Consider the following 71,447-nt stretch of genomic DNA (forward strand, 5'->3'; position numbering starts at 1 on the left):
CAACAAAGTCCACTTTTTGTCCCACAAGGTTGTCTCAAATGGAACCACCAACACAAAATAAATGAGCATTAGTGGCTAATTTTGCGTTTGTTGGTTTCGCCTCACAGAAGCAACAACGGTGCCAAATGTAAACAGTGGAGTAAACCATGGCATCTTCATGTGCCAGGTGTCTGTGAGAGGTCTGACCTCCTGTTTCTGCTTCGTTGAGAGGTCTGATGCTTCTTCATTGTGGCTTGGCCTTAATCTGTCTGCCTCCTCTGGAGAGTATGGGCACACAAAGGTGTAAACGCACAGTACACTCTGCAGGCAACAGCACACACAAACACAAACACGCACACACACATGTGTACATACACACACGCACGCACGCACGCACGCACGCATGCACACATGCACATACACACACACACACACACACACGCACGCACGCACTCACACACACACACACACACACACACACAGAAAAATACTTGTATGGCACAAGGACGATAAAAACGAGAAAGGTCACATTGTCACAGCCTCAGGCATAATGTCCGGAGAAAGTCACAAATATGTTCTCTGCCTCAAACACAGTGTGACAGCATGAGTGATGTGATGGATGGTGAGTATGGAAAATTGTTACTGGCAAGTGGGCACAGAAAACCATAAGACAGAATTATGAATATATGAATTACAGTGGTGCTCATATGTTTACATACCCCAGCAGAATATTCGCTTTCTTGGCAATTTCACACAAAATATGAAGGATTACACAAAACCTTTGTTTTCACTCATTGCTAGTGACTGGCTTAAGATATTTATTACCAATCGTCTGTGTTTGCTCTTTCAAAAGCATGATCACAACCCAAACTACCCAAATGACCCTGTTCAAAAGTTTACATACCCTAGTTTCTGATGCTGAATATGGCCCTGTTTAACATCAAGGACCGGTCTAAATTGTTTGTGGTAGTTGTGGATAAGGCTCTTAATGTTCTCAGATGACAAGACAACACATTCTTCCTGACTGAATGGTTGTTTCCTATAATATTTTTGGGTGTCTTGCTGGAAACTCATATTTGAGGTTTCCACTGAGTGACTCAATGATGTTGAGATCAGGAGAGTGAGACGGTCACTCAAAAACTTCCTTTTATTCTTTCTGAAGCTAATGACGGGTTGATTTGGCTTCCTGTGTCGAAATATTGTCATGTTGGCATGTCCAAACAATGGACCATGTGCAGTTTCAAGGGTGATGTGTGTCAAGTTTCCTCCAGTATTTTTCACAGGGCAATGTATTCATCATTCTGCGAGTATGGACCAAAAGTATAGTGCATTTGTAACTCAAATGCCCCCATGACATCAGTGGTCCATGACCATGTTTCACAGAAGGGATGGCGTAACTTTCATCATAGACTCTGTTGACTGTTCTCCAAATGGTACTGTTAATAGTGGCTGAAAAAAAGTTCCATATTGATCTAATTTTTCCAAATGACTTTGTCACAGGCATTCTGATGCGACTCACTATGTTATTTGGTGTATCATATGCAAAATAACATGTTTGCATTTTTGTAGTAATGGCTTTCTCCTGGCAACCCCCAACAGCCCATCTTTCATCAAGTGCCTCTTTGCTGTACAGTTTAAAGCATTTTTTCATGTTGTCCTATATTTCACCTAAAGTTATTTTTTGGTTGTCCTATGCATCCTGAACAATTTCCCTTGCAATGATCATTGCAATGCAATGATTCCCTTGCCCAATGGCTTATTCCAACCAAACCCCCTCATATTGCATTTCTGAATTGAAATTCCAACAGTGTCAACATGACAATATTTCGACACAGAAAGCCAAATCAACCCGTCATTAGCTTCAGAAAGAATAAAATGAAGGTTTTTGAGCGACCATCTCACTCTCCTGATCTCAACATCATTGAGCCACTCAGGGGAAACCTCAAATATGAGGTTCCAGCAAGACACCCAAAAATATTATAGGAAACAACCATTCAGCCAGGAAGAATGTGCCGTTTTGTCATCTGAGAACATTAAGAGCCTTAACCACAACTACCACAAACAATTTAGAGCGGTCCTTGATGTTAAACAGGGCTATATTCAGCATCAGAAACTAGGGTATGTAGACTTTTGAACAGGGTCATTTGGGTAGTTTGGGTTGTGATCATGCTTTTGAAAGAGTAAACACAGAAGATTGCTAATAAATGTCTTAAGCCAGTCACTAGCAATGAGTGAAAAAAAAGGTTTTGTGTAATCCTTCATATTTTGTGAGAAATCGCAGAGAAAGCGTATATTTTGCTGGGGTATGTAAACATATGAGCACCACTGTATAATGGTAATTCTGTTCAAGGATTGTGCTTACAGCAGGGGTCTCCAACCTTTCAGGGTCTGACGGCTACCGAGGGCTAATGTGGGCTATCCAAGGACTACCCGAGGGCTACTTTTTAATTTTAAAATCATCTACTGGTGTCTTGACATCATTCTGATTATAGGCTCATCATTTAGAAATATACTTATCAGCTCTAAAGAAATACCTGTGAAGAAAGACACTGACTTTGACCAAAACCTTGTTGTCATTACTATGTATTAACATCCTTGGTGGGTACCTCAGAAGCTCCTGGAGGGCTACCCGGTGCCCGCAGGCACCACATTGGTGACACCTGGCCTACAGTGTTCTCTGATGGACTGAATTCCACAGGTTGGCTGAAGCAACTGGAAAATAGGAGCCTGAGAGAAATTGTGTGGACAACTCACCCATCATGATTAGGGATTACAATAAATATACAAATACAATACAATAATATTACACCAATATAAAATAGATTGCATTTCCTCACATAAAATGCAGGAGTATGCTTGCCCTTTATGCATTCACTGCCCTTCATGCATTTGTTGCCCCTCCTGCATTTGTTGCCCTTCTTGCATACGCAACACACACACACCGTCACACATTGCCTAAAGACACACTACAGGAAAAAAGCTAAAAACAAGATTTCGTAAAGAAGCAACCCTAGAGGTCATGTTGCGCGATTACTAGATAGATACTAATTTGTAAGATACTAATTTGCTTACTTAAGGAGTGGGGTCAAATGCACCAAATTTGATATCCCCTTAGGGATGGGGGAGATCATGTGTACCAAGTTTAGTTGTGATAAGAGTAGACATTGCTGAGATATGAGATAACCTCCTTTTGAGTTTCAAATTTGACCTAAAAGGTCAAGTTCCATGTTGGCAACCAAGTGATTCTGAATCCTTAGTGCATGCTTATAACTTCTGCCATGGTTTGCAAACTTTTAACAAAAAATGGCATCAAAAGTTTTTTTAGGGTCTTGGCTCGCTGACTAGACAATGTAAACAGTGTTACGGTACATACACGCACAGACGGCGCGTTTCCTTAACGTCTCCGTGAGCAGTGTGAGTCTGAGAGGTTTGTGGGCTGCCTTTCACACTGCACAGTCAACGTCCACGTTCTATCCGCGGGCAGCAGCCATTCATTTTCAATGGGAGCTGCGCATTGAACGTGGACGTCCGCGCAGGAAAATAGACTCGAGTTCTATTTTCAAGGAGCAAGGCGGACATGTCTGGTGTGCCTGTGTGCAAGGCATGATTTGTGTTCATGCATTCTAACCGTTTCGGACTGATAACGGACACGTGAAGTGGACGTACTGTGGACGTCCGCGCCATTGGTGTGTATGCACCGTTATGGGCCAAAAACAATTTTGCTAATTGTGGCACCCCCCCCCCAGTGGCCGATTCGCACAAAAGTTTGTATGTAGCCTCTGAAGATTCTGTCCATTTCCCAATGTCTAGTGTGGGCCCTTCGAAGTGTGTCAGCCTTCGTAGTCACGCCCAGTGATTGGATACTCTTTGGTGAACTCTGCGGAGTATCCAATCACTGGGCCTGACTACGAAGGCTGACACACTACCAAGGCTCATACACTTGATATTGGGAAATAGTGAATGTGTACATTTTTGTTGTAATACGAGATATGAGCTCACTTCCTGTTTGACATCTTTGCCGCCAACTTTGATTGGCTCCTGTTTGAAGACGGTTTGATCTATCGTTTCAGAAATGTAAGGAAAGATGTATCTCAGTCTAAAGATGGGGGCCATTTTTATCGATTTTTTAAAAATTCAAAATGTCAGGAAAACTATTCTGGTGGAAAAAGACATAATTGTTGGATTCATCTTGGCCCAAGGATTCCAGGAATACCAGGATTTTGAAAATCGGACCAACCGTACAAAAGTTACAGTTTTCTTGTCTTGTTGGTGGCGCTAGAGAGCTTGAGGTAGCCCTAAACAAAGTATGCCGAGTCTCCAAGGTGCAGTTTTAACTAAAACATAAATAAAGCATTGATCTCTCTCTCTCTCTCTCTCTCTCTCTCTCTCTCTCTCTCTCTCTCTCTCTCTCTCTCTCTCTCTCTCTCTCTCTCTCTCTCTCTCTCTCTCTCTCTCTCTTTCACACACACACACACACACACACACACACACACACACACACACACACACACACACACACACACACACACACACACACACACACTCATACATGAATTTACAATTCTTTCTCTGGCACATTCACTCACAACACACACACAACACACACTCACACGTGCAGTTTTCAACACTAACATACAGATATAGACATGAACAATACACCCCATCTTTCAATCTCTCTCTCTCTCTCTCTCTCTCTCTCTCTCTCTCTCTCTCTCTCTCTCTCTCTCTCTCTCTCTCTCTCTCTCTCTCTCTCTCTCTCTCTCTCTCTGTTGCTCTCTCCACACACACACACACACACACACACACACACACACACACACACACACACACACACACACACACACACACACACACACACACACACACACACACCTACTCATACATGAATTTACAATTCTTTCTCTGGCACATTCACTCACAACACACACACAACACACACTCACACGTGCAGTTTTCAACATTAACATACAGATATAGACATGAACAATACACCCCATCTTTCAATCTCTCTCTCTCTTTCTCTCTCTTTCTCTCTCTCTCTCTCTCTCTCTCTCTCTCTCTCTCTCTCTCTCTCTCTCTCTCTCTCTCTCTCTCTCCCTCATATAGGGATACACAAGAAGCAAGGCATGTTGGAATGAAGACAGAGCTAAGAGTCACAGCCTAGTGCACCATAAGGGAGGATGGTAAGTCTATAAGGAGAGGCCTTAAAGGTTTTGGCCACCTTTGCTCTGGCTCATATGAGGCCAGCGAGACTAGCAGGGAACCTGAGATGACTAGCTCATTGTTAATTGGATATATGGTTTAATGACCTGTATAATTGTTGTGTTCAGGAAAACAGATACACATACTGCACACGCACACCAGCACAAATACAAAGAGTGCAATGACAACTTTGCACAGATAAAAAAAAATGTCGGCATACAGGGTAAACAGATGCAATTCATCACTGTAAACTGACGTTTGCAGGGTGTTTGGAGGACCACACACAGGGGAGGGAGCGTTTCACACGGTGGGCAGTGCAAACCAGTACCACAACACAAGGACACCCATGACAGTCACTGTCTGGTTGAGCCCTACGTCAGAGATTCTTTAAGTATATAGAGATATGCCAAGGTAATAGGTTTCTATTGGCCCCTAACGTGACCAGGTTCTGGTCTGCCTAAAGGGGCGTGTCATAATGCTCCTAGAATGAATACAACAGTCCTCAGTTCTGCCTAAAGGGGGATTCCCCCCCCCCTCCCCCTTGCGACAATAGAACCCGGAAACAATGGGCCAGCGGAACATCTCTCTTATCTACTCTTTCTGCCTACGTTCTACATCAGCACCACTGACCATTCTGACAGAGGTGCTGGTGTACCATTCCACACTCTGAAAAGCCAGGCAGGCATAGAACCAGCTTGCAACATTTTAAGGTAATGTGCTGTACACACAGAACCTCTTTTTGTCAAACCAATTAATGACAAATAGAATGGCACTGAAATAGTGACAGTGAAAACCAACAAGAAAAGATCTGTGCAGCACATTTCCTGAATGTTATTTTTCCAGGCTGGTTGCACACCTCACCTATCACTTATGAGAAATTGTAATATGTTAAGAGCATGCCCCCTAAACAACAACATACCTATTTTAAATATTCCTGGAAAACTGTGTCAGGTGTCAAACCTCGTCAGGTGAAAGTACAGTAGTTATGCTGCATGGAGTTAACTTCAAGTCGCTCTTTAAACAGTTGTTGGTGTCCAGTCACAAACCCCTCTACCCCCCCCCCCCCTTCCTGTCTACTTATTTTGTAGTCTTTCACTTGCGACTCAATGTTATACGAACCTTGTGTACGTATACGACTCAATATTATACATATCATATCTATATGACACAATGATATACATATCGTACATATACGACTCATTGTTATAAGTATGTTAAATTAAGCAATCCTCAATGTTTTAACAAGAACTATAATAAACTTTGATAGTATTTCTAATATTTCTAATATTTCCAAGTGATTTTGAATGAAAAATAGGCCCTGATTCCTTGGAGAAACTATTGCATTCTTCTTACTTGCCATTTATAAAACAGGGGTCTTTCCCAGTAGTAATGATTTCTTTGTGGTGTCTTGTTTATTTTTGCTGTCTTGGCTGGCTTACGTCTGTGTGACTGAATTACATCACCTTTAAAATGTACTCCCATTGGTTGAAGTTCGCCGGTGTCTTGAGGATATATGACAATGTTGCCTAATTTAGCCACTTAAATCTGAGCTATTATAAGATAATCCTTACCAAAAGTGTCCCACGGGAGATCTGTTTGGTCACCTATGGCCGTGTAATGATGGGTAGTCTCAGAGAGTTGCTTTGGGTCACGTTCGCTTTAGTAAATGTCTACCTTGCTATACCAACTGAGAACTAGAGCAATCTCTGGCGAAGAGCCCTAATGCTGCTGACTGACTGGCGGTTGCACTGAGCATTCATCTCGGCACAATGTAGTACAAAATGCCATTAGCCACTGTGCTTTTGCCCATGACTGTTTTTCATCTATGCCGATTTAACGGCTGCTGTATTCCACAGCATTGCCATACACTTAGTTTTGTTTTAGGGTCATTTTTTAATATCCATCTTATTTTTTTCGAAGTTCTTGCATAATTTACTGAAATTGGGCAAGCATTCTGACATACGTACCTGCCTGCTCAAAAGACGTAATTGATTATTAAGATTAATGTTGTTTTCTTCTATCTTTTCTTGGAATGGAGATAAACAAGTAAAGTTTAGTTGTACAATGTTAGCACTGTCTAGGTGACAAATAAAACCATGTTGCACATTGACAGGAGACAAGGCTTTGAATCACAACTTGTGTGATTGTAGTGCTTGAATGCTTTAAACCGCTGTGTAGCTCCTTAATGCACGCTGTACCTCCAGTGGCACGCTATAATAGTCATTGAAAAGTTAACTACCATTGTATTACAATACTATGACATAACACAAGGTCTTAAGTGCTGCACTATAACTTGGTTATTGCCATTCTGGTAGCAGCAAATGCATAACGCCGTGCCTTAATGGGCTAACCTGACGGCTGGGTACTGGGTTGTGTTTCACCTCTATTTCAACTGAGGCGATGCCCCGTTGTCTCGCCCCTGACCACTGTTTAACATAGGAGTTTTCTCACCTCACCATCAGCTTATCTCCTCCTTCCTTTCTGTCTGATGTTTGCTGTGTGAGCTATCTTTATTATCAGTTCGGAGTACAGGCCTGTTACAACATGATTGAATGGGTTGTTGCATACTCCTAAATAGTGCAGGAGTGTGGCTGAGGCAAGGTGGATAACTTAACAGTAATTTATTGAACAGATTGCCTTCCATTGACTTATACTGGAGCGGGAGCAAACGAGTCAGTCACCCCAGAAGGGGTCAATGAGCAGGTGTCCCTTGTCTCTCTCTGCCATCTGGTGGACACATTTCTGAAACATAAAATAAAAACAAATGTGTCTAAATACACAACATATAGTATCTAATTTTATGTCTGCATTTATTTATATAGATTTATTTATTTATGTATTTATTTATTGCCCCAGCACTTCCTTGACTGTGATAGGCCTATTCAGTTGATTGATTCCAAAGAGCCTGACACATGAAAAGAAGTCCATCTTTGTGGATAATATATCCTTGGGGGTTTAATGGCTTCTGTCTGACAATCATCATTCAAAAGGAGAGTTTGGACAAAGGATATGCACACTTGCTTTTGAGATACTATTATTTGCTTTACTATTATTTGCTTGAAAATGAAATGTAATTGTGGTCTGGATATGCCTGTCTCTCTCTCACTGCAGAGAATGCAGAGTCTCTATGGCACCAACACATCTTTGGTGCTTCCCTGATGGCGATATGGTAATATCCATTGTAATGGACATTGTAATTTCCGACTTCTCCAAAACATCTCAGCCAGCCTTCTTAAATATTTTCCGTGGCCAACCGGTAGGGCACTCGTCTACCATGCGGCTGACCCGGGTTCAATTCCCGGCCCGGGTCCTTTGCCGAGCCCTCCCCGTCTCTCTCCCCATTCGCTTCCTGTCCACCTCTCACACTGTCCTGTCGCAAAGTCAAAAAAGCTGAAAAAAAGAGAATCCCCACTTATCAACATTCCCCTTCCCTGTATGCTGTTCAGCTCTGAGACTGAGCAAGAAGGACCATAAACTGACTTCATGCCGTGTGGCTGGTCTGTGCAACTCCGTTAACTGGTGACATATATACGTAGGGTATTTCTCAAAGTGAAGGACGAGTAATGCCCATTTTTCGCAGATTTCACCGAAGAGTATCCAATTATTAATCACACTTAGAGCATGTGATTGGATACTCTTGGGTAAAATCCGGAAAAATGGGTTTTGCTGCTCCTAGCAAGGCTAGGACACTTCACTTTGAGACAAGCACCATTTCCCAATGTCAAGTGTTCTGGCCTCAGTAGTGAGTGAAACGCCCAGTGATTGGATACTCTTTGGTGAACTCTGCGGACTATCCAATTACTAGGCATTTCACGCACTACCAAGGCTAGAACACTTCACATTGGGAAATGGTGATACGATGCACATCTGATCTCCCTACTGCCCTCTCATGGGTAAGCTTTGTCACAGCATATGGTGGACAGTGCACAACAAGTGGACTTGTCTCTTCAGCGTACTGACTCTCTCTCCGTTGCTGTGGTGTGAGGTGTTTGATGCACACGAGCAGTGACTATAGTTACAGTCTTTGAGACAGATTCTCAATGTGATGTTAGTATGCACCCAAAGCTGACAATGTTGCTGTACTGCTAGACTTTACAATATTGTGCATACGATTACTAAGCAACGACAAGCACAAAGAGTAAGTTACAGTAAATAAGATATCATATCACCAACACTAAGGTTCATCTGTCAGAGACCACAATTCACCGTCATGAGACATGCACTTCACACATAAATAGGCCTACTGCAAGTAGAAGCTTGATGTTGCGGATGTTTACTCAAGCAAAGTGATATTAAGTACAGAAATGAATCTACATTAAATGTGTATCATTCTGCACCCAACATGTGCAGTAAGCCTATCTATACTAGTGTACAGTGGTTTTTTTATTGTAAGCGAGTGATCCCATGATCTCGATGCTTGTGGACTATCCTATAATCCTGGTCGCAGGTGGCTATATATTGAATCATCCTTATTGCAATGTGCAGATGAAGCCAGTGCCATAATACTAAGTCCAGCAGGTGGACCGATCCCAGCCCTGGCCCCGGGAAAATTGCTCCTATAGCCAGGGCCGATGACAGCTATGGCTGGGCCCGGGACAAAGACATCTGATAGGGCCCCCAAACAAACCCAATCAATACAATGTAACAAGGATCTAATTCTGGGCCCCCTCTCTCCCTGGGCCCGGGATAAGTGACCCCTTTGTCCCCTCCTGTTGACTTCCCTGCCTGCAGCTCAGAGTCATCTGGTACGAGTGCTGCTCTGGCAGGGTTTAGAATGAGGATGCTTGCAGTGTTGCCAGATGTGTCTGATCAAATCCCGGCCAAAAGGTTCTCAAAACCCGCCAAAATGCGCTAAATTCCGCCCAATTTCAACAAATTGCATTGATTTCTATGGGCCCAAAACTGCAGGAAAAAACGCCAAATGGTCAATTTTTCCTGATTTTACCCACAGACAGCCATGCTAAGTAGCCCAATAGGGCGGGTAACCGCCCAATCTGGCAACACTGGATGCTTGGTCTGTGAATTATAAATCGCAAGGCTTGCTTTACATCCAACACGTGTGTACTGTACAACATCGAATCGCATGCATCTGGAAGTGGCCTAAACCCATTGGCTCTTGTTGAGCCTGAGGAACTTATATGAAACATTAAAAATGTCTGAATATAAAACTTTACAATAGGCTTGTTCTGCCTCATGACATTTTTAGTACACATCTTTGTGGTCCATGTATGTTAAAGCCCTTTAAAGCAATGAAAGTAAGATTTTTTTTTTGCCAACAACATATTTCTCCAGCTGATTTAGTCACAGCAAAACACCAGAGTTGATGTGGCCTTCCGAGGGATTCTCTCTAGAGTCCCCCCATTCCTAACCTGATTTACATCATCTGGCTGCGTTCAGACACTACACGCGGGGGCGTTCCCTTCCCTCCCGCTCCCCGAAACTACACCAGAGAGGGCAAGAGTCAGGTAACCCCATTCCCCCAACACCAGAGTTGATGTGGCCTTCCGAGGGATTCTCTCTAGAGTCCCCCCCCACCCCCTTCCCCCCTCCCCTGCCTCTGCTTTGAAAAGCTATAAAGGGCTCCTGCAGCGCAGAGACCGTGAACCCCAGCTGTGTAACAGCACTGGGGCATGTTCTGAAGACAGGGGACAGGGGAACCACTGGTGGTCTTTGACCAGCCTCACAGAATGAGCCTGACAGGTAGGATAAAGTTATTGTCTTCCAATATGATGCGGCGTTATGCTGCATTTACTTGCGGTCAGTTTTTTTTTCCTTTTGAAATTGAGATAAGTAAGCAGTGAGACTTTAGAGAGACACTGTTTCACAAAAAGATGTTTTGTACAAACCTTCATGCTAAAACTAAAGCCTCATCTGTTTACTGTATATGATGTTTTTTTTTAAAGTATTTTTGGGGGCTTTTCAAGCTTTTATTTTTGTTTACATGAGAGAGGACAGTGAAGGTAGTGGCAGGAAGTGAGTTGGGAGAGAGAGACGGGGATGGGTCAGCAAAGGGCCCGGGCCGAAATCGAACCCGGTTCAGCCGCATACTGGATGAGTGCCCTACCGTTAGCGCCAAGACCATATATGATGTTGTTTGTGAGAGACAGGCATCATTCACTCCAGTCTATCAGCTGTCTGTGTTTGTTTATGAGCCTCTCAGATATCTTATTATTTTCGTCAGCTTAGTAACGGTGTATGAATAGCCAATAAAAAAAAAGCCGTTTTGGCTGTTAAAAGTGATGGCTGTGAATGAATAAGCTGCTGTCGTGTGACCTGTGTACAGAGACGTTGAGGAGGCGAGTCCTGTGCTTGGTGCTGGGCATGCTGCTCCTGTCTCTGGTCATTGTGGCGACCGGGACGTACGCCTCCAGGGCCACAGACAGCCTAAGTACCACCGGCTGCCCCTCGGGATTCATTGTGAGTTGTCATCAGCAGCCTTCTTCATCTTCACCTCACTCCCCTGTCGGTTGCTATTAACCCTTTGGAGTACCATCAAAAATATGTGATTAGAATTTTGCCAAAATGTTGAGTTCTCATTATGATGTCATAAGGACTTAACGAGATTTCTATGGGAGCAGTAGAGTGTTCCAGTAAAATTCTAGAAGAACTGGGGAAAAGTCCTCACTTCTCAAAGGGTTAATAATGTTGCCGCCTGTGATTTTGAAATACAGTATATCCTAATATACAGTATGATGATGATGATGATGATGATGATGATGATGATGATGATCTTTCCAGTTTGTGTTTGGATCTGTTCTGAGCCTCCTTGGGTTATATCTAAGAGGGAACCGTCTACTGCTGGTAAATATAGGCCTATTATCTACACTCTGATAAAATGAAAAAATTAGCCAATAATACAAATGTCAATCTTTGGATTTGAACCCAATATACATCTGCCGTGTGAATGAATGAGCATGCAAATTATTGCACATTTACAACTTGGCAATAGCATACAAAAACCGAATCAAATAACTCAAATATACATTAGTTCAAAGAAGGATAACCATGTATAGCAATGAATATGCAGACAATGGCCTTTATAGTAGTAAATTGAGTCGCGACTCAAGGCCAGAGGGTGTTGCTAATTTGCTTTATGATGCAGCGTTTTAATGTGTTTGCTCTTTGTTAATGTTGCCAGTTCAGAGCAGCCATTTTGTTCTTCAGCATTGGCATCATAGTTTCATCCATCTGCCTTGTGTTGGACGGTTTCTTCATTCTCCCAAACATTGTAAGAAAACCTCTATTCACTATACAGTATACACACATTTGTTCCTCTACTAGTAATCTTATCTGGTTTCATAACAGACACCATGACAAATCAGATGGTCATTAGATGGGGTTTACATCATCATAAAATAATTCTTGCCCCCAAAAGCAGGTATTACAGCTTTAAAGTTATTGCTCGTAAAGTATTACTACTGATTCCGTCATTCAAGGAATAACCACAGGGGTTTTACACCCCTTTTTTAAACAAATGTACAGCAAAACCCTGTCATATAAACACACACACACACACACACACACACACACACACACACACACACACACACACACACACACACACACACACACACACACACACACACACACACACACACACACACACACACACAATGAGGGTGTCTGTGAGAAAGTGAAAGACAGATATCTTTAGCATTACAACTGTATTAGAGATTGCATGGGCCGTTTGCAAGCAGCATATCCTATCTTTTCCCGAATTTTGCTAATTGAATTTGGGTTTAGGCTACATTGTAATTGTATGTTTTTTTCTTTCTTTCATTAAATAAAACAAAAGGATGTCCGACCTATTAGGGCTGGAAGATGTCAGTTTTACTCAACTGGACTCAGCTTCATGTATGAAAACCACTATGCAACAGTATGTCCACTGTCCACATAATTCATCAATTCTTTATTCATAGCTAATGTGATTTATGTGAAGAATTAATTACAGGCTTGACTGACCCATTTTTTCCACCCTATAGGTCCCATGTCAAGGTTTGAAGGAGTCTTGTTTAATGGTGGTGCGCAGTGGTACCTGTTACTGTTGCGATCTGTACGACTGTGGCAAGTGAGTTGAACACAGCGTTGGATCACTGCATAGCACATTGCATACAATAGTACAATAAATAGTTGCATAGTACATTTCAGTTTTCTGTATGTGACAGTTCGTGACATTTTAATGTCAATATGACTTATAAGCTCTCTCTCTCTCTATTTCACAGTGGTGGATACCTTGACAAGCACTATGAGTTTGTAGGTGTGCAAGGTTGCACAGAAGTGTTGTTTGTGTACGGGTTCCTCTGGCTTGTCACTGGGTTGAACTTACTGGCCTTGGTCCTGGGTCTCCTCTGCTCTGCCATGCTTGGCAACATCAATGCAATGGTAAGGCTGGAATGTCAAAAAGAGAAAAACACACACATCCGTCTCAAAAAGATTGGGTGCAGGACTAGCAAAAATACTATGAAAACTGAAAGAAAAGTCAGCGACTCCCGTTTCTCTTATTTTAATGTGACGTTTCGGGCAATGCATGCAGACCACTGGTCTGACGAAGGGCATGCTGCCCGAAACGTCACATCAAAATAAGAGAACCGGGAGCTTGGTGTTGCAGACTTTTCTTTCAGTTTTCAAAGCTGGAATGCTACACCAGATCCCTGGGGATTTAAGGGCAAACACCCAGATAGCACTGCACCGCAGATAAGCACACAACCCTCTGGTCAGTCACAGATTAGAGAGCTATGAGGAATTGGTCGTGCTGTATCAGAGGAGTTCACATTGTGTCTTTAAACATTTAATTTCTGAGTATGCATGTTTCTCACAGGACGGCAATCACAGAACGGACAGTACTAGAGAGGACATACCACTGCCGGCAGCATTTCCAAATGCCACGGCGCCCCCACTCCTTACACATGTGAATGACAGCAGTCCACTCCTGACCGCACAGCATCCCATTTATCATCAACAGAGTGCGCAAGCGCCTCAAACACTTTACCCGGTCAGTTTTACATACTTTACTACATATTTTACAACTCTTTCTGTTGAGCTTATCACTTCTGTCAGAATGAGCTTTCACAGGTGAAAGAATGTAGACATGCACACACACTTTCTTAATCTCCTAGACGCCATCAACATGACAGATTAGCTCCTTTAAAATTATTTATGAAGAGGGCTTTTCATATTCATGTTCACGATGAAATGTTGGGTGACAGATTTGTCGTGTGGAAACTTGTCTTCAGTTTCACCATTGTAAAACACAATTATACATTACACATTTTAAGACATTACACATTTAAGACAGACACCCCATTCCACGCAAAAACAATCAGGAATACCACTCCAGTAAATGAATGAATAAATACAGTAGGTGATCTAACAGTGTAAGAAAATAAATTAATAAGATACAAGGAATACTACTTCAGCAAATAAATAAATAGATAACCAAATATTACTCCAATAAATAGATGTTTACATAAAATAGTCCTAATGACTCATCTAAGATTTGAATCCCACCTTGTTTATTATGTTAATTGCATTTGGGACAAATTATTTCTTGTACAAGTTTCTAGTGGCATTAGGTACTCTAAAGCGCCTCCCAGAGGGTAAGGGCTCAAATTCACAGTGCAGAGGGTGGGAAGGGTCACTAATGATTACCTTCGCCAGAAGGTTATGTTTTGACCGCTGTGTATTTATTTATTTATTTGTGAATATGTTTGTTTGTTTGTTTGTTTGTTTGTTTGTTTGTTTGTACTTCGTATAACTCAGACAGAACTGAGCCGATTTTTATGAAATTTAGTGGGATGATTGGTCATGACCCAAGGAACAATCGATTAGTTTTTGGGAGTGATTGGGTCAAAGGTCAAATGTCAAGGTCACAAAAAGGTCAAAAACATAAATTGAGCTTATTTGTATGAAATTTAGTGGGATGATTGGTCATGACCCAAGGAACAATCGATTACTTTTTGGGAGTGATTGGGTCAAAGGTCAAGGTCACGAAAAGGTCAAAAACGTAAATTCAGCCGATTTTTATGAAATTTACTGGGATGATTGGTCATGACCCAAGGAACAATCGATTACTTTTTGGGAGTGATTGGGTCAAAGATCAAGGTCAAGGTCACGAAAAGGTCAAAAACGTTTTTCTTTGCCAAGCACTATATGCCAGAACAACGTGTGCATGCGGAATTGAAAAAGAGTTGACTGGGCCAAAAATGTAATATTACGATATTCCGGTCCGGAACACCAACATTTGGAGAATGTTAAGCCCCACACTCTGAAGATGGCCAGAAAAGAATAAGTGGCGTAGGCGAAGGTATGCGCTCTACCGAGTGCCCATTCTAGTTCACAGTGCTTTCCTTCTCATATTCTCTTGGTACATAGAGTCCAGGCTCCTCTGTGTTTTCCCCATGATTTTTGTGGCCATCTTAATTACTCTGTTTAGCTTAGTCCTCCCCTGAATGTTTAAATTGCCGTACCACATAATCATATTGAAAGACAAAACACTTTCCACTAAACTCTTGTATGCCATTTCAAGTATTGCACGGCTTACCCCAACACTGTTTAGCTTACGCAGTAGGTACAGGCGTTGAGAGCACTTTTTGTAAATAAAATCACAGTTTACCTTAATATTGGGTGCACTGTCGATGTATGTACCCAGATACTTAAAGGGACACTGTGCAGGAAATGGTCAAAAAAGGTACTGCAACTACGCTGCTTATTGAAATTGGGCTGCCTATTGCCGAATTTGATCTTTACATGAAAGTTTACTAAGTATTAAACAAACATTTTCTAGTATGGTCATTTTTTGCAGCTTAAAATGGCTATTTTTGGAAATTCAAAATGGCGGACCATGGAGAAGATCCCCCTTTTCATGTATGAAAAGTGCAATTTGTCATAATGAATACTTAGAATTTGATACTGGTGGTAAGTATTCATGAAAAAGGTAACATTAGTGAATGGGCAGCATGAATTCTGGAAATAAACAGCTAAAAATCTCACACAGTGTCCCTTTAAAATCATTGACTATTTGGGGTTGAAAGTTATGGTGTGCATGTCTGTAGGCACATTAAACACTATTGGTCAAAAGAACCAAAAAACGACTAAATCTAAATCTTTACACTCCTGATTCAGTCTACCCTGTGTCATGCATAATTCGCAACAGTGAACTAACTCAAGGGCTTTATGGCAAGTCACTCTGTACATTTATGGTTTCTGTAATCGGCAATAACGTTTTCTTTCTTTGAGAGCCTTTCAGCTTCTTAATGGTCAGACTACACAAGAGTGACAGGGTCACATCAGACACTGGAATGAGGTGTAAAAAAAAAAAAAGTAGAGGCACTTACTTACCAACATCTTTTCTGTCCACAGAGCATCCCTTCGTACATGACCAACATGGGCTCGGCTGCATTCTCTGATGGGGCCCTGTGTGCAACACTATACCCCGGGTGTCCCTCTTCAGTAATCAACACTAAGAAATTGGACAGAGGCTTGTGATGGGACAGACACAACTAATTGGAACTGCAGAAGCTCAAGGCCAATAATTGTGCAAAACACACACACACACACACACACACACACACGCACGCACGCACGCACGCACGCACGCGCACACACTCACGCACACACACACAACTGAACACTTTTTGAAAAGTTTGGTCAAATAATTACATGAAGCTGTCAGCAGCTATAAAATCCAAATGTTGGTAAGAATGTCAAATGTTGAACTATTTAAGTCAGGTATTTTTGATGTGCATTCCGTTATTTAAGAATGGTCTGCATGCATATAAAAAGATAACCAATAACAACATAATGTTGTAAACAAAATTATCAAGTAATAACAAATACGATTTATATCTTATGAAGCGGTGTCTCGTCAACATAAGCCCTTTTGCTGTTTCCTAAATGACTTCAGAGTTTTAGTAGATATAACTAAGCAGCAGTGTATTTGGGATTACCCATGCAGGCATAATTTCAGCACTCTTTTGAACTGACCAGGAGCATTTCTTACTGAGTTCCTAAAGAGTATTTATTGACAGGAAAGACCACAACTGACAGGTATCAGAAAAGTTGTAATAGAAGTAGTAGTATTATTATAGCTGAATAAATGTGTAGCTTCTAAGGAATTTGGTACATGCATACAAGCTAGAGACTGTGGAGTATGTATGCATGTGTGATGTATGCCCAAGTTAATGGATATATGGACAGCTTTGTATAGTACCAGTGCTTATAAATGAAAAAAATGTCTGCACACTTAAATCCTTCTTGTGTTCTTTTTATTTGCCAAGCTTTCTGTCTAGTGAGGTTTCCTCAGGGCTCACTCTTTCATTCATCACGGTTTTTATGTTTGGCACCTTTTAATCGAGAGTGCTTTGTAATCCGGTTCAACATAGTACCGGTACTTAAACAATGTACAGGTACTACTATAAACACACTGGTTTCATCACTCAATACAGAAGAGGACATAGGCTACACCACTTGGCCATCTTCATGTATCTTTAACGTGGTAGGTGTCACACAGAAGAGCCTCCTCATTAAAGCTGACTACACAAAAAAGTTAGAAGAGTACATTTACGTTTTAATCCAGGTGATTTTTTTTCTATTTGTGCTTGGGAGAAAGTCAGAATTTACATTGAAAGATCAGCTTGTGTCATATTATAGGCTACTAATCACAGGTGGAAAATATGGCAAGCTCCAGTCAGTTAACCAACGTCATGGAGTGAGAGTAACATAAGTGACATACGTAGTGTCATAATGTGAACTTCACCTTCACTTACTTCTGCAACCCTGCAGAATAACTAAGACATTGGTTAAAAAAATAAAAAAGTGTATAGTCTCTCACTCCACAACAGCCCAGTCCCCTCTGTAGTTTTCGGTTTTGTGGCTAAAACCTGGAATAGGGGACTCATTAATGTCTTCTTGGCCATTTTGTTCCTCAGTCCTCTGTCTCCTCCGGCTGATTTGCTTCTGTAGCTGAAGTTTACTGGTGAAGAAAACAGTTTTCCATCCTAGGTCGTTGGCCAATGCTTCAACCTCATCGGGCACGGCGTTGCAGTGAGTCCTCAAAGTATCCTTCCAAAATTCGTCTGAGTCGCACAGCTAGTCAAAAACAAAAAGCACAAGAAATAGAGAGGGTAGCACATTAGATCAATTAAGCACATTAGATCCAAACTAGATCCTTTTTTTTTTTTTTTTTTAAAGGAATATCATTTTTATTTCCATAATTCAATCAAAAAGTTATATCGATCCATTTCCCACATGCAGCCTGAGCTAATTTAAGTATGTATTTCAAAGTATTAGAATTAGTATCAAAACATATATTACAGGAAGGCAGTTTTTTGTCACCATCGGAGAATACGTCTCCAACAAGTATGATGTGCCTTTTGGAGTTGCTCAGGGTAGTTGCTTGGGCCCTCTCCTCTTCTCTCTCTATATGTTGCCCCTGGGCTCCATCATCAGAGAGCACAATGTTGATTTTCATAGCTATGCCGATGACACTCAACTATATATCTCTGTCGAGCCTAGCCAAACCACTGCCATTCATGCCTTGACTAAATGCATGTCTGCCATCACAGATTGGATGAACAGTAACTTCCTAAAATTAAATGAGGATAAAACTGAAGTGTTGCTCATTGGGCCTAAGAAAAAACGTGCAAAACTCCACTCAAGCCTAGGTGACCTAAGCATGCACATTAAAGATAAGGTTACTAGCCTAGGTGTGGTCATAGACTCGGATTTGAGCTTTGAGCCTCACATCAACAAGATAACAAAATCAGCTTTTTTCCATCTTAGAAATGTCAACAAAGTGCGCGGCTTGGCCCCCCGACAAGACGCTGAGAAACTTATTCATGCCTTTGTCACCAGTAGGATAGACTACTGCAATGCTCTCTACTCTGGTCTCCCAAAAAAATTAATTGACAAATTGCAACTCATTCAAAATTCTGCGGCAAGAATCCTAACAAGAACCAGAATGAGAGAGCACATCTCTCCTGTCTTGGCAGACCTGCACTGGTTACCTGTCTCATACAGAATCGACTTTAAGATTCTGCTCACAGTATTTAAAGCATTAAATGGACTTGCCCCTAGTTATATCTCAGACATGCTCTCTTTTTATGCCCCTGCTCGAGCTCTCAGGTCCACTGATGCCAAGCTGCTAATGACCCCCACCCCCCCGCAAAAGAAGATCGGCGACGCCGCGTTTGCCTGCTATGCGCCCAAGAGATGGAACGCCCTCCCCATCGAGATCCGATCAGCCACCTCCGTCGACTCCTTCAAGAAGCAGCTGAAGACCCACCTCTTCATCCTTGCCAACTCCTAGCTGCCAAGGCGTCATAGTGTCCCAGCTGCCGCAGCGCCCTTACTACTTGCAACCAGCCCTGGCAGGGGGCTCCCCTAGGTGGCCGCTGGTCTCTGCCTGAGGTTTCTTCCTGACTAAAGGGTTTTTTTTTCTCAGACCTCACTGAGCTTTTTCTTCCCCCTTACAAACTATGAATCAAGCGAAAGGGAGTTTTTCCTCACCCCTGATGCCACCAGGGGCCGCACCTGAGTGACTATCTATGACTTATGATAGGCCCAGCCACTATGGACCTTACGCATCTAAGAATCCTGGTCCTAACCTACGTTGACCTTATGACTCGACAATCTCTGTCTATCTCTTCTTCCTCTGCCTTCCTGCTATTTCTGCCTCTCCTCTATACCTCTCCTTTTAAATCTATCTCTAACAATGTTTTTTTCCCATTTGTTAAGCACTTTGAGTTACATGCCTTGTATGACACAGTGCTATACAAATACAATTATTATTATTATTATTATAGAATACTGTACAGAACATTTACTTTTATTACCAAACCTGGTTTAATGCTTAAAATATGACTGTGGCTGACTGCCTGTGATATTGCACGGGAGTAATGTAGTAAGTCTAGATTACATGTCAGCTTTTGGTTGCTGTTACCTCTCCCTCTTCCTTATTTTTGAGTTTAGTGTCAATTCCTCTTGATAATTGATTCGCAATGTTGTTTTCTTCCTTCCTTTTTCTAAAAGATCTTGTGAGTTAGATTGCCCATACCATAGTGTAACGGAGGCTAACTAGCACAGAGTTGGCGTGGAACGTTGGTAAACCTCCCTCCGATAGCCTCATACAGTCTCGTGCCGTTGGGCCGAGAGACTAGTCTCTTGGCCCAGCGGTATCGTACTGTGTCTCCCATTGCCGAACCGTTGTAGTTGATGAGGTTGCACGTTCGATCCCCGAGGGGGGTGAACAGGTGCAAGATGACCTCCGTCACAGTGGTGCCGTGACCCAGATGGGAGTGAGGTTTAAGGGGGAGAGTGTAACGGAGGCTAACTAGCACAGAGTTGGCGTGGAACGTTGGTAAACCTCCATCCGATAGTCTCGTGCCGTTGGGCCGAGAGACTAGTCTCTTGGCCCAGCGGTATCGTACTGTGTCTCCCATTGCCGAACCGTTGTAGTTGACGAGGTCGCACGTTCGATCCCCGAGGGGGGTGAACAGGTGCAAGATGACCTCCGTCACAATAGCATAGCACCAAGACCTCATATGGTCATCTACTGTATGTATAATCATGAGGGTCATCATTACCACTAGACTACACCCCCCCCCCAAAAAAAAAAAAAAAAAAAACCTGACAGCAAGCAAAGGATAGGCTATCTGGTTAATGAGTAAGAAAGATATGCTTAATATTGAACATTGATGTAATAAATTGATTGATTTGATGTGATCCCAATTTCTTTCTTTGTCTTGGAAAAAAATAGTCATCGCCCCCTACTACTCCAGTTGATTATTTACAGTTCTCACCTTTCTGAAATTGCGGCAAGTTTGTCCCAGCCGTGCAATGTCCTCTAAATCGAGATAGGCCATGATCCGAAGCAGGAGTCGTGTAGGAAGACGTACCAGGTAATCAAAACGTCCCTCACATAGTCCGATAGTATGTTGTAAGATCCGAGGTCCAAATACCACTCTCACCTGACCTGAACAGAATAACAATAAGAGCATTCGCGAACATTTCAGTGCTGCAGTGCAAGATTTTATAGTGCCAATTGTTGGTCGTCATATAGTCATTATTATAGATAAGGTGAAATAGCTAGATCATAGCTATTAAAACTTATCATTCATTACTCTGTAAAAAGCTGTCCTCCAGATAATCTGTGTGTGATTCCCTCAGTTGTCCTGGTTTAGTGCTTTCGCATCTCAAAGAAATCTTCCACCATCTCCAAATTACCTGAAAGGCACGGCTTGAAAACATTAGGCTAAATGGCAATGGGCACAATCAATATACTCCTCCTTGGCAGTGCTACCACCAGCGACAGCTAATGTTATGCATAATCATTTGCTCTCAATGATAGCATGGCTTTGTTTACCACCTGCTTATTTTAACGACAGATCAACCAAGTATGTGTGTAGGCTAGATGTCAGTAAACATACATTAACAAGAAGAAACTCACCTCAGATTTTGTTATTTGAAGAATAAAGTAGTCTTTCATAGGAGCAGGCCCTTGCCCATTGATTTCAAATAAAGTTTTGCCAAGAAGACTGGCCATTTCAAGACTTCTCGACAACGTTACTATGACAACGATGCCGCTGAAACAACAAGGGAGACCGAACCGGATGGAATGATGGGAGCAGCGATGAACACGCCCACCTGTCACGTAGTCTGCAGCAGGGCAGTCATGCTGCCACATCATTGAGAGTAGGGCACTACTACATAATGTGCCACATGCCACACTGGGGGGCAGTAAAACATATGTGGGGCATTTGCTACCAAGTAAAATTACGAACCACATGATTGCTGCAGACAAAAAAATCACTGATTCACTTACTTCAGTTCATCAGACTGTGGCACAACGCTACCACACAGGGACATCTGTTTTCTGTTATTTGTATGCAGCTGGGGTACACTCCCCAAACAAGATGTCTAGTTTCACCTGTTCTCCTCCTTTGACATTGGCACCCAATGGGGGCCTGACCAACATTACCAATGGTCTCATTTGATATGCTCTATTAAAGGAGCACGCCAATTTTAATATGCTGTTGTGTTGCTCATACCCTTGACTTGTGTTCCCGGTGATGCTGCATTTGTCGGCTCAGCCCTTTCCGAGATCTGAGCAATTCTAATGAGGGCAGACTTCGTTTACATGAAAAACCTTCTTAACATGGGCCAAGTCCAAATAGTTTCCCAAAAGGTATCACTGTTTGCTAGTTGTCTGCTGATGTTGCATGACCTCTTGGATGATATTGGGAATAAATCCAGAGTTTAAAAAAAATTGTAAACGAACTCTGCCCCCATTACAATGACCAGGATCTCGGAAAAGGCTGAAAAAAAAATCTCAGGTAACGACAAATCCAGGGTGGTGTGAGCATTACAACTGCATGCCGAAATTGGCTGAAGTTATCCTTTAATATGTTCATAATCAACCTAAAAACGCCAGAAATTCTGTCATTACACCCAAGAAATGTTCAGCGGCATCCCTTCATACGCAGAACCCCCAATCATAATAATGTCAGTGATGTAGAGGCTGATCTTAGAATGGGCAACCTGGCCCTCTCCTATATCTTGGTGTGGAAAGCGAAAACATTAGGCTTGTTGGTACACAGACAAAATTAATTACATTATAACTGAAAGTAAATGTTACATGGAATAACATACACCAGGACAGGTAAATTGTTAAAAATCTTTTAATATATTTATACATATATTTATATATGTACACATACTGACTTGATGTCCTTAATGTCCAATACAGTGCGCTTCGTACACTTAAAATGCTTTCAGCGTTACAGGCCTTAACCTTACAGGAACCACGTGAGGTTTGCCTTAAGTTGCTCAGGTATGTCAGCAGTTTATAAGCGACCAATCAGTTTCCTCCTCCTTCAGCTTCATCCTTTGTTCTGAGCATTTGGCGGTCCATCGTTACTAGTCTAATGGTGCCATGACGATGAGAAGCTGATGATGGATTCACAATTCGTTTTCTGACCTATTTTAGGCAGCAGGTGGTTGATATGAAAGGCTTTTTACTAAGTGTGATTTTTTGTATACAAAATGAAATAAGGTTCCCTATGTCGAACCATTTCGACCCCTTTCAAAAGCACCTCTAACCCTTTTTTGTAATGGTAACTTCTGAGCGCAGCTTATTCTGTACAAAGTGTGTGCTTAAAAGTACTGTAATATTGATAAGCAGTAGGAGCTTACTGTCTAAGCATATAAAGTAACTTGTTTTGAAGCTACATAACAAATACCGGTACGAATATCTTCATGATATGGCAGTGGCTTCAAAGGGTGTTTATCTTTCCTTCTCCAAAAGACAAGAAAAGGGGGCTTTTCTCTGAATTTTCTCCATAGGGCATCGTTTCATTTTAAACTATAAGACACTCAGTGCTGTGAATCTAAAGAACTGCCTTGGATTTAGCCTCTCTGTGTTTTGAGTATGTAGTGACACAGGAAGTGTGTGTTTGTGTGCATGTGCTTGCTTGTGCATGTGCATGTCACATAATGATGTGCTTGTGCTGTAGTGAACATCACAGGAAGGGGTTGGTGGAGGAGCCTCCGGTGGGGAACGATCCTGCAGGAGCACCTCCCTGGAAGCACAAACAAAAGGCACTTATTCTCCTACACCTGGGGCCTACACTAATAGGGTTTTCACACCTGGTCCCCTTCAGCCATTTAAATGAACTCAGACCTGTGACTCAGCATTTTCTGTGCATATGTGAATGCTTCAAAGTGTACCCAGGCCCCTTGAAAGTGAACCGTACAGAGACCTTTATTGACATGGTCTCAGTACGGTTCACTTATGAGTTCTGACAAATTACACTTGTGACTAGGTGTAATCGCTGAAAGGGACACTGTGCAGGATATGGTCAAAAAAGGTACTGCAACTATGATGCTCATTGAAACTGGGCTGCCTATTGCCAAATTTCATCTTTACATGAAAGTTTACTGAGTAATAAACAAATATTTTCTAGTATGGTCCAAGTACAGTCATTTTTGCAGCTAAAAATGGCTATTTTTGGAAATTCAAAATGGCGGACCATGGAGAAGATCCCCCTTTTCATGTATGAAAAGTGCAATTTTTCCAGTCATAATGAATACATAGAATTTGATGCTGGTGGTAAGTATTCGTGAAAAAGGTAACATTAGTGAATGAGCAGTATGAATTCTGGAAGTAAACAACAAAAAATCTCACACAGTGTCCCTTTAAGGAGGGCTCTAGAGGACCAGGTGTGATCAAAAAGAGGACTGAAACACAATAAAAGCCTAACAGGACCAGAAAGACCAGCCGTTTTTTTTTGTAATACACTCACAATATGAACAAAAACAGAACTGAGTCCTGTTGCTGTCGGTTCACTTTCTGGTCCACTTAAAGAGGGCTGTGTTCGGAGGACTAGGTGTGAAAATGCCCTAAGAAACTGGTTCAGGAGTAAACCAGGTGAAGTTAAGGGGTACCGTACAGTAAATCATCTGAAGATAATGAGGACTCCAGACTCTTCTATTAGATGATTTACCTCTTAACCTGGTTTACCCCTAAAGCCGGAGGGGTCAAAGACGAGACGTGCATTTTTTTTGTTCCGCACTCATTTAACTATCAAAAAGGTAATTAAATGAATTTTGAATGTTATGCTGATAAACAGCATAGTCTGGCTTCTCATTTCAGTAACATTTAAAGAAAAATAATTGTCAATTTATGTGTGAAATAATCTCATAAAGTGAAAAAATGTCATTCAGTGTAATGGTCCGAACTTGAAAATCACGAATACATCCTTGAATAATTATGCAAAATGACAAACAAAATTATTTTTTCACTCTCTGGGCATAATTCTAGAAGTGTTCTTGTTATTGTATTAAAAGCACGTTTCATTACCACTTTGTTTTGATATTCAAATCATCTGGGGACTTTTGTCCGGATATTCAATTCCTTAGATGTCATTCAGTGTAATAAGATGAATATGGTGCTTTTAAATCAAATTAAAAAGTGATAGTCACACAACAATATGTGACATCATCAAAAGGACCCTTGGGGACCCCTTGAGTGATGATGCAAAGGGAGAGCCTTGTTCTTCAATAGTTGAAAATTCTGTATTTTTATCTTGTGGTAACAGCATCCACAAAAACAGATGTCATTCAGTGAAATGTCAAAAAATACTTTTATACTCAGATATTCATCCAAACAAGCATATTTTCTATATAGACATAGTAAACATTGTGGGTCAAAGTCGTTGTTTTATGTAGGTGGCTAACTGTACTTGAAATTATGACTTTTATTGTTATTACCATTATAACCTTGTTATTGCCATGTAGCAACCATATTACTGGGTCGATTCTGGGATTTTGGAAGTTGTACATGAATTATCAGAATACCCTAAGTCGCAATCCCCGAAATATGCAGGTTAACAGACAATATTTTCTTTTTTTTATTGTTTTAGGCCTAAGTAGTAGCCTACCTCTAAGCTTGTGATCTTGGAAGTTCTTCAAAACAAGTTTTAATGCCCCAATATTAAGTAAAATACCAATTATTTGACAACATTTATTTCTGTTGTCACTCATTCAGGACGTTGAGTACTTTAGTATGATGGTAACAATATGATAGCAATGAAAAGTAGCTATTTATATAGGCTTTTTGCCAAGGCGTCATTCAGTGTAATAGTTGTGGTCATGTGAAATGCACATTTTTATGTGAAAATAAAGTCAAATTCTTACGAAACTTATTTGTTTAGCACAACACATGCGGGGGCATACAACAAATGAATAATTGTGTATTTTAAACTGATTTTCTCTTCGGTGGAAAAACTTCTTAAAGCCAAATGGGTAAAATGCACTTGGTGAAAGACTAGAAACACTGCAAAAAACATTTTCAAATGCCTTTTACTAGAAAATGTTAGGTTTGATGAAGACCTTAAATATAGCCCTTTACTATGTTATGTAGCTTATTTCAGTTTTTTAACGTCATCTACATGTTTTTGGCATTACCAACTGTTAAACACCGTATTACACTGAATGACATTTTATGGGTAAAAATGGGGTAAAAATGCATGTTCCTTACATTTTCTGAACAGAAAATAATAAACTTAATAACTCTTCCCTCCAATGTACCCAAAAAAGTTGAAAAACGGTGTCAGGGAACAGTTTTATTTTTTTGAGTCCTGAAAACCCTGTAAAACCCGGGGTTACACTGTGCGACTTTTTACCCGAGTTTGCCACAATTGGTTAATCACTCGACTTTTTCTTGCTCAATCGCAGGTCAATCGTGAGTCTCACATCGTGTAGTGTACATGGGGTAACGACAAGCGATTTCACCTCACGATCGTGCAGTCGTAGGGTCGCAAGAAAATCCAACGGTTTGAAATCCTGGTCGTCCCTCGTGAGTAACTCGCACAGTTAAAGCAGTGCTACGACCCGATTTGACACTTCTCATGCACAAATTGATAGGGCAGCGCATTTCGCTCTTGAGCGTGTCCTCATCTCCACCTTAGGTGCGCATGTTTCCTCCTCTGCAGACCCGGCAAACGTGCCTGTCGTGTCGCACAGTGGGAGCATTCTTCTCGCATCGACTGTCGGCTCGTATAGTGTGAGGACATGAGTCGTGAGATGTGAACTTTTAAATATTTAAATTCCCTCGTGCAATGTGAGACGGAGCTTAATACCCACGATGGAAAATATTGCAGTGTATGCACGCCTTAAACCTGCCGCTTAGTATAGGCCCCTGAAAGCAACTATCGGTACTACAACCGCATGGTCTTCCTCTAGTCATTAAGCTCACCATAAAAGGATTGTTGGACATGCCAGGGGCAGCAATGCCTTGCCCGTATGAGGTCATCGTAGGTTTGGCCTGGCCATAGACTGGGAAGCCAGCACCTGAGGGGGAATAGAGAGAGATCATTATACATGGCAACATTTTTCACCAGTCTAAAAGAACTTGCAGCTCTTTCGCACAGACCGGATTTGGAACATGACGGAATGTCATTTTGGACAGTAACTCTTTGGACTGTTTATGTGATGTAATCAGATTCAAGAGGACATCCATTACTCTACTAGTCTAAGGCCTGTTGCCAAGGTTGAAGTTAGGTTTGTCATGATGTTAGCTTTGGTAGACATGTTACTAACAGCGTGAGGAAAAATTGCAGGATTTGTGGAACATGTGATTCACAATGACAACAGCCTCTATTAAATGACACCCATGCCTGCCTCACACAAAAAACCTGCTTGTGTACCCAGAGTATTCACAATTTTTGACTTTTGCATTTTATTATTGAAAATGACTGTTCAGATGTCCTATCACCTATGTGTGAATTCTTGCCATTCAAATATTTTGAGAACATACTTTTTCAACCTATATAAGATGCATTTTGCAATGCAATGCAATGGAATGCCCAATACAAAATGTCAATTTCCCAACGTTCTACAAAACGGAGATACACCATTTTCAAATAACATCTTCACATGTTCTCCCACACTACAGATGTTGACTTTTAGGCTGTATTCCCCGGTTGCCATAACTACGGTAACCGTCTTGGCGCACACTCTTTTTGGCACACGTGAAAAATCGTCTCAACCAGAAAACTCTAAATGAGATGCAGATGTAGAGTGTCTCAGGTGACACATGCATTGTGAAACGGTCCGGAACATAAACTCAGGTTAAAATTGGATGAAAATAGCTGTCTGAAGAACACGGTCCATGGTGTCCACTTTCCAACATATTAACAATAACATATATATATGTTTATATTATATATACTGTGTGTGTGTGTGCGTGTGTGTGTGTGTGTATATATATATATATATATATACAGTCCCAAGAAAAAGTTTGTACACCCTTTGAAATTTCTTACCTTTCTGTTAAAATTGGTCATAAAACATGGTCTGATCTTCCCGGAAATCACAAGAAGGAACAACCAGAGTCTGCTTTAACTAATTCAACCCAAACATTTACAAGTTATCATATTTTCATTGGCCATAAGATGTAAACATTCACAGGACAGCAAGGCATAAGTAAGTACACCCTAGCATTCAATAGGTTTTAACCCTAAGTTAGTCGCAATAACCTCAACCAGATGTTTCCTGTAGTTGCAGATCAGATTAACAAAACAATCTGGATGTATCTGGTCTCCCTCTTCTTTAGAAAATGCCTCTCGTCAATAAGGTTTGTGGGATGTCTGGAGTGCATAGCTTTCTTGACTTCATGCCATATAATCTCAATTGTTTTTTGTCAGGGCTTTGACTGGGCTATTCCAGAATGTGTATTTCATTATTATAAAGCCATTCTAAAGTCGATTTGCTTCTAAAGTATGGGTTGTTGTCACACTTCAGCACCCATACTCTTGTGTGCTTCAACTGTGTGACAGACAGATCTCACTTTTTTTTGTAAAATATCTCGATAAACTTCTGAGTTCATTGTTCCACTGATAATAGCTAACTGAAAAGGGCCTGAGGCAGGAAGGTAGCCGCATATAATGATGCTCCCGCCACCATACTCAAAGGTGGAGATGATGTTTTGGTGATGGTGTGGTTCTCCAGTTCTCCTCCAAATATGACATTGTGTGTTCCCCTGAACAATTCAACTTTGGTTTCAACGTTGGTCTACAGAATATTTTGCAGTAATTCTATGAAGCATATAAATGCTTTTTCGCAAACCTCAAAGGTGCAGCAATATTTTTTTGGTCAGAAACCCCATTAATTTTAGATTGGCAGAATGAATCCCATTTTTAGCTATTCTTGGTTACATCTCCTCTTCTGAGTATGGTGGCGGGAGCATCATTATATGCAGCTTCCTTGCTGTCTCAGGTCATTGACAGTTTGCTATTATCAGTGGAACAATTAACTCAAATGTATTGTGATATTTTACAGAAAAAAAGGAAGGAAGTCTGTCACACAGTTGAAGCACACAAGAGTATGGGTCCTGAAATGTGACAACAACCCATACTTTAGAAGCAAATCGACTTTAGAATGGCTTCATAATAATGAAATACACATTCTGAAATAGCCCAGTCAAAGCCCTGACAAAAACAATTGAGATTATATGGCATGAAGTCAAGAAAGCTATGCACTCCAGACATCCCACAAACCTTGCTGACGAGAGGCATTTTCTAAAGAAGAGGGAGACCAGATACATCCAGATTGTTTTGTTAATCTGATCTGCAACTACAGGACAAGTCTGGTTGATGATATTGCAACTAACTGAGGGTTAAAACCTACTTAATGCAAGGGTGTACTTACTTATGCCCTGCTCTCCTGTGAATGTTATGGCCTTATGACCAATAAAAATATGATAACATGTAAATGTTTGGGTGGAATTAATTAAAGCAGACTCTGATTGTTCGTTCTTGAGATTTCCGGGAAGATCAGACCATGTTTTATGATCAATTTTGACAGAAATGTAAGAAATTTCAAAGGGTGTACAAACTTTTTCCTGGGACTGTATATATATATATCACAGCTATGCCAGAATGTGTACTCTATTCAAATATTAGCAAGTTTTTCATTGTATCACTACCTCAAAAACTCAATCCAACTTTAACCAGAAAAGCGCTTGAAAGGGGAAGACCTAACACTGGCCTTGCCATCCGAATCTTTCCATTTAATTGAAATTTCTCTCCAGTTGCCAGACAACTGATCGATCAGCCAACATTAGAAGGACATTGGAAGAACAAGGGAGGGGGAGTGAATGATGACACACTGCATATGAGCCAATTATCAGATGTACAGTGCCCTCCATAATTATTGGCACCCCTGGTTGAGATGTGTTTTTTAGCTTCCAATTATTTTATTTTTTTTCTAAATAATATGGGACCTTAATGGAAAAAAAGAGAAAAATCCAACCTTCAATACAAGTGCATTTATTCAGTGGGGAAAATATCCCACATAAAGAAATAATTATTTGACATCAAATAATGTGTGTCACAATTATTAGCACCCCTGGTGTTAATATTTTGTACAACCCCCTTTTGCCAACAAAACAGCACCTAATCTTCTCCTATAATGTTTCACAAGATGGGAAAAGACAGAAAGAGGGATCTTCAGCCATTCCTGTTTGCAGAATCTCTCTAAATCATCCAGAGACCTGGGTCCTCTCCTCTGTACTCTCCTCTTCAGCTCACCCCACAGGTTCTCAATGGGGTTGAGGTCAGGGGACTGAGATGGCCATGGGAGGAGCTTGATTTTGTGTCTGGTGAACCATTTCTGTGTAGATTTTGCCATATGTTTAGGGTCATTGTCTTGCTGAAAGACCCAGTGACGACCCAGCTTCAGCTTTCGGGCAGAGGGCAACAGATTTTGATTTAAAATGTCCTGGTATTTCAAAGCATTCATGATGCCATGCACCCTAACAAGGTTCCCAGGGCCTTTGGAAGCGAAACAGCCCCACAGCATCACTGACCCACCCCCATACTTCACAGTGGGTATGAGGTGCTTTTCAGCATGCGCATCTTTCGTGGTACGCCAGACCCACTTAGAGTGTTTGTTGCCAAAAAGCTCAATCTTGGTCTCATCTGACCAAAGCACACGGTCCCAGTTGAAGCCCCAATACCGCTTGGCGAACTCCAGACGCTTGCGTTTATGATTGTGAGTGAGGAAAGGTTTTCTCTGTGCATGCCTCCAAAACAGCTTGTTGGCGTGTAGACAGCGCCTGATGGTTGATTTGGAGACTTTGTGACCCCAGGATGCTACCATTTGTTGTAATTCTGTAACAGTGAGCTTTGGAGATCTTTTGATTTCTCTTACCATCCTCCTCACTGTGCGTGGTGGCAAAATAAACTTGGGTCCTCGTCCAGGCTTGTTTACCACTGTTCCAGTTGTTTTGAACTTCTTAATTATTCCTCTCACAGTGGATATGGGCAGCTGCAGTTGAGTGGCAATCTTCTTGTAGCCTCTGCCTGACCTGTGAAGGTCGACGCACATCTGCCTCACTTGTATGCTGTGTTCCTTTGTCTTTCCCATGTTTAAGAGTGGATAAGAGAAATGGCCTCGGTGTCACGTCATATTTATACCCCAGGGAAACAGGAAGTGATGAATTACTAATTAAATGTTCCTACATACTCTGGTAAACTCTGTAAACTACTGTAGAAATGACAGAAATGCTTCAATTATATTTATTTCCTGGGAATTGTTAAGGGTGCCAATAATTGTGGAACAGGTGATTTAATGAAAAATAATTATTTTTTAGTCAGGGATTTTTTTATTTTCTTACAATTCATTCGAGTTGAAGGCTACATTTTTCTACAATTTTCAGTGTGACAGTATTCTTCTGCAATAAACACTGAATTTATTTTAAGGCTTTTAACACATCTCAACCAGGGGTGCCAATAATTATGGAGGGCACTGTACGTATACTGTATCTGTGTGAAGCAATCAATCACGAAACTCACCGTTGGGCTGCTGGTGGTATGCGGAGGGCTGAGCGTAGGGTGCCTGGCCTGGGAAGGGCTGCTGGAAGGTGCCGCTGAAGCTGGTGGGGAGGCAGTAGCTGCTGGCGTTCCCAAAGCCTGCCGGCATGCTCATCGAGCCTGATCCAAATGAGGCTGGGACATTCAGAATGATATAAACAACACTGAAGTCTATACAGCTTCTTATTTCTTTCCCCACAGTGCTGTCTTTATATTTTATATAATACACATGTCCTCTGAGAAATATTTTTCAGCACAAAAAAAAAAAATCCTTCTTTGTTTGGAACAAATACATTAAATAGGACAGTCATAAGCACTAATAATAATGGGTAACACTTTACTTAAAGCCCATTCTATAGTGCATTATGAACGTGTTTATAAGGAATGTTTATAAGGGTGTTATTTATTTATATTTATTATAAGGCATTACAAGCTAGATGTATAGTTATAACTGTTGATATAATACATCATGAAGGATTATGAGTGTAGCCATAATGCATTGTGTGACTAATTATGATGCACATTATAATCAGGGGTGATAGTGAAAAAAAATCCTGAGCCTGAACTTTTTTCCTGGTCGGGGAGGGGGGGCCAAGGGACGACGGGACATACTGCATATGAGACGTAATGTAGGCCTTATTATTATTCAAACACATTATTCAAACATTTAAGATAATGTTTTCATTTTTGCATTATTTCTATAGTGTTATTCACGAAAACACAGATCATTTCCCTGTTGGTAGGCTACAGCACTTGGCTGAAAGAAACTGACCACCACGTTCAATTCTAGCTGTAAAAACGAATACCAACGTATGCAGTTAGAAATGCATTCTAGGCTTGTGATGTTGCACTAAAGTTATTGAGGTGGGTATTGAACCAATGCAACATTTCAACACCAGAATGCATTTCTGAAAACATGGTGCATATTTTACCACATTGAATTAACTGAAAGCTACATATGTAGCAGCCATACCAAGACAGGTCAGTAGGAGGCAATACTACTCCAAAGTACAGTAACTACACTCTGTCCAAAATAGAGGAGGTGATTACCAATTAATTGAGCAATACTTTTAAATGACATGACATTTGCTGCAAGCTGATAAGTTTCATTTTCATTGGGACATTGCTCATATAACTTGTATAGGCTACTGGACATACGTTTAGATAGCCTACTCGTGGCCCCATGGTCTACCTATAACCACAGATTGTTTAAGGGCTGTGCTATAACCCCTGCCTTTCCGTTGTAGGGAAACGCCCTTTAATTACCGGTACATGATATTTATTAGGGCACAAGCGCATGATTGGCTACATGCAGGCCCACGTTCACATCGCATATTTCGACTCCACGGATGACAGAACCAGTGGTTATTACGGACAGGACAGTAGGCTATATATAGCCTGTGTGACTACTGCGCGACTTTCGCATTGGGTTGTAGTCAATTAAAATACATGAAAATCACTCGCGTGTACACACGCCCATTACAATGTACGAGTTGAAAAGATAACAGAAAGCAACAAAAACAAAGACAGGACCGAATTAAGCTACATGAAAATAGCACAGGGCGTGAAGATAAGATGAACATTCACTGCATGTCTAGGTGACACCGTGGTGGCCACATGAACGCAAGCCAAGTATTTGAAGTTCATGAGAGTCTGATATTGATAATTGCCCGAGAGTAGGGATTAAGTAGCCCAGCGCGTGCTACATTTTTCAGTAAGATGTCGGGATGATACAATTATGGGCTGCTGCTCATTTGGGTTCCTTTCGCGTCTCTTACAACAGGCTGTTGCGCGCTCATTTATTTTCACCATACATTAATGAAGGCCTACGCGATAGTTTATTATTTTATTAATTTTGGGGAAATTATTATTTTATTTTTTTCTACAGCCACGCTACGCCGGATTTCCGGCGCGGCGCCGGACTGCTATCACCCCTGTATAATTCCTTATAAATACGCTCATAATGCACTGTAGAATGGACTTCAAGTAAAGTGTTACCAAAGAATGCATTTCCACTGTAATACACAATAGCTGTGGTAACTGGGGGAATAGAATGGCACAATGACCAGTTTGTACCTGGGGCAGATGCTCTGCCGTTGGTCTGGAAGGGGTTGGTGGACATGGGCTCAGGAGCCATACCAGCAGCTACAAACGGGTTTGTAGACGGAGCCGCTAACATGGGAAAAACATATTCACACGTATAAGCTTCTATAAACTTAGAACGCCACAACCTTAAAAAGTTAGGAAATACTTCAGTAACTCCCTACAGCCTGATTTCATGTGTAACACGCCTTATAAGCCAACTTGGCATTCTAGTAGCGTACACAAGCTGCATCAATGTAGAAAAATACACTGCATCATGCCAACATCCCAAGTAAGGATAGGTTGTTGACCCATTTTAGCCTAAGCCCTTATTGGGAAAGGGTGCCCTCTGCCTATTAAATCCTAAATATCTCAGCCTCCAAAGCACATACTGTATACAAACTAGAGATGTACAGGATCCAAGATCCGGTTCCGGATCCGGCAGGATAATAGGGGTTTTTCAGACTATCCGGATCCGGTTCCAGGATCCAGGATCCGGTAGCCGAGGCTTTTAAGTCAAAATAGTTTGAGCCAACGTGATAAAAAGGGCCCACGTGTGTGAGTAGGCTATGTGTTTCAACCCTTTCGTAGGATCCGGTATCCGGTTCCGGATCCGGCAGGATCTTAAGCAGTGGATCCGGTATCCGGCAGGATCCTAAAAATCAGGATCCGGTGCATCTCTAATACAAACATGAAATAAATTGCATTTAAAAGCTAGCACCCTCATTTTACATTAGAATGTGTTCATTCAGCTCTTAACATACCCACATTTTAAAAATAAAAACCCCTCAAATCTCAAGAGCCTGAATGCAGTGTGTATGTGTCTCCAGGCTAAAGGTCTATTAAGACTCCTCTCTCCTTCAGTTGGGGGACACATATTGTCAGGTGTGTTCGTGTGTGTGTGTGTGTGTGTGTGTGTGTGTGTGTGTGTGGAGATAAACGTTGATCGCGGCAAGGGGTCTTTTCAGCGCTAATAGAGGGGGCGTGGTGGCTGTTTGGGTGCTTGATCTGCCGCTACCCTCCCGCTGACAGTGTGTGTCCTCCAACTGAAGGACGAGTCTAAACCAGGTATCAATGGGTTAAGATTCTTACCTCCATACCCTTGCTGCATGACGGGTACTGCTGGCTGAGGGGGCCCTGGTGTGGATCCTGGTGCAGCTCCAAACATGGCCCTGGATTAGAGACAATGTAAATTTAGTGAAGTGAAGTGAAAGTGAAAGCCCAACTGGGAAACTCCAACTCCCATTGTTATTGTGACACAGCACTCCACAGCACACACGTGAACACTGCACACAACAAAATTGCATTTATGCCGCACTTGTGCAAGGGGGCAGTTGACGATCATGACATACAGTCCCAGGAAAAAGTTTGTACACCCTTTGAAATTTCTTACATTTCTGTCAAAATTGGTCATAAAACATGGTCTAATCTTCCCGGAAATCACAAGAAGGAACAACCAGAGTCTGCTTTAACTAATTCAACCCAAACATTTACAAGTTTTCATATTTTCATTGGCCATAAGATGTAAACATTCACAGGACAACAAGGAATAAGTAAGTACACCCTTGCATTCAATAGGTTTTAACCCTAAGTTAGTAGCAATAACCTCAACCAGATGTTTCCTGTAGTTGCAGATCAGATTAACAAAACAATCTGGATGTATCTGGTCTCCCTCTTCTTTAGAAAATTGCCTCTTGTCAGCAAGGTTTGTGGGATGTCTGGAGTGCATAGCTTTCTTGAATTCCTGCCATATAATCTCAATTGTTTTTTTGTCAGGGCTTTGACTGGGCTATTCCAGAATGTGTATTTCATTGTTATGAAGCCATTCTTAGGTCGACTTGCTTCTAAAGTATGGGTTGTTGTCACATTTCAGCACCCATCCTCTTGTGTGCTTCAACTGTGTGACAGACTACCTCACTTTTTTCTGTAAAATATCTCGATAAACTTCTGAGTTCATTGTTCCACTGATAATAGCAAACTGAAAAGGGCCTGAGGCAGCAAGGTAGCCGCATATAATGATGCTCCCGCCACCATACTCAAAGTTGGAGATGATGTTTTGGTGAAGGTGTGGTTCTCCAGTTCTCCTCCAAACATGACATTGTGTGTTCCCCTGAATAATTCAACTTTGGTTTCAACGTTGGTCTACAGAATATTTTGCCGTAATTCTATGAAGCATATAAATATTTTTTTCGCAAACCTCAAAGGTGCAGCAATATTTTTTTGGACAGAAACCCCATTAATTTTAGATTGGCAGAATGAATCCCATTTTTAGCTATTCTTGGTTACATCTCCTCTTCTGAGTATGGTGGCGGGAGCATCATTATATGCGGCTACCTTGCTGCCTCAGGCCCTTGACAGTTTGCTATTATCAATGGAACAATGAACTCAAGTTTATTGTGATATTTTACAGAATAAACGTGAGGAAGTCTGTCACACAGTTGAAGCACACAAGAGTATGGGTCCTGAAAAGTGACAACAACCCATACTTTAGAAGCAAATCGACTTTAAAATGGCTTCATAATAATGAAATACACATTCTGGAATAGCCCTGTCAAAGCCCTGACAAAAAAAAATTGAGATTATATGGCACGAAGTCAAGGAAGCTATGCACTCCAGACATCCCACAAACCTTGCTGATGAGAGGCAGTTCTCTAAAGGAGAGGCAAGATACAAACAGATTGTTTTGTTAATCTGATCTGCAACTACAGGACAAGTCTGGTTGATGATATTGCAACTAACTGAGGGTTAAAACCTACTTAATGCAAGGGTGTACTTACTTATGCCCTGCTCTCCTGTGAATGTTATGGCCTTATGACCAATAAAAATATGATAACATGTAAATGTTTGGGTGGAATTAATTAAAGCAGACTCTGATTGTTCCTTCTTGAGATTTCCGGGAAGATCAGACCATGTTTATGATCAATTTTGACAGAAATGTAAGAAATTTCAAAGGGTGTACAAACTTTTTCCTGGGACTGTATGTTACTATGCGGCCAAGTGCGTTCGTTTATCAGCCGGCCGCCTGGAGGACGACAAAGCCCTCCTCAGAGAAGTGTATCAGACCAGTTGTGAATTACAAAGTAATTCGAAGTGAATGGGCTGGCCTGTCAAGCTAGTGAAGTTTATCTAGCAGTGTGAAGGTGTTTGGGTTAAAATCAAACTCAAGTAAGAAAGCAACTCTTTATCTTTTTTTAATTACTTCCGCTAAGGAGGTTATGTTTTCGGTCGTGTTGGTTTGTCTGTCTGTCTGTCAGCAGGATAACTCAAAAACTTATGAACGGATTTGGCTGAACCATTGTGGAGTTGTTGGAAATGCCCAAAGGAACAAATGATTACATGTTGGTGGTGATCCGGATGACGAACCGGAACCAGCATTTTTTTTCTGGATTTTTCCCCCAGATCCTCCCTTCATCATTGCTAGCCTACAAATCTAGACGTCCCTAGTGACCGCAAATTGAATTGCGGGACAGGGTAAATGTTGACATTTCAGTTTCTAACCACAAAAAGAAGGCAGAAAGACTTAAAATGAAAATCGGGTGCAACATAGTGAAATGCTCTAACAAACAGCTTCATTGGCGGAGGTCTGCACTCTCAGAGTGCATTTCTAGTTAAAACTGTTCTAAGATAATTTATTATTATTTATATAAACTAGCTATATAATTAAATGCTTTTAACGAGAAAACAACAAGATGCCTAGGACATCCTTCTAACTTACCTGATAATCTTAAAGGTGCACTGTGCAGGAAATGGTTAAAAAAGGTACTGCAATTATGCTGCTCATTGAAACTGGGTTGCCTATTGCGAAATTTGATCTTCTCATGAAAGTAATAAACTAATATTTTCTAGTATGGCCCAAGAACAGTCATTTTTGCAGCTATTTCTGGAAATTCAAAGTGGTGGACCATGGACAAGATCCCCCTTTTCATGTAGTATGAAAAGTGCAATTTTCCCAGTCATAATGAATACTTAGAATTAGATGGTGGTAGTAAGTATTCACGAAAAAAGTAACAGTGAATGGGTGGTATGAATTCAGGAAATAAACAACTACAAATCTTACACAGTGCACCTTTTTAAGGGTGACAACTTGAAGCACCACCACTGCTCTGTCTCCCCCTTACCCTGGAACAGCAGTCCCAGTGGGGGCAGATGAGCTGAGGGCGCTATCCAGCTCTGCCAGGGCAGCATACCGATCCCCTGCTGCCGTGTTTGGGGGTGTGTGCGCTGGGGCCATGCTGGAGAGAGAGGGCACAGGCATCCCTCCTCCTGCAGAGAGAGAAGCAAAATACAGCATAGTGAAGGCAGGCCGTGAACAAAGCATGACATATTTACAAAGTGGGAGTACAACTGTTTACATAGTACTGGTACTGTTCACCTGTGCACTGCACACAACGCATAAGACTCTTGAGTCTTGACCTCTATCAAAACTTTTTTCCAGCCAGTGTGCTCTATGAGGGATGTGGATCTCACTTATTCTTTTTTTATTGATATTTAATTACATTGATATTATGATGACATAATACATAATCCAGTACATATTAGTACAAATTGGATGTCCAGCATTTCTCATGTACCAGGCGGCAGCAGCATTAATTTGGGGGAAAACAAAAGCAGAACTCCTCCATTGACAACATTGTAAACGGAAATGCTTAGGGCAAAGCGTATGGCTTACTGCCACGGTACTGGTTTGTCAGCTTTGATATAGCATAGGGAGGGAGAGAGCAAGACTACAGATACAGTGTGGTTACCACAGGAGGCCTGTGCTATTTGATGCCGTTTGCTAGCTGAATTAAGCTTTTCTCCCATAAGAGCTAATGTCAATTCTTTCCCCATTTCAACATATCTGAGGCCTTGCTACATGACTTGTGACATCATACTAGCTGTACAGAACACCAAGTCAGTCAGCTACTCTGTTGCATTTTCTGACTACATCTCACAAATAGAAACAGAAAACGTTGTCATGTTTAAATATCTTATTAGCCCATTGAGACCAGGAAACTCATCTCTGTGTATTTACTTTTAAGACCAGCTGAAGCATCATTCATGTACGCATTTACATTCAACAACATTGACAATACTGTTACATTTTCTGAATGGTTCTCAAGGGGTTAATAACATATCCTGCAACCAAAATGAAAAACACTAGCCTGACATAACCTTGTCATGAGATAATATGGGTACATTAAATAAAGAGAATGCTTTCATTAATTCAAGGACAAGAATAAGTGCACAGCATTGGTAGGAGCAGTGCATGCCTCAACCCAAGAGCAGCAAACATCTACAAACAGAACAGATGAGGAATGCATTTAGAAGATAATAGAGTAAACAATAAAAGTGCCAAGGTGAAAATGGTTGCTGATATCATTATTTTATGCAAATGGTAATACCTGCAGGAGAGGGAAAAGGCTGGGATTGGGGTGAGGTACCAAATTGCGACGACGTCGACCCACTGGAATTCCCAAATGAGTCAAAATTGGCAAAGTCTGTGTTTGAGTTACTTTGCGCTGCAGTAGTAACTAACATGAGACAGAAGACCACAGATGAGAACAGGATGGACAAAAAAATGAGAAAAAACAACACACAAAAAACTGAAACTTAACAGACAGACATATGATTGTCAGTGCATGTTCATGTGTGTGCATTCATGCAAGTGGACAAGGCAAGCACATATTGGTGTATTGATGAATACCAAGAAAAAACAGTACTACTTTCAACCAAAAGAATGAAATTGACGAACAAATAATGTACTGCATTATGGAAAATATAACAAACAGAAAACCATGGCTGATACAGGACATAGAGAACACAATACCTGAGGACCGAGTGAAATGTGCAAAGTTGGCAAAGTTGGTGGAGCCAGCCGTCTGGGAGGGAGGAGCTGCAAATATGTCTCCACCAAGGTCAGAAAGGAGGTCAAACTTTTTCTCTGACTGAGGCGGAGCACGGCTGATCGCAGGGGACTGAGGGGCAGAGCGACAAAGTCTTTTTTAAAAAACAACACCAATTATGAGCAGTGCACTGACTCAGCATATGCATACAAGCAATACCTGTGCATTGATTGCATTTTCCTTTGCAAAATGTATAGTGAAGTGAAGTGAAGTGAAGTGAAAGCCCGACTGGGAAACTCCAACTCCCATTGTCATTGTGACACAGCACTCGACAGCACACAAGAGTTAGCTGCACAGAACAAAATTGCATTTATGCCTCACCCGTGCAAGGGGGCAGCCCCCAATGGCGCCCCAAGGGAGCAGTGCGGCGGGACGGTACCATGCTCAGGGTACCTCAGTCATGGAGGAGGATGGGGGAGAGCACTGGTTAACTAGACTGCCTGTGCAGTCGCCTTCGACTGCTTAAGGTATATCCCCGAAACGCGACGCTTCCAGTCCCCAATCATTCCTACCACTCCCGTCCACCTTTTCATGAACGTTTATGATAAATACAAAATATAAAATAAATATATTTAATATCTATACATAGATCAACGACGTGCATAGGCTTAAAAACCAAATGACTATTGTGAAAATGAAGGAAAAAATGGGGCAAATGGTAACACTGTTTTAATGGTTCACTATTACAGTGGATATACCACATTAGGTACAGTGTAATAACCAGTGTAACAATATTTAATACCACGTCATACCAGTGTGACACCATGTACCAATTTTGTACTTATATCATGTAGGCTATTTGTGTGTAGGCCTAAGTGGTATTACATGGTACTGCATATTTGTACACTGGTATTACACTAGTATTACATGGTATTACATATTGTTACACTGGTTATTACACTGTACCTGGTATTGCCTATTTTTACACTGGTATTACACTAGTATTACTTGGTATTAAATATTGTTACACTGGTTATTACACTGTAGGCCTACCTGATATGGTAGATTCACTGAAATGGTGAACCATTAAATTAAGGAGTTACTGGGCAAATCAATCCACCCAGTCAGAAGTTATGGGCCAAATAAAAATTCCACCATTTTGAAAGTGTTGACCTCCAAACTCGAATCAGTTCATGAACCTACCCTGCAGCATTCACACACCAAATCTGGGACAAATCCATCCACCCGGTCAGAAGTAATGGGCCAAACAAAAAATCGGCCATCTTGAATTCGGCCATCTTGAAATTGTTGACCTCCAAACTCGAATCAGTTCATGAACCTACCCTAGAACATTCACACACCAAATCTGGGACAAATCCATCCACCCGGTCAGAAGTTATGGACCAAAGAAAAATTCGGCCATCTTGAATTCGGCCATCTTGAAAGTGTTAACCTCCAAACTGTAATCAGTTCATGAACCCACCCTAGAGCATTCACACACCAAATCTGGGACAAATCCATCCACCCGGTCAGAAGTAATGGGCCAAACAAAAATTCGGCCATCTTGAATTCGGCCATCTTGAAATTGTTGACCTCCAAACTCGAATCAATTCATGAACCTACCCTAGAACATTCACACACCAAATCTGGGACAAATCCATCCACCCGGTCAGAAGTTATGGACCAAAGAAAAATTCGGCCATCTTGAATTCGGCCATCTTGAAAGTGTTAACCTCCAAACTGTAATCAGTTCATGAACCCACCCTAGAGCATTCACACACCAAATCTGGGACAAATCCATCCACCCGGTCAGAAGTAATGGGCCAAACAAAAATTCGGCCATCTTGAATTCGGCCATCTTGAAATTGTTGACCTCCAAACTCGAATCAGTTCATGAACCTGCCCTAGAGCATTCACACACCAAATCTGGGACAAATCCAAACATCCGTTCAAAAGTTATCGCGTTAACACGAAAGACCTTACGCGGCGGCAGCGGACGCGGTGCACGCAAAACCATTACATCCCCGACGCTCCGCGTTTCGGGGATATAATTACTCCCCCCACCAACCTGGCGGCTCGGGAGTCGAACCGGCAACCTTTGGGCTACAAGTCTGACGCCTTAACCGCTTACCCATGACTGCCATGACTGTATAGATACTATTGTGAAATTGTAAGATGATACTGATTTTGCGCCAAGGTGCATGTACCCTCTACATGCCTTGTAATTGACATGCACATCATCAATAACAGTGTGTTAAAGGAGCAGACCCTGTGGCCCATACCTGAGTGGATGGAGTTTTACTCAGGTGCAGAGTTTTGAGAGGCTGCACCTCTGGAGTACTGCTTGTACTACTGGCTGATGACCCCGAGATGGAGGCCTGGACGGTGGCGATCACTTTGGCCTGTTCTGGTGGGACATACCTGGAAGGAAGACAGACAGTTTGATTAAATGGTTGCAATAGACTATAACAACTATTCAGTGTGATCGTAACAATTTTTGCAAAGCTCACCATCTTTTCTTTTCATATTTTTCTTGGAGGAACTCCTTGACTTTCTGTGGTTCACGGAAGTCTGGTACAACAGAGCTTCTGTCATCGAAGAGCCCCAGCCAAATGTGTTTACAAACCTGGAACATGGCATCAACAGCATCAGCATCAACACACAAAGTAGCCCCAACTTTACATATTGCTTACACCATGGTGCAATGGAAAATTGCTTAGGAACTGGCACATATGACATGCTCAGCAGTCTGCACCTTAGCCTACTGATGTCATACCTCATTGTTGTGTTTCTGTAAAAAATCGATTTCCTGTTGTGTGAAGGTCGTCATTGAGATGGACTTCACGCGATGGGGAGGATTGAGACCACGCCTGGGGGGGAGAGAGACAGAACAAGCGATACAGAAATTGGATTTCAGAAAGCACGTCATTGATGGAAAAGTATCTGTAGGATGTTCTGGCATTCCAGACCTGTGTAAGTGGTGGTTTTCAAGTCGTCTTCTTGAACAAAGTCAATATAGCACGATTTCAGCTGAACTTTAACTAGCAGAATAACTCTTCTTACAACCCGCTATGGGGAAAGTAAATGCAAAGGCTTATCGGGCACTAGTGGTTACAGCTCCTTCATTACATTAGAGTTACCTATTTTATTAATTTGCACCAAGAGACATACTTAAGGAAAATAATGTGCATCAACCGCAACGTGATCCTGACCTATTGGAAATGGTTGGGAAGGTGATGTTTTTCCTCCAGCTATGACTAGGTGAAAAGGATGAGGGACGCGTTATGACTGGCTAACGAAGCTAGTAGAGCTGTTTTCAATACAGAGATGCCCATTAGTTTAATACAAGCGTCTCAGATTAACAATGCTGCAAGATAACAATCGACTTGCTTATAACTTACAGAATACCAGAACAGGTGGTACAAACGAACGATCCCACTGTCATGTTAGCGTAGGTCGGGCCGCGCTGGTCGCAATCAGAGCATTTTCTATTGGCAGGCAAACTAGTCATCTCCCGGAGCATCTTTAAATGCTTCTCCTCCTGTTTTCTTTTCGCACTCGCAGCCATGACCGATTCGAGCGCTGGCCGTCGCGGTAGGGAACGATGCAACAAGATAACTTTGTGTATTTAATGCACTGAAGGACCAAACATCAGTCCTCCTCACAGCATCCACAGGGATCTTTCAGGGGACACCGTCGTGAAGTCAGCGATACAACTGGAATTTTCAATATGGTCGCCACTGATATGTGATAAAATAAAAGTCATTTACTACATGCATTTCAACTGTGTTGTATTGGATGAATCACTTATTTCACGGAAAACATGAAACGTGTAATGATAGTAATACATATTATTTTTTAAAATGATAAACGTTTTAAAATAATAATAATATGATATATACCTATCATTCATGTCCATAGGCGTCCACTTACGCCTACTGGTGGTCAAATTTAAAAAGTCATGGAATGGAAATAGTGATGAAATTGTGTGAGGTGGTAAGTCGTAGGCCTACATGTCATTTACAGTGTATTTAAAAAAAAAAAAACCTTTAGCCTACTGTTTTCTACTCCTGTGAGGTGTAAACAAAAGCTGCAATGATAAAAGAGGAGAAATCCAAATATTTTACTTTATTTGAAAAATATCACAAAATGCTTAATATTACACAAAAGTCATGGTTAGTCCAGTTGTGAACAAAACTTTTATTAACTTATTTCAATGTTAATAAAAAAGGCCAGAAATCAAAGACCTTCAGTAACAGATATGAAGCTGAACTGTCCAAAACAGTCAAAAGCAATGGATCGATGTCTTAACAAATATTACGCATGTACACATCATGATCATTTAAACATTTTCGGAAAGAAATTTTACAGACATGCAATTCTGTATCATATCCTCATTTTGTCAACTTCTTAGACCTTTTCCTGTCTACTGCTTTTATAATCACACCAACAGGCTTTCCTAAAACTCAAGAAAATGTCCAGTTAAAACGGTGGAGCACAGTTGTTTTCGTTTAATGGAAATGCAGTGTGTAGGCAAATAAAACACATGATAGGCTGATGAGAATTACTGTGCCTTGTATACATGTATCTACTTTGGCTTGATCAAAGCACACTCAGGGCATTTGCAGCAAAACAAAAGATTTTTGTTATAGACTTTGACAAACATCTGGGCGTCATAATCATAGGATAAATAAGGAACTCCTTGATGTGTTTGTGATGCATTAAAATATGAAAGAGAACATTCTTCTATGGAAAAAATATGGACTACCATCCACTTTAAGATAGTGTAAACAAATATTAATTTAAAAAAAAACGGCAAACGTTAGTTGGATGGCAGATTTTCTTGGATTGGACAAAACTTTTTTTCTTAACCTACTTTACAATAGGTATAACAACAGGTATGAAAACACAAATGTATACTTGCACATGATCTGTCCATAAAACATAACACTTAAAAATATAATCTTTGTTTGCTCAACACAAGAAGAATGTGTTACTATGTCCTCCTCGCTTGTTTTCCTGTGCTGGTCATCACAGGTTCCACTGGCTGAAAGAAAGAAAAACAGTTTCAGCTGCAATTTTACTAGGGGTTCACGGCATGCATTAGTCATTTCAAACAAGGCATCATAACCAGCCACTTATGCAATTTAACTTTACTTTACCTTGCGCTTCCGTGTCACACGGAAGAAGTCTTCCATTCGTGTCTGTCTGCATGTCTCTGCTTTGGTTTCCTCTCTTGTAGTTCGTTTCTCCTCAAGAGACTTTCGAAACTTCTCCATCCGACTACGGACTCTTTGCTCTCTGGCAGCATGACATAGATAAGGAAGAGAGAATTGTTGATTTTAATGTTACCAATGAAGAAAATGTATAACAGGGTGTACACACTCAATGGAAATGCATGATCTTTGCTAAAACATTGGATACATTTTGTGAATGTAATATTTTGACATACAATGAACATTTAACACCTTACTTAATATGTTTCTCCTGGCACAGGAACCGTACCAAGCCCTCCTCATCAGGTTCATTCCAGACCAACTGTGGTGTTTGATCCAGCAGGCTGTCAAGGAAGAGGCCCCGGGCTTCTTGATAATTCCAGAAGTGGGGGATAGGATGCGTCTAAGGAGCAGATTGAAGGCGGTATAACCATGACAGCAGAAGGGATACTGATGAAGCTTAAAGCTGTTGTTCACCGAGAACAGGTGACGACTGACTTTTTTTTTGGTAATGCAGCGTAATGTTCACCAGTAACACTGCTTCACTGCAAGCATTGCAATCTTTAACCTAGTATTCATTTTATGAAAAGATCAGAATGAAATCACCAGTTTAGTACAGTACCTTTCTATTCACATTCTTCGCCACACATTCAATGGTCCGATGTTTTTGGATTAGTGATAAAGCTCGCCTGGGCCCAAGGCCCCCAATCTTCTCACAGTAGTCACATCCCAACAGGATGCACAAGTCAACAAACTGTCAATGGTAAAGGATGTATATTTAAGTAAACTATTTTTTTAAAGCCAAATAACATTTTTAATGATGAATTTCCATCTCACCTCTTCCTGGCTAAGTTGTAGAGCTTCTAATATCTTGGACAAGGAGTATTCGATGACATCACTATAAAACAATCCATGGATAACATAAAACGACAAAAAGCACATCTTTGCAAATTCTTTAAATCTTAAGTATTCCCAGTACTACAAAATCCATATTATTGTAATGTACAGTGTACAGTTGTATTATAACATTCAATACATACCCGTCTTTCTTAGCATTTAATTGACGAAGGAGAACAGACCCCCCAAAGGCTAGTGTGTCCATGTCCTCCGATGCCACAGCATCCACTTTCCCACTCTTTACAAGATGTGCACAGAACGCCTCTGCATCTCCTGGGGCCTGCGTTCAGTACATAGATGATAGAAGTTATGCGTCTTGAAATTTCAACTAAAACGATTTATTACATTAAGCTTAAATAATTACATACAATGCATAGAAATACGCCACAACACTGGATACTGACCATGAGAACAGGTACACCCATGAGTTTAAGGAGTTGCATATAATCTTGTGTCTTAGATGAAACTGTGAAAACAGCATGAAAGGGGATAGGCTACTGAAAGTCTGTATTGGTCAGATCACAATTACTGCCTTAATAGCCAGATTTACATGTTGTCCCTACAAAATAATATGGTTAAGATCCCTGAAACAAGGGAAAGAGTGTTCTTTAATTCCATGTCACTAACCTCCATTAGTGTGCGGATAGAATGTCCTGCCTTCATTCTGGGCTCTTCTTTCCAACTGCACAAGTTAAGCAATTAATTAAACAAGTTAATTTCACTTAAGTTCATTTCAAATGTATTATGAAAAACAGGTGGATAGCATGTGAATATCAGTAACAGCTCTGAGTCATTACAGGCCATATTATTAAATAGTTTGGCAGTCTTACCACAGCTCTTTTTTGTTCAGGGGGTCTCCCTTCCATTACGTACACTGGTTTAATATCATGCTCCAGGAACGTAAGAGTTCGAAAGAACAAGCCAGTCAGTGGGCTGTGGTAATGAAACACATAGAAAAACATGGTGTAAAATTAATCTGCACATTCCTGAATTAATAGCCTATCCCCCATTAAGTTCATCTCAAAAGATGGATGAGGGCTACCACAATGTGCTTGAGTTCAGGAGTAAATAGGGACTGACTCCCAGGTAATATCATTGTGATAAATGAATTAATGCTTTAGTATTGTCCCGACCATTTTATCATCTGCAGCAACATTTCTAAACAATCGGTTCCATTCCTCAAAGATAAAATAAACAACTTGACTTTTATTTTCCCATAACTCGACTGCCATGAAACCGGATCTTCTGTAGTAGATTACTTACCTCAAATGTAGTGAAGGGAGTGCAGTACGGAACTGATTCAAAACAATGGACGTATCCAAAGCGATAACCTTGCCTGTAACATGACAGATGGCTGGTTAGATGTAGATATACTATCTTAAAAATCTTAAAGAAACAAATTTCTACAAAATTGCTCCACAATCTAAGAACAACACTTGTAGGCAACAATGAACCGAAAACATAGCATCTCAGCTAGGGAAGTAAACTAGCGAATTCAAACAATCAGAATATCTAAAATAATAATAAAGAAATCAATATCAAGAAATGCCAAAACGAACAAGGGGCATACATCGGACCTTATGAGGCAAACCATAACCGGACGGACCGCTTACAAGCATTCACTTTTATGAAACGCTAAGTTATTGATGGATTATGGAACAAACCTGTGTAGTCGCTAATGTCTTTGTGAGATATTGCTCTGGGTGCATCACTTCGAATGAGATCTGCCAGCTTTGTTATGCCCATTCTATTATGTTTACAAGTTATCAAAAGAGGTGGATCAGCGTCAAACACTGCCGTCACACGCCGTCCATGCAAGGAAAAAACACCGGAAATTGAAGAATAGCGCCACCAAAAGGGCGTCAAGCGATCGAACCAGAGGATGCTAAGAACACATTTCTTACTAGTCTAGGCAGGATTTCTGAAAAGGTGCTTATTTAAGGTCCTGAAGGCAAATCATGTTAATTTTCGGCATACAACTGATTTAGGGGTATTCAAGGGTGCTGAATCCAAATCTGCCGTATGCCGGACGCAAAAATGTACCGAAATGCCTCAAAACGGGCAAAATCCAATATTGCCGCCGCCACCGTGTTAAAATCCTGCAGTCACTTTTCTTTTGGACTAAATAAGGTATGAATTTGAAAATAGCACTTATTTTTATGTTTTCAGACATGGGGAAAGCCATTATGTCATCAGATTTAAGCTCAGATTGGAGGAAAATGCTTATGTCATTAGCTGGCAGCCATTTTAAAAGCAGAGAGCCTCATATTGTCAACGATTTTTAACATTTTTACTAATCTTTCAAGATCCACAGAAAAAAATGGTCTTTGTCTCTGTGAATACAAATACTACAGAAAACTGCACTGAACTGTCTACTTTCACCTGAAAAAAGAAGTTTGTGTCTACCTTTTTCCATTCTTTAGTTATGGGCAGTAGAACATGGGATGACACCACAAAAAAAACACAAATTTTTGACCCCAAAATACTGCACTTCTCACTGCCCATATTTTTGCTTTAAGGACATATTGTCTTTGATAGTGTTCATGTTTGATATACAACATTTTCAGGGGGTTTGAAGGGTGCTTAATGCCTTTAATTCCCATAGTAGGCCTACATGAAAATGAAGAAATCCAATATGGCTGCCGTCCATGCAGTGTACATTTCTTTGATTACACAAGGTAAACTCTTGAGTACATTATGTAGGATCAGGTTTTCATACAAGGAGAATTAATTTCCATACTCAGATTTAAGATAGATATCAAAGGAAATTATTTCAGTGTAAACTGAATTCATGTTCGCAACAGGAGATTACCTTTTCCATAAATTGACCATTTGTATTTAAATCTCTCCCTATTTCAATTACACTTTCAATGCATTATACCATGAAAAATGTTCCCACCTCAAACCACCACACAATGTTTCCACACCCATAAAAAATAAATGCACACAAGAGTCTGAAAGTCCCTAAATCGAATATTTTCTAATATTATCCTTTGTACAATGGTTTTACTTCATGTTTTTAATTGCTGTGCTCAGATCACTGTATATCTAGGCCTATAAAGGGGATCAAGAGGCAGACTGATGTGAATAATATATAGAATAGAATAGAATAGAATAGAATAGAATAGAATAGAGTGTGCAGATAAGGGAGTGGCATTGTGTGTGTGTGTGTGTGTGTGTGTGTGTGTGTGTGTGTGTGTGTGTGTTTGTGTGTGTGTGTGTGTGTGTGTGTGTGTGTGTGTGAATATATACACAAAGGACATACTCAGGCTGGTATTGCACTTCAGTCATCCAAAGTTATTGCATAGATTGTCTTGCTTAATGTACATATTTCAGCTGAGATGGCCACTCTGTGACAATTATAACCATTCATTACAAGGCTGGCCTTTGTTCTGTAGTACGGCAAGAATTCAGCTCAACACATTGCACTGTATCAATTATTACACAACAACCGGAGGATGGAAGGAGATCAGGGGGAACAAGAGATTGTTATGAACAGTCAGACAGTCCATGTGTGTGAAATGTGGTTTTAGTCTTTGGTCCTTACTTACATCTGTAGTGCCAATGATACATCTGTAGAAACCCAAGAACTCAGAACCAGGATAATGTCCAAGACAATGTTTTAGCTCTGTGACAGTGGGAAGTTCAGAGAGGGCTAGGTCTATTCTCGCTATAGGTGTGCCTCCCGAAGGCAGCAATGATCTCTTTGCTTTTCTTTTCATTCAGAGCTAGAGAAATTTGTCTCGGTCTCTGTACACCAGGCTGCCACCTTCAGTCCCTTTTGCTGGCCATGCTGCAGTCATGGACGGATAGACTTTAGATGGGGGCTCAGCATGCAGCCATGTGGGGATCCAGTCCTGCTGAACAGGGGAGCAGGAGGAAAAGAGAGTCTGTCTGTTATCTTCTGTTGGTAGAATTGTGCAAGTATAGACTTTAAATTGGCCTAGTTAATATATACTGGAATGTACATCTGCAGTGTATCAATAACGGTGCTCAGCTGGAGAGAGAGAGCCAATGGCAGGCAGAAGAGCAAGTGGTAGTTTTAAGGTGCCTAGGCACAGAAATGGGCACTTCCCTGTCTTTCTCACTGCACATGAACACAATATTCAAAAATGGACTGCTAATTAACCCATTTTGTCCTAAGCCCTTTTTGGGAAAGGGTGCCCTCTTCCTATTAAATCCGCAATGTCTCAGCCTCCGAAGCACATACAAACATGAAATGAGTTACATTTAAAAGCCAATACCCTCCCCTTGCATTGTAATGTGTTCATTCAGCTCTAACATACCCACATAGTAAAACATAATAAAACAGCTAAAATCTCAAGATCCTGAAAAACCTATATGTGTTTCCAGGACACAATGGGTTAAGTTATACGAGGAGGAGGTATCAAAAATCAGAATGTCCTTGCTGACTTGGAATGTCCTTTTTTGAATATTGTGTTCATGTGCTGCCTGTGAGAAAGACAGGAGGGTGCCCATTTCTATTAGCCTTGCACACCATCCTACGTATTTCCGCCAAGAGACTTGACTCCACACTACTTCTGATACCAGTTTATATATATACCAAATACGTATATATGCACATACAGTCACCCTCCACTACTCTAACCAAAATTGTTTACTTGGTATACTAAGTTAACCTATTCCTAATCACCTCTCCTGGAGTTGCTGAATTGCAGCAACTGCTTGACTCCATGTACTCCATGCCACTTCTTGCAGATGCAGTGTTGGATGAGGCAAGCACAAGTTGTGATGTCTTTGTGTGCCTTGAGAATACATGGGTTCTAAATTTTGTTTATAACCTGACAGCAAACCTAGCCGCGCACAACTCAGCCTCTGGTTGTTGGAAACCGCTGTCTGTCAAAAAAAATTAGCTCACGTGGTTGGCTGCCAGTGTCTTGCCCCTCTTCATAACATTGTGTTGATAAACAATGAGAACCCATGTATAAGTGGCAGATACAGTAGCAGTGGGACTAAAGCCCTGTTCAATACCACCCATCCCACTTCGGTGACTGGCAGGAGGATAGGAAGGAGTATGTGGGCCTGACTCAATGTAGAGATTTGATAATGTGGGGCATTTTATGTAACCATGTGACATCTGAATTAGATAGGACTGATCATTGCAAAACGTCATACTTTGCTTTTGTTGCATTTGCAGCAAAAGTGCCATGCAGTGCATGATATTGTGTGTCCTGCCAAATCACTGGAGAGGAGGAGGTTGATAGGCCTAATGGTTGGGAATGAGTTAACATATATCAAGTAAATTCCTCACAATAACATAAACTGTTTTGATCCACGTTTCACCTTTCCACCATTCAAAGATATAATGTAAGCCCCGCAATAAAATCGGCAAACAATGAATTCCTAATGCACAAAATGTAGATGTGCATATTATATTTAGGCACATTCAGACTTATGTGTGTAAATTAGTCTCATAATGGAAGAGGTGGATTTAGGTGGACATATTGCATCATGTTATAATACGCATTAAAATAAAAGTGGAAGTAGAGAAAAAATTTTCATTCAAAAGAACAGCTTATTGACATGAAAGTCAACTGTCACTTGTAAACATGAATTCAACCTATGAAATCATGTCCTTTGATTCTAATCTTTAATCTGAGTATGGAGATGAATTCTCCATGTATGACAACCTATAGCTACAATGTAATTAAGAGTCCACCTTGTCTGGTGATGGCGTCCATATTCGATTAATTCATTTTGAGGTAGGCCTATTAAAGAGGTTTTGAGCCTAATACACAGCATATTTGAATATTTGAATTAAGCACCCTTCAAGACCCCTGAAAATGCTGCATATCAAACATGAACACTATCAAAGACACTTTGTCCTTAAAGCAAAAATGTGGGTTGAGACAAGTGCAGTATTTTGGGGTCAAAAAATATTGTTTTTTGTGGTGTCACCCTATGTTCCTGTGGCAATCATGACTTCAGACTACACTGAAATAATTTCCTTTGATATCTATCTTAAATCTGTGTATGGAAATTAATTCAACCTGTATGAAAAACTAATGCTACATAATGTAGGCCTACTTAAGAGTTTACCTTGTCAAAGAAACGTACACTGTAGACTGGTGACGGCGGCCATATTAGATTCCTTCATTTTGATGTACTATGGGAATATACATTTATTTATACATCATATTGGCATTAAGCACCCTTCAAACCCCCTGAAAATGTTGCACATCAAACATGAACACTATCAAAGACAATATGTCCTTAAAGCAAAAATATGGACAGAGAGAAGTGCAGTATTTTGGGGTCAAAAATCAGTGTTTTTTTGTGGTGTCATCCCATGTTCTACTGCCCATAACTAAAGAATGGAAAAAGGTAGACACAAACTTTTTTTTTCAGGTGAAAGTAGACAGTTCAGTGTAGCCTTCTGTAGTATTTGTGTTCACAGAGACAAAGAGCATTTTTTTCTGTGAATCTTGAAAGATTAGTAAAAATGTTAAAAATCGCTGACAATATGGGGCTCTCTGCTTTTAAAATGGCTGCCAGCCAATGACATAAGCATTTTCTTCCAATCTGAGCTTAAATCTGATGACATAATGGCTTTCCCCATGTCTGAAAACATAAAAATAAGTGCTATTTTCAAATTCATATCTTATTTAGTCCAAAAGAAAAGTGATTGCAGGATTTTAACACGGTGGCGGCGGCCATATTGGATTTTGCCCGTTTGAGGCATTTCGGTACATTTTTGCGTCCGGCATACGGCAGATTTGGATTCAGCACCCTTGAATACCCCTAAATCAGTTGTATGCCGAAAATTAACATGATTTGCCTTCAGGTGTCAACTTTTTGGAAAAATGACCCTGACTATACCAAAACACTAGAATTTTTGACAAATTCTTCACAGACATTTGTGTCTTGAAATACCTCAGAACTTATCCACAGCCAAAGTCGATGGAAATGTCTAAGAGCTGATCAAGTTCGGGTGCAGTCGTAGGCCTAATCATCACAACATTTTGAGCCTACCTTAATATGTTATTGGCCTAGTGAATTGAATTCAACTTGATTGAAAAGTTGTAGTGAAGGAAATTTCTTTTTTCCATAAGTGTAATTATTGTATTGGCCTTCACTGTTCATGTGTTTATGTAGCCTATGTACAGGACAATATTATGCTTCCCCTCCTGAAATTAGATCTCTCTTCATCAGTGAAAATAGGCCTAGGATCATTATTTAGGCTATAAGTTTGTTATTCCGGAAACAAATACACCATGGATATAATGTCCTATCAGTAGAATTTGGATGTTACAGTGAGTTTAAACAGAGACTGAATACTCCTAGAATCTCTGGTTTAAACTTGTCTGACTCTTGCCCAACCTGTAGTTCCACGCAGCTTCATGAGCTCCACTACTAGGTCTGGGACCATGTAGCAGGATTCCAGCATTTATTGCATCAATATCAACAAATTCCTTCACAGACGCCACCAGGGGCTCCAGAGCTCAAACACACAGCGGCCCGGTAGGAACAAGGCTAAGTTTAAACAATAAAAAGGCAAAAATGGCAAGGACAAAATGATTAGCCCCCTGTTTATTAATAGTCAGCACAGTGCCATTTATTAACCAAAACTAAGACCAGACTCTTTGATTAGTTGTTAACTAAGTTGGCACATGTCTTACTAGGGATTTTTGCCCATTTATTCATTGCAAATTGTTTAGCTGGTCAAAATTGCATGGATGTCAGACATGGACATTCATTTTCAGAACTCCTCAAAGACTATCTAAAGGACTGAGGTCGTATCTAAAGGTTTGAGGCAGTATCCTTAAAGAACATTTGGACCAATTTGGATGTTGTTTTGGGTTATCTTATAGAAAAATCCAGTTTAAGATCTTAGCTTAATCTATGATCATATTTTTGCATGGTCTCCTTCGATATTCTTTTCATTTTATGGTGCCGGACACTCAAACAAGGCTTCCCGTGCCTGAGGCTGCCACAGAATGATGCTACCTATACCACGACCATGTTTAACTGTGGAAACCGTGTTGTTACCAAGGTTTATGCCCTGTCCCAACAGAAGCAGCATTCATGTGTCCAAGCAGGTCCAATGAAATATCAGTAGAGTAGAGTAACTTTATTGATCCCAGATGGGAAATTCAGGTGTCAAGTAGCCTACACAAATACACATACAGTACACTAATACCCCCATGGCCATTTAAGACACATACGTATAACACAGGTTAAGACAGGGAGTGGAAAAATTAAAACTAACGAAAAAATAAAAAGTCAATGTGCAACAACATATTTTGTGTGGACAAATGTGATGGGAAAAAAAACATACTCCGAGAGTTGAGGTAGACAAGATAAAAATGACCAGAAATGTGTGTTGACAGATCTATGATATAGCATTGTGATGTAGAAGTAAGAGAAAAAAAGATCAGACTAAAGCAAAGACTTTCAAAACTAATTTTTGACTTTCAAATGTTCACAGGCAGAGCTTTGGGTTTTTGTACATTGGTGGTTAGGCTCAAGTCATATTCAAAATAAATGTCATTTGTGAAATAAGTATTATTTGTTTAAAATAAACAAAAATAACAGAAGTATTATAGTGTTACAGTCTGATTGTAGGCAAACCATCTGCAATCAGTGATAGGAAATTAAATATACTATTATTTTCTTTATTTACCATCCCATCATTAAACAATTGTTATAACTGTGTTTCATACTATATTCAACTTAATGCCATAATATTGATAATAGTGTTTAATTACTGTTAAATTAGCGCCTTCACACTGTCGCAAGGCAGTATAACATAGCAAAAAGCTAGCCTGATTATCATCGACGTTCAAATCTCTTCGAGACTTGGTCTGACCAAGAACATAACAATAGACATTTACCAAAAGGCATGGTTTACCTGTCTCCCTTGGTTTTCTTATGGTTGTTTGCTTCCCGACAAAGTGAAAGCAGTTCCCGTATTTGCGGGAACTCAGAAAGTACTTGCATTGCTCTTGGCCTTACTAGTTGCAACGCCGAAGGTGTTGCGTCACTAAGAGCACCCTGCTGGAGTGGAGGAAGTGTGGGGGGCGGGTTGAGGCCAATCCACACCCCAATAGGGCCTCAACGCCTGGTGAAGTACATGTTTTGGATGGCAGCACGTGGTCTCCCTATCACCTGAGCGGTGGCCATGGGGCTGGCCATCCAAATTTGCAAGGCGTCGGGGCGTGAGAATAATTTCATCAACATGGAAGAGGGTCTAAGCAAGATGTGGTGGAGCAGGTTTAGAGCCCCACCAGAGTCACCCCACCGTAGCCTCAAGGAGGCCAAGTTTGATTGAGGGTGAGAGGATTCATGGGGAGAGTCAGTGTACTCGGGGTACATGGACAGTGACCTTTTCCTGAAGTGGCTGGGGCACTTTGTGAAGTACGCCTGGCAGTTGATGGGGAGCACTTCGGGTCATTTGAACTAGTTAAGGTAACTGCAACAACTCTGGAGAATGCGCTGGACACATTTTTCACAGAAGAGAATATCCTGTGTGGTCCAATTTGGTGAGCATGATGATGGGTTCCTGTGCAGTTATGCGAGGAAGCAAGACTGGTCTAGAAACTAGTGTTTGGCACAACCACTGCCCTGAGCTTCTAGATATTGACGGGGACTCATGCCATCACATTCATAATGCCTCAAAGAGATTCTCTAGTGCTTTCAATGGTCATCTAGAACAGGGGTTGGGATCCTGTGGCTCACCAGTTTTGGGAACTGCATCTAGCTCTCGGACAAACCTGCCATTTGTTTACCCAATAAGTGATGAATAATTTTGGTACTGTATAAACTTAAAAACGGACCTTCTGAAATCAAAATGTTAAAATAATGTTCGAACTCTAAAATATGATCACGTAATTTAACTCATTCCAGGTTTGTTCTCTACCGCTGTTCTCTGCATCTGATCAGTCAATCGCAGCCCTTCAATGAACTGTACAGATATGAAAAACACGTGATTAAAAAAAAAAAAAAAATGGACAATGCCATGCCCGCGAGGTCGTGTGAGATAGCATTACGTCTGCTAATGCTTTACTTAAAAATTCAGCTAGCTAACGGTTGTATCCAAAACAAAGAAAATGGTGAAGAGAAAAAAAGATGACGATTATGAGTACAGATACAGATCCTTTCAGGATGAATGGATGAAACAGTTCATGTTTGGATAATAATAATAATATGGTGTCCAAATTGAATGTATAGGCCTATCCCCTTCCTCCATGCCCTAGCTCTGGGGTGTCGAACAAATTGCCGGTCCAATTTTTTTTCCATAATAAAATACGTTCATATCATTAAATGATGGCAGGTAATGGAAATAGTAATGCTGTAGCATTGTGGAATGTTAAGGTAGGTAGGTATGCAAAGGCTGTGAATACTTTTGTAAAAATGATTTCTTTGTTTTTTATTTTTATAAAATGTAAAATGTGAAAAAAGTGAAGTGCTGTGAATACTTTCTGGATTGACTGTAGATGCAGCTTTGAGTTAATTCAATGTCAAGTCAAGTCAAGTTGGTTTTATTGTCAATTTCTTTACATGCACTGGTCATACAGAGAATTAGAAATTACGTTTCTTGCTTTCCCATGCAGACATAGACTAATCTAGGTAAGGACATAGACAGTATAGACATAGACAGTACTCATACATGGACATAAGACAGTATGGACATAGACAGTGCTCATACAGACATTTAAAGTGCAAGACTGGACAACAGAAGACTTGTAGAGAACATACATTAAGAGGAGGTATTTTGTTGTGCTTTTTCTAAAAGTCCTTTATAGCGTTCTGACATAGAAATAGAAGCATTTGAAGAAAAATAAATATTAAAATAGGTCTATCAAGTACACCAGCAGCAGTGAGTGTGTGTGTGTGTGTGTGTGTGTGTGTGTGTGTGTGTGTGTGTGTGTGTGTGTGTGTGTGTGTGTGTGTGTGTGTGTGTGTGTGTGTGTGTGTGTTTAGTGCAGGTAGAAAGTGCGGTGTGCGTCTGTGTGTCTGTGTGCATGTGTGTGTGTGTGTGTGTGTGTATGAGTTGTGTGTCAGTGTGTGTATGTTTGAGTTTAGTGCAGAAAGTGCAGTGTGTGTGTGTGTGTGTGTGTGTGTGTGTGTGTGTGTGTGTGTGTGTGTGTGTGTGTGTGTGTGTGCATGTTTTGAGTTAGTGCAGGTTGAAAGTTTAGTCACAGATGTAGTACTGCAGGTGGAATGTTCAGTCGCAGATATGGTGGTGGGGATGGGGGGGGGGTTGTCAGTGGCCTGGCTGGCTGGAGGCTGACAGTGGAGGGAGAGTGGGTTGAGTGTTCAGTATCTTGATTGCTTGGTGCATCGAGCTGCTTGCAAGCCTGGTGGTACGGGAACGGAGGCGCCTGTACCTCTTTCCAGAGGGCAGGAGGCTGAACAGTTTGTGTGCAGGGTGGCTTGTGTCTTTGATGATCATCAGTGCTTTCCGGTAAAATGTGGTAAACTAGGCACCATGTTTTCAGAAATGCAAAGTTGAGGCTCAGGATTTTTTTTCACCATCAACCCTGATAGTGCTATATAGGGCCTATTGTGCACTAAAAAGTACAGAATAGTATCATAAACAGTCTTAAACCTGCCTTTTAAAATATGTAGATAGTAGACATGAAGCCATGAGGTCAGAAACCTTTTTTTCATCTAGGAGAGTGGCTATGATGAGGCTCACTGCATTTCCTGTGTTTTAGTAGTTGCAGTGCATAGAGTTGCATGTGCTTGCTTTTCACGTTATCAGTGTTCTAACTGTTACAAACGTGAGAGAAGCAATGCAATCATCCCTATATTCATAAATATTAACTGAATAACCTTTACAATGTTTTATCAGCACTTCATATTGCTTATTACCAGGGGTGGAAAGTAACTAATTACTTTTACTCAAGTATTGTACTTGAGTAGCTTTTATGAATACTTTGTACTTTCTAAGTATTTTTTTAAAATTAATACTTTTACTTGTACTTGAGTACATTTTGCCCCAAGTACTTTACTCAATTACACTGGAACCTGGCCTGAGTACTGAGTAAAAAAAAATGACTGAGAGACAAAATGCCATGCACAATAATGCCACAATCCGTCGGAAATGAAAGACTGTGCAGGATGGCACACATCATTTCCACTATTTTACTATCTTGTATCAATGTATTGGATGATGGCTGGTGCCAAGCAAGAGATAGAGGTTATGGAGGACGATATTCAAGAAAAATAAACATGACATTCTCAAGAGGAAAGCTAATTAAAAGTAACTAAGTAACTTTTACTCAAATTACATTTTAAGTGAAGTACTTTTTACTTTTACTTGAGTAGATTTTTAGATAGGTACTTTTACTTGTATTTGAGTAGAATTTAGGCAAAGTAAAGATACTTTTACTTGAGTACACATTTTCTGTACTCTTTCCACCTCTGCTTATTACGCACTACTGGTGGCCAGTTGTCTGGCTGGCGCACCAACATTCAACATGCAAACTGCTATGCATTGACCAATCACGTTTGCATTTCGCTCTATTGTGGGCATTTAAGTCGTTTCGTACAACAATAGGCCATAGGTAAGGGTTGCACGGTATACCGGTATTAAAAAAAAGTACCGCGGTACTAAGGCATTTAAAATGGTACTATACTGCGTTTGAAAAGTACCGGTATGCAACAATGTGGCAAATTCACCACTTGACGTTGCCTTGTAACCACAGTGATTGGAGCAGGAGGGGAGAACTGCTGCATCTAAAGGAAATATTTTGGCTTGACCACAAATGAGCAATGCCTTCTAACAAGCATAGCTGAACTAGTCTGCAAAATGTGTTTAATGCATGGGAACCCAGAAAACAACCCACAGTAACAAACATAGCCACCCTCAATTTAGGCAAATAAAGGATTTTATCATCACTAAAATCACGAAGTATCCGTGGCTTCTTTCAATGAATGAATAGGCCTACAACACTTTTATCACTTCCGGTAAGCAACATGATAAAACACCAAATTGCAAGTTTTAAGTTTCCACACTTCATGGGTTTGATTCTGTGGGTATAAATAATTTTAAAAGGACTGCGGATGCACTCATCAGCCAAGGCATCCGGAACACAGTAACCCTGTACAAAATATTCATTGATTAAGTTGACCTGTTTTGAGCACAATTCTCTTCTATTCCCTTACAAGCATGTGCACAAAGATTGGCTAAACAAAAAATATGAATGTAGTTTTTGTCACCGCTCTGGACATGATTGAATTGGAAGTGGATGGTCCAGCAAGACAATGACTACGGTTACATGATGTTTTTAAATCCGAATTAATAATTCAGATTTAAATAGATCGGATTTGAAGTTATTTTGCGACGTGTATACATGGCACTTTCACTTAAATCTGAATAAATGTCTGGGGAAAAGAAAGCATTTCGATTGGACTGAGGACACACGTGCTGAACGTGGGCGTGGTCGCCAAACCTCCAGGGCCTCCGTTGCCATGGCGGCGCATCTAGATGCTGCGGCCCGGAGCTCCCAAAACAAATGCCACTTTTTGTTCTATTTTATAGTTTTTAATATTGTTTTACTTAGATATAGTGTCAGTTTACAATCAGTAAGTGCATGTGCAGTGTACAGTCCGGAAAAACTGATCGATATCCGACTGGAAAGTTTTATTCCCCCACCACCTACGGACATCCCCGAGGAACTACTCAGAACTACGGTGCCTGCATGGATAATCGCCCGGCGCAAATCTCACCGTCGCCGTCGGAGGAAGAAGCGCGGAAAGAGAGGCGGCATTCGTGAGAGGCTGAAGAACTGCCCAAACAAACCTCCACTCCCCAGCCTGGTCCTCGCTAACACACAGTCTCTTACCAGCAAGATTGACGAGCTGAGACTTAGGATTTCAACAAAGAGGTGGAACAGCTGCGCTCTTCTCTTTACGGAAACCTGGTTAAGCGGCAACATCCCCGACTCTGCTATTCAGATTGCTGGATGGACTGTTTACCGGGCGGACCGAACTGCCGACTCCGGAAAGGGGAAAGGAGGAGGTGTGTGTACTTACGTGAGTAACTCTTGGTGCACCTCTGTTATCATCACTGAACAACATTGCTCTCCGGACTTAGAATATCTTTCTCTGCAGTGCAGACCGTTTCATCTCCCAAGAGAATTCACCGCGGTGTTTCTCCTCACTGTTTACATTCCCCCCCAAGCGAACGCAAAGATTGCATTAAGTGAACTCTATGACACCATCAGCGACCTGCAAAACTCTCACCCCGATGCCGTGTTCGTTACAGCAGGTGACTTCAACCATGTCAATCTTAAGTCAGTTCTGCCTAAATTCCATCAGTTTGTTGATTTTCCAACCAGAGGAAAGAACACATTAGACGTTGTTTATTGCAACATAGCCAGCGCATACAAAGCATCCCCCTCCCCTCACCTCGGTAGCTGCGACCACACCCCTCTGCTCTTGACCCCTGCGTACAAGCCGCTCATCGCCAGGTCAAAGCCCACTAGCCAGGTCATCCAAGTCTGGCCTGAAGGAGCAATTGAACGTTTGCAAAATTGTTTTGAGGACACTGACTGGGAACTTTTTAATCAATCAGACTTAAATACATATGCATCTACAGTTCTGGACTACATTAACTTCTGTGTTGATAATGTCACCATCCACAAGACCATTTACACATTTCCAAACCGCAAGCCCTGGATGAACAGTCAAGTCCAGAACCTGCTGGCAATTAGAGACGATGCGTTTCACTCTGGTGATCAATCAAATTACACCATAGCCAGGGCCAACTTGAAGAGGGGCATCAAGGAAGCTAAACACTCCTATAAAGTAAAAATAGAACAGCACTTTGTGAACTCTGATCCCAGACGTATGTGGCAGGGCATTACATCCTACACCAACTACAAGAGCACAAACCCCGGTCTGCCCAGCTCTCACAATTCAACTCTCCCGGATGACCTCACAACTTTTTTGCACGGTTCGATGAGGGACCCATCCCTCACTCCCCCACTGAACTGATAGACAATGCCCCACATGTAGGCCTGGTGTTAACCGAGCACGAGGTTCGGCGAGCCCTCAGCAGCATTAACCCTCACAAAGCACCAGGACCAGACGGGGTCCCTGGGAAGGTCCTAAAGCACTGTGCAGGCCAACTAAGTGCAGTCTTTACCCGCATATTTAACATCTCCCTAGAACAAGCTGCAGTCCCCATTTGTCTGAAAACCAGTACCATCGTTCCTGTTCCCAAGCAGGCGGCCATCAAGTCTCTCAATGACTACCGCCCTGTAGCGCTCACACCTATTGTGATGAAATGCTTTGAAAGACTGGTGCTAGCACACCTCAAGTCCATCACTCCACCATCCCTCGACCCGCATCAATTTGCCTACAGGGCGAATAGATCTACAGAGGATGGCATTCACATTGCCCTCTCACACCTGGAGAAACCAAACAGCTATGTGCGAATGCTGTTCATTGACTACAGCTCCGCTTTTAACACCATTCCCCCTATCAAGCTGGCCACTAAGCTGTACAACCTCGGCTTCAGTCCCCATGTCTGCAGATGGATACTGGACTTCCTCAGTGAGTCCTCAGTCTGTACGCATGGGAAAACATCTTTCAAGACCCATCACCCTAAATACAGGCGCGCCGCAGGGATGTGTGTTGAGCCCTTTTTTGTACTCCCTCTTCACTCATGACTGTGATCCTAAGCACAGCACAAACACCATCATTAAATTTGCTGACGACACAACCGTGATTGGCCTGATCTCTGACAACAACGAGACGGCCTACAGAGAGGAGGTGGAGCAGCTGGCACGCTGGAGCCAAGACAACAACCTGGCCCTGAACTCCAAGAAAACGAAGGAGGTGATCCTGGACTTCAGGCGGTGTGGCCAGGGCAACCACTACCACCAACCCATCAACATCGGAGGGGAGCCAGTGGAGGTTGTACAGAGCTTCAGATTCCTGGGTGTGCACATCAGCGAGGACTTGTCATGGAGCGCCAACACCTCTGCAATGGCTAAAAAGGGATCCCAAAGGCTATATTTCCTTCGCACTCTAAAGAAGGCCCAGCTACCACGAGATCTGCTCACTAACTTCTACAGGTGTACAATTGAATCAGTAATTACATACAGCATTACATCCTGGTACACCAGCTGCACACACGACAACAAGAAGATGTTACAGCGCATCATTAAAACAGCAGAGAGAATCATTGGATGCCAACTACCCACACTTGAGGAGATCCACCATACACGCTGCACAAACAGAGCATTAAACATCCTTAAAGATCACACGCACCCTGGTCACAGGCTCTTCACCATGCTACCATCTGGCAGGCGCTTTAGGACTCTGCGTGCCCGCACTACAAGAATGAAGGACAGCTTTTACCCTACTGCCATTAGACTCTTGAACTCAATTCGTCACCTGCCCCCCCTCAATACTTCAGGACTATCGATACTGTGAGATGCACATGGATTTTTATGGATTTTATTTATTTATTGTTAATATATCTTTTATTTTGTGGGCATTTGTGGGTTGCTACTAAACATAATCTCGCTATATTTATATAGTGACAATAAAGTCTACTCTACTCTACTCTACTCTACTACCAGCACAGGTGGTTATCTTCTGCCCCTAAATATTTCCCTCAGCCGGACTCAGAGCTTGGGACATGCCCTGTGGGCTGGGTCTTTCAAAATGCTAACGTTAGCTTACCCACCTAGCTTAGAAAAACGAGTGGTCAACGGGTAATGTGGAGTAACTTTGTTGTGCTTCATTACCTCGTGGTGCACTTTTACATCAATATATAGATGCCACAACATTTATAATCACTTAGGATCTTTAAATTAAGTAAAAACTTTCATGTAAAAAGTCCACCGGAAGTCTGCCATTTTTTCTCACAGAAGCAAAGAACATGGGGTATTGCGCCATCGCATGGCCAACGAGCATGCGTGGAACGACGACCGAAATTGTTGTTCAAGTGCAATAAAAGGTTACATGACGGAGGAAAGTGTTTAATCGGAATTAAAAGAGGAATATACCACCCACTTTAATCGAACTTCTGGTTTGGTAAGTGTTTACATGATGTTTTCAGAGCAGAATTAAGTTTTAATCAGATTTAAAGAGCGTTAAATCGGATTTAAATGGCTCATGTAAACATAGCGAATGATCCCAAACACACGAACAAGACAGCAAAATCAGACAAACAGCATTCAACTCATGGAGTGGCCAGCACAATTCCCGGACTGTAATCCCATGGAAAACTTGTGGGCTGACATAAAAAATGCTGTAAAATTAAGAAACGCAGAGCTTATTATGGAATGTAGTCAGCGTTGCCAGATGAGGCTGATGATTTCCAGCCCAAAAAATGTTCAAAACCCGCCTAGAAGCACAACATTTTAAATTATTGATTTCTATGGCAAAAAGTGGGCGGGTTTTTCTGATAGATGCCATTTTTATCCGCACATGGCCATCTTAAGCAGCCCAATTGGGCGGGAACCAGCCCAATCTGGCAACACTGAATGTAGCACCCAGGCTCCACCCTCGCAGTGACGCAACACCTTCGGCTCAGCTACACTCACTCAGGCCAAAAGCTTGTTCATGAGCATTCGGCTAAAGTTCCCTCCTCAGCAGGAAACTCTACCCACTTTGTTGTGAACTAATCAACTTTGAGCATTTCCAATCGTCCTGGTTAGAGGCGTGTTCAAGGCAGTGACGCTGTTCAAGCAGAAACGTTCTATTGGGACTAAGACATGTTTGTTTTAAACTTTGACTCAGCCTGTTCTGCCCTCGACCAGTAGCAAACCAAGAGAGGTGGGTCTTTTATACAGATGGGTCAACCATGCCGTTTAGAATGTTCGTTGTTATGCTCTTGGGTCACACCAAGTGTCGAAGAGATTTGGAAGTCATGATAATCAGGCAAGGAATGTAGTACAATTAACCTGAGCTGCAGTACCCGTTGACCAGTGCCAGACTATGGTCGACTCCATGCATCACAGATGCGAAGCAATTATCAGAAACCATGGTTGTGCAACAACATATTAGTTTAGGATGCTCCGCAAAGTAGAATTTTCAAGAATTTGTTCATTTGTTCAGAGAGACCAATTTCAACACTGTTATTTATTTATGAACATGGCATGTCTTTACTTTCTGTGAAATACTACAAAACAGACCTACTTTTCCCAATTTTCTTCTTTTGAATAGAATGTGCAGTGTCTGCAAAGCATTTTTGCTCATGAAAGTATTATCTACTTGAAGATTTTTGACATTTACGCACCTTTGTTAAGACACTGCTATTATTTTGAGCACAGCTATTTCTTAAAGCTACAGTCAATCCGGAAAGTATTCACAGCGCTTCACTTTTTTCACATTTTATTATCTTACAGCCTTATTCCAAATGCTACAAATGAATCTCTGTTGTCAAAATCCTACACAAATTATCCCATTATGACCATGTGAAAAACAAGTTGTCTTGACAGTTTTGAAAATTTATAAAAATAAAAAACAAAGAAATAATATTTACAAAAGTATTCACAGCCTTTGCTTAATACTTTGTACAACCACCTTTGGCAGCAACTACATTCATTTTTTTTATTTCGAAATGAAAAGGGATTAAAAGGGAGGTCATCTGTGTGTGTTTCAACCTTTCAGCACATTGTACATTTTGAGTCTGCACCTGGCTAAAATAGATGGGTGTGAGTTTTGAATGAAATCCTATGGAGAGTATCATGATCTGCTTCTGTAGTCACAGTACATTTTTGACAACAGAGATTCATTTGTAGCATTTGGAATAAGGCTGTAAGATAATAAAATGTGAAAAAAGTGAAGCGCTGTGAATACTTTCCGGATTGACTGTATTTCATCATTTAGATTATTCTGTATAGTTTATTCTTTTGCTCTTAAAAAAAAAAACTTAATACGGTTTACATCAACTTCATGTTTAATAAATTACAGTATATTTACAAAATATTTATGGAGCATGAATGGCAGTGTCAATGATCAATAAATATGTTAAGTCAGAGTCCATGGAATGTCAACTTTTTTTTTACAAACACTTGCACAATACAACAAACATGCTGTTTTGTCCATTACCAAATGACATAACAAAATGGTACATTTTTCCCACAATACATTGACCAGAATAATCAAAGTTAATGCAATAGCTATATTTCCTGGCAATGTACAGTGTACAAAGAGCATCCTATTCACATTGATCATTCCTGACAGTTAAGTTAAAATGAAACCTCATGATTGTGCAAGTCATGTACATGCTCATGCACATTACAACCCCTGAAACTAGACGAATGTTCTCAGCCAGATAAGAGTACAAATAGGGTTGAAAAGGGAATTTTCAAATGGGAAACTTTGCACAGGAATGTATGGGAATTAACTGAAATGTTCATACAGAGCTTTGTTAAGCTATGAATTTCCAGAAAGATAGCACTAGGACATTTAACACACAATGCGCAAGATGAAATGGTGCAAGTCTAATTTAGATGCAGACAAGGAAAACTTGCACACCGTAATGTCGAATGCAATAGTTAACTTTTATTGCATTATGGAGAAACAAAGAAAATAATGCAATAAAAGTTTAGTCTGATAAACCAGACTAAGTGTGAGATTGGATGTGTAATTTAGTCTGGCCCCGAAGAATGATACATCCGAAGATTGTTGATGAGAACAACCCGTTGTCTTTCAAACCGTGTCTGTGCGTATAGGCCAACGCTCTGACCAATCAGCGCAACTGACAAGTACTACCATCAAAGAAAAGTCCTTCTTAAAAAAGAACATCTTCCTGAACACGTTTCAACGGAAACCTTGAGTCTAATTCTTCCAAAGCTGACGTCAAACGAGAGCTGTTCAATCATTCTTGTTGTGCTTTGACATTTCTACTTATCTCTTCTTTCAACTCCTTCATTTCATTTTTCTTTACATTTACTTATTTATTATCTACTTTCTGGATCTAAAATATGGTCCTTCTACATTTAAAATATGGTCTAATTTTTCCCTAAAATCTGAAAAAATAACAAACTAATATCACCCAAATAGCAATGTTATATTTTCATTGTCCATAAGATGCAAACAGTGTTGCCAGATTGGGCGGTGTGTCCCAGCAATTTTTCAGCAATGTAACTTCTGTTCCAAGTAGTGGTCACCACGCAAAAACACAACATCACACACAACAGTATGTGTGGAGAAATGGAATAGCACACTATCACCAAATCCTCAGGGCCTGGACAGCTTACCACCATCAATGGAACGTTCAAGTTTATTGAGACATTTTACATAACAAAAACCTGAGATAGTCACACAATTGAAGCGTGAAAGAGGATGAGTGCAGTAACTGGACAATAACCCAAGCATAGAAGCAAATTGACTTTAGAGTGGTTTCAGAACAATTCATGCGTTTATTACATGCAGTTCAGTATGCCGAATATGATCGGGAAGTCTTTCAAATTTGTGTCTGAACATATAAACACCTTTTAATGACGTCAGTATCCCAAGTAAGCCCATATTTGGGATTTTGAGAAATTGAGATATGCTAGGTGGGGTATTCCAAAAGAAACAGTTATTGACCCATAGAAAAGCTTAATCCCGGTTTCCCGGTACGAGGCTTCCCATAGAACGCTGTTGCTGGTATCCAGGCGGCATGCATTTGAGGAGAACTCTATAACGGCCGAGAATGTAGACCGTGATATAACACACTGTACTCATATAAACACCTTATCCCGAATTTGATCATATCCAGGATAAGCCTTATATTCAGGATACTGAACCGCATATAAACACACTAAATCGAATATATATTCTGTCACATGTTCTGATATCACCTATCAAAGTCAATTTGAGTTGCTATGGCATGACCTCAAGGAAGCTATTCTTACCAGATACATACATTATGTAAGGTATTTCAACGGGTGTATTTACTTTTTTTCCTCCCGCCGTATGTACTTTCCATGGAGTTTGGTACATGTGTGGCACAGATATTTGCCTTGAAGATACAAAATGCTAAACAAAACAAAATACAGCATTGTGCAGTTGTTCAGACCTTCCTTAGCTTAGTGTAAATCATTCTACCAATATAGTAGCAATATTAACAAATTCCCATCTTAGGTCTTACTTGGACAACAAGAATAGCTTTTCTGTTGAGTTTAATTTTACACATGAAGCACATCGATGAATAACTACATTTTAGGATTTCTGGTCGAGTATGAGCCATGACAAGAACTGAGAATGTATAGTAGATGGAGCTTTAGATGACTAACGACGGAACCACACCCATGTGTTGACAAGCCAGAAAGCCACGGCAACGGAATACATTATCATTTCCCTCCTCGCCCTCTCCTTGTTTTCCTGTTCCAGCAGGTGAAGACGCCTGTTCAGCTTCACTATCTGAAATTGAACAAGCGTTAGTAGGCTTTAAGAGCAACTATGAGATCAACGCAGACATTGAGAAGGATGTTGTTTTGAGATACCTGTCGTCTTAGAGAGGCAGCGTCAACCAGGGAGCAGTCCTCAGGGGTGGTTTCCAAGCTTAGATCGTAAGCTGGGTGACAAACCCTATGAAGACCAATAAACAGTAATGAGTGTAGTAGGGATTGAACAAAAAGAAAACTGTATAAAAACATCCGTCAGTGTGTATCTGCAATCCCATAGAAAACCTATGGAGAGGTCTCAAAATGGAAGTGTGGAGAAAGCACCCTTCAAATCACCTCAAGGATGGTCTAAAATTCCAACAGAGCGTTGTAGGAAACTCATTGATGGTTATCAGAAGTGGTTCTTCGCAGTTATTTTGTCTAAACGGTTGTGCTACCAAGTATTAGGCTGAGGGTGTCAATACTTCTGTCCGGCCCATTTTTGGAGTTTTGTGTAAAATTATCATTCATTTGACTTTTTTTTTCATTCTCTTTTGTGTTTTTTCATTGCGAGACAAACAAATGAAGATATTAATAACACAGCATTTGTGATTGCAATCATTTTCTGGAAGAAATTGAGTATTATCTGACAGAATTGAAGGGGTGCCAATACTTTTGCCCAGCACTGTAGATGCACAAAACAAGAAGCGTGGCGATTTCCGATCTAGATAATGAAAGGCATAGTAACACATTCTGAGGGTTACATACCACCATTCAGACATACCGCCATTCCGACATTGACTTTTTATTGCAAAAAAATATTTTTCCAGCTTGCAGGAATTGTTTTCAGACCCTACTGGTAAGGGCATTTGGACCGTGACAAAATTAGACACTAAATTATACACTAATCTTGTAATTGCGCTGTCACTCTCTCCACTTCCGCTCATGTAGCAACATTGTTGCACATGTCAATTGAGTTAGAACGTTGTTCATGCGCCTTTACGTACTTGTAACAATGTTCAAATGACTCGAAATGGCTCGGAATGACAATCAAATACTGTCGGAATGGCGGTTGCCTCCCTCCCCCCCCTTCGTGCGAGAGTACAAGGAGTGAAGATGTCGAAGTGCTCAGAATGTGTTACTGATCAAGTGTTTTGTATAATTTTGATAATAATAATGATGATAATAATGACAATGATTGTTATTATTCTGTGAGTTGACTGGTTAAAATAGCGAGTGACTGGTAGATTTTAAATTGGATAGCTAAACTAGCTTAAGTTTATTCACCCTTTTCTTCACAGTTAATGCAAGTTGCAGATTTTCCACTTTTTTATCTTCCACAGTCGGCCTGAATGCAGCATTAGAGCTCTTGGAGATGGCCATGGGCTTAGTGATGATCTTTGCCAGGGCATACAGTAGTACGTGTTGGTTTGGTCCAGCTCAGCTCACCTTTGTTGGGGGTCATTCAGGGCTTCGAGGACCTGCTGATAGGCACGGCGGGTGGTGCACTGGATGTAGGTCAGAATGCCAGTGGCGCTGTAGAGATTTTGGGCATCCTCTGGAGTCACGAGAGGGGGACATGCACGCACAGGAGGAGCGGGACACAGGCTGGTGCAAGATAGGGAGACATGCTTATGAACATTGTGACGATCATCTGAGTTTTTAACAGAAATAAAGCTGAATTAACTATCCATAGCAATGCCATGCCAACAACATTGTTAACACATTGACAAGTTGACATGAGTTTAAAAGAAGACTTGTATCTATGGAAACAACACTTTCTCTGTCATATTTTTATTTATGGAAGTGCATTATATTCACAGTGATTTTAGGGTATCCAACTACCCGAAACTCACGCTACTTGTTTGCTTGGAGGCCCACGATGACGGACAACCGAGTTCTCGCTCGCACAGCGACCTCGATGGGACCTCCTGGGAGTCGGCGGCTGAGAGAGAGATTCAGGAGGCTGAAAAAAATCATGATATGGCTCCTTAAGACCTATTTGGTTAAAAAAAAATTTTTTTTTACTTTTGCATACTTTTGTTCATAAGTCCTACCATCTGCGTGTGAATTCTTACCATTTAAATATTTTGTGGACATACTTTTTGAACCTATATACCACATGCATTTTTCAATGCAATGCAATGAAATGAACAAAAATGTCAGTTTCCCAAAATGGATATACACCATTTTGAAACGAAAGTCTTCAAATGTACGGTATGTAAAGCTGTTTTTGTGTTTATCACGACACTCAGCCAAAAATTGCAAATGGGGTTTTCTGGCAGCGGACCATGGAAGTGGTTGCGAGAGTCATCATTCACCTACTAATAACGCAAATAAGCACCAGCTGACTCAGGACAGTGATTAATTAAACCTTGTCTGGGGTCCTCTTTCCCTGGCATCCTCATGTCAACTGGACTCACCTCCTCGGGTTGCGGCGTGGCGCTGGACGGCGAAGGCTCTGGCTCCAGGAAGTCCAGTGGCTGCTCGTTGAGGGTGAGGACCTGCGGCAGTGCCATCAGAACCACAGACTCCTCGGGGGTGGACTGGATCAGGTCCAGGTCTCTGGGCCGGCTGTACATGCCGGGGTCGCCACTCTCACCTGAAAGGAAGGAAATGTAATTTCTTTGGATATCAACAGGGCCTCTAAATTAACACCAGCCACCAGCCTGATTTAATGTAACCTGAGTCATAGCAGTGTTGCGATGTAAACAATGCACACAGCAGCATATCAAAAGGTTTAACTTCCTATCAAACTTACCGCAGAAATACACCAGCGGCGATCTGAGCGAGGCGAGCGACGGAAGTAATTGACTTTTTATTGAGTCGCGCGACAAAAGCGATTCTGGAGACTAGAGCGATGAGCGCGACAGTTTGAAGTTGAAATCTTTTCAACTTTCTATGACGCGGTTCGGCGACAAGCCGCGACAGCGAATGACTGTATAGGGGTCAGTGACCACAGCCAATGGGAATGCTTGAATGCTTTGCCTTCTGCCTGTACGGACATACTCTAGTCTCCTCAATCGCTCGTATTCCTTGCTGCTGCACTCTGTCGCTTGAATCGCATCGCGCCTGGTCTATTCGCTCAGTTAGACATCCGAGTTGGTTAGAAATGTCCCTGGAGACAAGAATATAATTGTGTTTCTACTTGGTATCAGATATTGTCAAACCACATCATCCAAAGTGCCATGAGAAATGAGGCTGATGATAAACCTTTGTAGCTGCTTTTGGACACAATCTCTGGTGCTGAACAAAAAAGTGACAGTTTTTGAAAAAAAGATTCCCACACTCCTTTGGATATCATCTGCTTGAAGTTCTTTGGGTGAGAGCATGGGGCCAAAGAACTTATAGAAGAAAAAAGCCAAAGGAGTGTGCGAAACCTTTTTTCAAAAAACGTCACTTTTGATTAACGCCACTGATGATATACCTGCCACGACTATCCGGTCAGGAACTTGCATCATGGCTGTGGTCAGAGGAAGCTCCCGGAGCTGGGCTGGGTGGTCCACTGCTACACCCGGAGCCACGCTGAGGCGGTCTGGGATGCGCATTCGCTGGCTGATGCCTTCTGTGTACTCCAGCTCCATGTGGATGCGACTCATCTCCACCATGTCATCTCCAGGAGAGTATGCTGTTGTGTCAGCCATCTGTCAAGAAGAGTAAAAGGAAGACAAGAATTGTGAACACAAATTGTGTTTTGTTATTTTTTTTTTAAAGCAATGTAACTACTAAATGTATAAACACGTGCAGGTATGATATGGCTCAATTTTGGTATACTTGTTACATTGACAAATAAAGAGAAAAACAAGAAAAATCAACCCGGATGACCACCAAAAGTTGCCACCGTTAACCCACATCAGATTCAATACCATAGGCCTCCGGTTTTTTTTTTTTTTTACTTGAGCTCAATTTCAGGTTCTTCTACAACACAAGGATACTAACCCCAGGGGTTGGCACAGGTGGTTTTGTTGCGCTCTAAGGCACAAAAACGCACTGAGACACATGCACAGTATTTGACATTTCCACGTAACTATTAGCCTACAATTTGATGAGTTAGGCCTACATGGTAATTTTTCATATCACGTGCAGATGTATAACCAATGTAACAAGATGCTGTGCCTTGTGAAGCAGTAGGCTACAGCTAGCTCCCAGTGAAACACGGTGGATTTCACCACGAAAACGATAGTAGAGATCAGTATAGCAGATACATAGAACTCAGTAGGAAACGCATGCAGGCATGAAATCAAACACATTAAAGTAATTAAGATGGGCATAAATAATAATGAGAAACCACATGATTGAATAACAAACAGAACCACTGGAAAGGAATGTTCTGGTAGCCTACTTACTTCTGACTTATCTGCGTCCTTCTTGCGTATTGCAACAATGTATCTTGAATTGATCTGCAGCTAAACCAGAGACGTGAATGTATTTAACCAAAATGAAACACTGCTAGGTTTCATTCTGCCTCATGTAGGTGAATCAAGCTAACGTGACCTGCTAGCAAGAAGTCATCAAAACACACGAGCTGGGTCGTCGTCACGCGCGGTAATGGTTCATTTAGCTGGAATTATC

At 41.1% G+C, this 71,447-nt stretch overlaps 5 protein-coding genes across 6 annotated transcripts in view; 1 reads left to right on the forward strand and 4 right to left on the reverse strand.

The window, feature by feature from the left end:
• Positions 1–11,430: 11,430 nt before the first annotated feature.
• Positions 11,431–16,734, forward strand: LOC134466001 (transmembrane protein 255B-like). Its single transcript, XM_063219900.1, has 8 exons — positions 11,431–11,598; positions 11,920–11,982; positions 12,320–12,409; positions 12,977–13,057; positions 13,164–13,249; positions 13,404–13,563; positions 14,000–14,173; positions 16,540–16,734. Exons 1-8 carry the CDS (start codon positions 11,431–11,433, stop codon positions 16,663–16,665), a joined length of 948 nt encoding a protein of 315 aa, XP_063075970.1. The 3' UTR covers positions 16,666–16,734.
• Positions 16,735–17,427: 693 nt separating this feature from the next.
• On the reverse strand, positions 17,428–21,755 carry fbxo36b (F-box protein 36b). Its single transcript, XM_063218819.1, has 4 exons — positions 21,626–21,755; positions 21,300–21,402; positions 20,979–21,151; positions 17,428–18,267 (listed from the first exon to the last, which is right to left on the reverse strand). Exons 1-4 carry the CDS (start codon positions 21,719–21,721, stop codon positions 18,007–18,009), a joined length of 633 nt encoding a protein of 210 aa, XP_063074889.1. The 5' UTR covers positions 21,722–21,755; the 3' UTR covers positions 17,428–18,006.
• A 1,085-nt stretch (positions 21,756–22,840) lies between these two features.
• On the reverse strand, positions 22,841–43,143 carry agfg1b (ArfGAP with FG repeats 1b). The gene is made up of 12 exons (XM_063218807.1): positions 42,859–43,143; positions 42,234–42,327; positions 41,968–42,083; positions 41,740–41,878; positions 39,442–39,589; positions 39,017–39,145; positions 37,751–37,895; positions 34,725–34,804; positions 33,627–33,722; positions 31,533–31,685; positions 26,933–27,027; positions 22,841–23,756 (listed from the first exon to the last, which is right to left on the reverse strand). Exons 1-12 carry the CDS (start codon positions 43,023–43,025, stop codon positions 23,697–23,699), a joined length of 1,422 nt encoding a protein of 473 aa, XP_063074877.1. The 5' UTR covers positions 43,026–43,143; the 3' UTR covers positions 22,841–23,696.
• Positions 43,144–43,637: 494 nt separating this feature from the next.
• On the reverse strand, positions 43,638–47,513 carry zgc:110269 (probable flap endonuclease 1 homolog). Its single transcript, XM_063218810.1, has 11 exons — positions 47,235–47,513; positions 46,834–46,906; positions 46,401–46,503; positions 46,198–46,252; positions 45,975–46,036; positions 45,714–45,850; positions 45,511–45,571; positions 45,296–45,427; positions 44,931–45,076; positions 44,620–44,758; positions 43,638–44,504 (listed from the first exon to the last, which is right to left on the reverse strand). The coding sequence occupies exons 1-11, from the start codon at positions 47,314–47,316 to the stop codon at positions 44,454–44,456; spliced, it is 1,041 nt and encodes a 346-aa protein (XP_063074880.1). The 5' UTR covers positions 47,317–47,513; the 3' UTR covers positions 43,638–44,453.
• A 16,928-nt stretch (positions 47,514–64,441) lies between these two features.
• Positions 64,442–71,447, reverse strand: part of LOC134465256 (mitochondrial fission factor homolog A-like) — a 7,144-nt gene continuing 138 nt past the window's right edge. Inside the window, exons 1-7 of one of the 2 annotated variants that reach the window (XM_063218812.1) lie at positions 71,222–71,447; positions 70,303–70,519; positions 69,299–69,477; positions 68,732–68,820; positions 68,325–68,483; positions 66,996–67,080; positions 64,442–66,912 (exon numbers count right to left, since the gene is read on the reverse strand). The exon at positions 71,222–71,447 is cut by the window's right edge and continues 138 nt beyond it. In XM_063218812.1, coding sequence (XP_063074882.1) covers positions 66,781–66,912; positions 66,996–67,080; positions 68,325–68,483; positions 68,732–68,820; positions 69,299–69,477; positions 70,303–70,519 — 861 coding nt within the window. In that variant the 5' untranslated portion in view covers positions 71,222–71,447 and the 3' untranslated portion in view covers positions 64,442–66,780. Of the gene's footprint in view, positions 66,913–66,995; positions 67,081–68,324; positions 68,484–68,731; positions 68,821–69,298; positions 69,478–70,302; positions 70,520–70,814; positions 70,881–71,221 lie in introns of those variants that run through there. The other variant, XM_063218813.1, reaches the window with a different exon arrangement.

This window comes from Engraulis encrasicolus, chromosome 16 (assembly GCF_034702125.1).
Source record: "Engraulis encrasicolus isolate BLACKSEA-1 chromosome 16, IST_EnEncr_1.0, whole genome shotgun sequence".
NCBI classification, from domain to species: Eukaryota; Metazoa; Chordata; class Actinopteri; order Clupeiformes; family Engraulidae; genus Engraulis; species Engraulis encrasicolus.

Bases quoted from the DNA above. Each gene is read 5' to 3' on its own strand.
- LOC134466001 (XM_063219900.1), top strand. From the start codon at position 11,431: ATGAATAAGCTGCTGTCGTGTGACCTGTGTACAGAGACGTTGAGGAGG. The intron at 13,058-13,163 runs GTATGTCCACTG...TCCACCCTATAG, and splicing joins ATGAAAACCACTATGCAACA to GTCCCATGTCAAGGTTTGAA. The intron at 13,564-13,999 runs GTAAGGCTGGAA...TGTTTCTCACAG, and splicing joins TTGGCAACATCAATGCAATG to GACGGCAATCACAGAACGGA.
- fbxo36b (XM_063218819.1), bottom strand. From the start codon at position 21,721: ATGGCCAGTCTTCTTGGCAAAACTTTATTTGAAATCAATGGGCAAGGG. The intron at 21,403-21,625 runs GTGAGTTTCTTC...CGTGCCTTTCAG, and splicing joins TTCAAATAACAAAATCTGAG to GTAATTTGGAGATGGTGGAA. The intron at 21,152-21,299 runs GTAATGAATGAT...TATTCTGTTCAG, and splicing joins GGAGGACAGCTTTTTACAGA to GTCAGGTGAGAGTGGTATTT.
- agfg1b (XM_063218807.1), bottom strand. From the start codon at position 43,025: ATGGCTGCGAGTGCGAAAAGAAAACAGGAGGAGAAGCATTTAAAGATG. The intron at 39,590-41,739 runs GTATGGGCCACA...TCTGCCCCTCAG, and splicing joins GTAAAACTCCATCCACTCAG to TCCCCTGCGATCAGCCGTGC. The intron at 33,723-34,724 runs GTAAGAATCTTA...TTCCCATGTTAG, and splicing joins CATGCAGCAAGGGTATGGAG to CGGCTCCGTCTACAAACCCG.
- zgc:110269 (XM_063218810.1), bottom strand. From the start codon at position 47,316: ATGGGCATAACAAAGCTGGCAGATCTCATTCGAAGTGATGCACCCAGA. The intron at 46,253-46,400 runs GTAAGACTGCCA...TAACTTGTGCAG, and splicing joins CTGAACAAAAAAGAGCTGTG to TTGGAAAGAAGAGCCCAGAA. The intron at 45,572-45,713 runs GTATGTATTGAA...ATTGTTTTATAG, and splicing joins TTAAATGCTAAGAAAGACGG to TGATGTCATCGAATACTCCT.